This window comes from Peromyscus californicus, unplaced genomic scaffold, assembly GCF_007827085.1.
Source record: "Peromyscus californicus insignis strain IS unplaced genomic scaffold, ASM782708v3 Scaffold_16__1_contigs__length_79575227, whole genome shotgun sequence".
Taxonomy (NCBI): domain Eukaryota; kingdom Metazoa; phylum Chordata; class Mammalia; order Rodentia; family Cricetidae; genus Peromyscus; species Peromyscus californicus.
This window is the reverse complement of record NW_026294458.1, coordinates 41,911,448-41,983,536: the sequence shown is the minus strand read 5'-3', so window position 1 is coordinate 41,983,536 and position 72,089 is coordinate 41,911,448. Positions and strand designations below refer to the sequence as shown.

At 37.2% G+C, this 72,089-nt stretch overlaps 6 protein-coding genes across 7 annotated transcripts; 4 read left to right on the top strand and 2 right to left on the bottom strand.

Annotated features, from left to right (window-relative positions):
• Nucleotides 1-10,289: 10,289 nt before the first annotated feature.
• Nucleotides 10,290-11,219, top strand: LOC128111541 (olfactory receptor 187-like). The gene has a single exon (XM_052739791.1). The coding sequence runs from the start codon at nt 10,290-10,292 to the stop codon at nt 11,217-11,219; it is 930 nt and encodes a 309-aa protein (XP_052595751.1).
• Nucleotides 11,220-18,914: 7,695 nt separating this feature from the next.
• Nucleotides 18,915-19,838, top strand: LOC128111540 (olfactory receptor 5H2-like). Its single transcript, XM_052739790.1, has one exon. The coding sequence runs from the start codon at nt 18,915-18,917 to the stop codon at nt 19,836-19,838; it is 924 nt and encodes a 307-aa protein (XP_052595750.1).
• Nucleotides 19,839-21,397: 1,559 nt separating this feature from the next.
• Nucleotides 21,398-26,904, bottom strand: LOC128111539 (olfactory receptor Olfr180). Its single transcript, XM_052739789.1, has 2 exons — nt 26,002-26,904; nt 21,398-21,415 (listed from the first exon to the last, which is right to left on the bottom strand). The coding sequence occupies exons 1-2, from the start codon at nt 26,902-26,904 to the stop codon at nt 21,398-21,400; spliced, it is 921 nt and encodes a 306-aa protein (XP_052595749.1).
• A 10,899-nt stretch (nt 26,905-37,803) lies between these two features.
• LOC128111538 (olfactory receptor 181) lies at nt 37,804-38,757 on the bottom strand. The gene has a single exon (XM_052739788.1). It carries the CDS (start codon nt 38,755-38,757, stop codon nt 37,804-37,806), a length of 954 nt encoding a protein of 317 aa, XP_052595748.1.
• Nucleotides 38,758-57,743: 18,986 nt separating this feature from the next.
• LOC128111537 (olfactory receptor 187) lies at nt 57,744-58,673 on the top strand. Its single transcript, XM_052739787.1, has one exon. It carries the CDS (start codon nt 57,744-57,746, stop codon nt 58,671-58,673), a length of 930 nt encoding a protein of 309 aa, XP_052595747.1.
• A 6,045-nt stretch (nt 58,674-64,718) lies between these two features.
• On the top strand, nt 64,719-71,286 carry LOC128111536 (olfactory receptor 186). Of its 2 annotated transcripts, XM_052739784.1 has the most exons (2): nt 64,719-64,727; nt 70,369-71,286. In XM_052739784.1, the coding sequence occupies exons 1-2, from the start codon at nt 64,719-64,721 to the stop codon at nt 71,284-71,286; spliced, it is 927 nt and encodes a 308-aa protein (XP_052595744.1). The 2 variants fall into 2 exon arrangements, with proteins under 2 accessions (XP_052595744.1, XP_052595746.1); XM_052739786.1 differs by lacking the exon at nt 64,719-64,727 and having other exon boundaries at nt 70,309-71,286.
• Nucleotides 71,287-72,089: the final 803 nt, after the last annotated feature.

Genomic DNA, 72,089 nt, shown 5'->3' with positions numbered 1-72,089 from the left:
CTACCAGATGGACTTCTACACTGCCCTATGGGCCAAATATTGGATATTTCCCTCCAACAAGCGGCACTATGACTGTATATGAATATGTGGGTCACCTGAGGAACAGCTTCTTTTCTACTTAATGTTTCTGACACTCTCTGAATTGGGTGATCCATCCAAAGCATGTGAGACATGGGCACAGAGTAGTCCTGATGGTTCTTCTCATGTTGATCTCTGCCAAAGTTCCCACTTATAACCACACAGTTAATCTCCCACTCCTTTCAAAAACACTGGCCACTAATCCCAAACAGGCATACCTCCCATTGGCGAGTATTTTCATCTATATTCATCTATAAGGGAAATTGGTCCTTTATCTTTCATTGTTGAGTCTTTATGTGGTTCGGGTGTCAGAATAACTGTGGACTCAAAAAAATCTTGGCAATATTCATTCTGTTTTTATTTTGTGGAATAATTTGAGGAATATTGGTGTTAACACTTCTTTGAAAGACTGGTAGAATTTTGTACTAAACCAACTGGCCTTGAGCCTTTTTTGGTTAGGAGACTTTTAATGATTGCTTCTATTTCACTAGAGGTGATAGGTCTATTTATATTATTTATATTGTTTATTTTATCTTGATTTAATTGGTAAGTGGTATTTATGGAAAAAAATTATCCTTATTTTTTTAGATTTTTTCCAATTTTGTGGATTACAGGTTTTCAAATTAAAAGTATGTTGTAGATGATATTCTAAACAGTCTTAGTAAATAAGAAACACAGAGCCAAATACAGAGGTAATTAGCCAGAGATCAGAGAGTCAGGTCTACCTCATCTTAGCACCTCTCCACCATCACTTCCCCAGAGAGAGAGAGTTTCTTCCTGTCTGACTTGTCTTTTTATTGCCTTTCTGCTCTGCCTTCTCACAGGCTTTAAACCCAACCACATGACTTCCTTGTCAATGCCTATCTATATAGACCTCCAGGTCTCTATGGTTGGTCCTGGGATTAAAGGTTCATGTCACCATGATTGTCTGTGTCCTTGACCACACAGAGACTCTGCCTGCCATGTGATCAGATTAAGGGCATGTGTTACCACTGCCTGACTCTGCTTATGGTTTGTTATGCCCTCTGATCTCCAGGCAAACTTTATTTATAAACATACAAATAAAATCACATACATTCCAGCACAAATAAAATATCACTATACTTCCCCTTTCTATTCTAATAAAAAGAAAAAAAGGAAAAATGTTATAAATAAAATAAGAAAAACTATATACAATAAGTATAATAACTATATACAATATATATAAGCAATAAATACTTAAGCAATGTCTCGTCCATTTGCAATTGACAAGCTCAGAGAAAATATCACCTTATGATTCTCTGGATTTTCTCTGTGTCTGTTTTTATGTCTCCCTTTTCATTTCTGATTTATTTGTCTATCTTGTTGATTTTTGAATGAGCCAACTCCTTGTTTCATTGATTCTTTTTATCATTCTCTTTGTTACTATTTTATGGATCTCAGCTCCCAGTTTGATTATTTATTTTCATCTGCTCCTCTTAGTTGTGCTCCTTTTTATTCTAGAACTTTTGGGTGTGTTGTTAAGTTGCTAGTACAAGATCTCCCCAATGTTTTTAATGTAGGCACTTAGTACTATGAACTTTCCTATTAGAATCTCTTTCATTACATCCCATAAGTTTGAGTATGCTAGGTATCCATTTTCATTTTCTTCTAGGAAATCTTAATTTTTTAAAAATTCTGTATTGACCCATTTTCATTCAGTAGAAAGTTGTTCAGTTTCCATGAGTTTGTAAGAATTCTATTGTATTTGTTGTTGATATCCAGCTTTAATCCATGGTGATCTGATAGAATGCAGGGAAGCATTTCAATTTTCTTGTATCTATTGAGACTTGCTTTGTGTCCAAGTATGTGGTCAGTTATGAAGAAATTTCCATGAGTTGCTAAGAATAAGATATATTCTTTTGTGTTTGTGTGAAATGTTCTGCAAATATCTGTTAGGTTCATTTGGTTTATAATGTCAATTAACTCTAGGATTCCTCTGTTTAGTTTTAGTTTGGATGATCTGTCCCTTGGTGAGAGTGGAGTATTGAAGTCTCCCACTATCAGAGTGTAAGGATCGACATGGGATTTAAGCTGTAATAGTGTTTCTTTTACAAAAGTAGGTGCCCTTGTATTTGGGCTACAGATGTTAATAACTGAAATGTCATCCTGGTGGATTTTTCCTCTGGTGAAAATGTGCTCTTCCACATTTCCTTTGATTAATTTTGATTTGAATTCTAATTTTTAGATATTAAGCTGGATATACCAGTTTGCTTCTTATGTCAATTTTCATGGAACACCTTTTACCAACCCTATACATTGAGGTAATGTATATCCTTGATGTTGAGGTGTGCTTCTTATATGCCACAGAAAATGAACATTTTTTCACATCCATTCTCCTAATATATGTCCTTTTATTGGGGAGTTGAGACCATTGATATTAAGAGTTATCAATAACCAATGATTGTTAGTTCCTGTAATTTTTTGGTGTTAGTGGTTTTGGCGGCGGTGTGTGCCTGTTTGTGTGTGTGTGTGTTCCCCTTCTTTTAGTTTTGCTGGTGTGAGATTTTTTTCTTTATTTCCCGTGTTTTCATGGGTATAGTTAGGCTCCTTGGTTTGGATTTTTCCTACTAGCACCTTCTGTTTGGCTGGATCTGTAGACGGATACTGTTTCAACTTGACTTTATCATGGAATATCTTATTTCTCAGCCAATAGTATTGAATGTTTTGCTGAGTGCAGTAATATGGGCTGGTATCTGTTGTCTTTTGGAGTCTGTGGTTGAGCAAGGCATGTATGCCTGCTTAGGGGTTGGGACACAGTGGCAAGTGAGACAGGGGAGGCTGGGAGGGAAATCTGTGGTGTCCACAGGAGGTGTGGACAGGGAGAGGGAAGGGCACAGCTAGTGATGTGCTGTAGTGTTAGTGGCTATGGGAAAACAAAGAAAGTAGAGAAGTTCCAGGGGCACCCTATCTGGTCTTCTTACAGGTGTGACCTCAATATATAACTAATTTCATGCATTATTTTTGATAATTTCAACAAGGTTAGCGTATTTCACTCCACCAAAGCAATAAAAGGCTTGTTTATTGTCCTTAGGTCACACCCAAACTTGTATATTCTTATTTTGACCTACAATTCTTTTACATTATAAAGTCCTACTATGCTTTTTGTCCCTTGCAATGTACAGATCACTGGTTTGTATAGAGATGGTCTCAAACATGGATTCAGAAAATTCAACTGAATCTTCCAACAAAAGTATGCAGAATACTATATATGTTCTGTTCCTTTTATTTATGCAGTGAACCTAGAGAGACCATGTAGGTAGGAATGGATGCTGCATCTCACTTTGAATCTTCCAACCAAAACATAGAATAGTATATATTTTATACCTTTTAATTATGTGGTGAACCCAGAGAGACCCTGTAGGAATGAATGGTTGCTGCCTCTCACTTTGAACCTCTTTCAAAATAATAAAAAGTATCATACACTCAAACTCATATTCTTTTAATTAAACCAGTTGTTTTATATATTGACTGTGGCAAAATATCAGACAAGCTACTCATTTTTGAGTATCAAAGGATAATATACATATATTTAAATAAATATTGATGTGTGAATTTGGAAGCCAGGTTCATAGGATTTGAGAAGATCCTGTAATTCTTAAGGGTACTCTGAACCACAGGAAAGGAATGAATAAATCACAGTCTATTTATTACTGTTTCTATCCAGAAAACTCATATTACTGCATATATCTGTAGCTTTCTAAGTTTCACTGATACATTCTATGCCTATTGCACAAGAGATTTCTTGACAGCTCTCTAGACATTTGGCTTATTCATTCAATGCTATGATCCTAATCATTTATCCTATATACAAAGATAAAGAATATGTTTACCACAACAAAGGCATATTGCATGTTCTATATTCTTTTCTTAATAAATGTGACATAAAGGCTGTTCAAGAAGGATTCTTTATGATACAAAAGTTGATATGGTATAGAAATGTTCACCTAAGTTTTGAAGAATTTCATGTGTTGAATTAAACTACCATGTAAGAATATAAAAAAATGGAGTGAAAATAATATTTACTATAGAGGTACATAAATTGTTAACATGGATATATAAATAATTCATAATTGCTTTTTGTATCAGAATGAAAATATATTTTTCAACATTCTATATTTTTAGAATTGTTGAAAAATTATTCTATACCTTATTAAGGGATCAAACTATGATTAGAATTTAGGAGAATAAACAACAATCAAATCAACACATTTGTGTGTGTGTGTGTGTGTGTGTATATGTGTCTGTGTGTGTGTGTGTTGTGATTTAGCTCTAGTAGAACATTATTTCAATATGTGAATATCCATGTGTAAAAACTCTTGAGGAGGCTTTAATAATGGCTCAGTAGATATAGGTGCTTGTCACCAAGCTCAAGGACCTAGATTTTGTCCTCAGAATCTACATGGTAGAAGTAAATATTTTACTCCATTAAGTTGTCTTTTACATGCACATTCTGGTGTGCATATCTACACATAATTTAGAAAAATATAACAATATGTTTTATTTACATTTTAAAAATAATTTAAAATTTTTATGTATTTTGATCATATCTTCCCCTCGCCCAGTACCTCCAGCTCTTCCTCATCTCCACTCAACTAACTTTATGTTCTTTCCTTCTTTCAAAAGAAAAAAAAAGTAAAAAATTACACAAAAACATGGAGTCTGTTTTGTTTTGTACAGCTAATCCTGAACATGAGTCCTGCTCTGGAGAGTAATTTATATACTCAGAATTGCTTCATTGGAGAAAACTGTTTTCATTTCCAGGTAGCCATAAATTGAAAAGAGCTCCTTAGTTACAGGTGGAACAATTATTCACTTTCCCACCTCCATGCATGGATTTGATCTTGATTAAATTGGTGAAGATTCTGTGCACGCTGTCATAATCTCTGTGAATGCACATATACATCAGTGTACAGAAGACTGTTTCTTGTAGTCATCTGGCTCTTAAAATCTTTCCACCTTGTCGATCTTCTAGTCTTGAAAAGAGGGCTTTGATAAAGACATAATTAGGGTTGAGTGCTCCAAGATTTCTCATGGTCAGGATGCTTGTTGGTCTCTATGACAATAACCATCTACTGCAAGAAGAAGCTTCTTTGAGAGCGTTGAGTGATGCACTGATCTATGAACAATGTGTCATTAGGAGTGATTTTTTTCTGTGTTTATTTAGCATAATTATAGTAGTAGGTTTTCTCCTCAGGCCCACAACCTATCTAGTCACAGTGTCAGCTGTGGGTTTCATCACATGGAGTGGGTCTTAAACCCAATCAAAATATGCTTGGTTATTCCCATAGCATTTCAGCCACCATTGCATCAGTGTATCTGAGTCTTATAGTGGGGTAATTGTAGGTCACAGGACTGATAGCTGGCTGAGAGTGAGGATTGTTTTCTATATAAGCAGCATTTGTACTTCTTTCTGGTACTATTAATGCTAACCATTAGGTGTAAAACTTCTAGTTGGGAAACAGCTCGATTTCTCCCTATTCAATGGCATAAGCAAGTGATATCTTTGGCAATAGGGCCTTGAGTCAGATTTTGGAGGGTCATCAATCACATTGGCAATGTTCTGTAATGTTTAGGGATCAATGGGTCCTCCTTGGCCAACTATTCTTCACAGAAATTGGAAAAAAAACTTCCACTTCATATGGAAACACTCACACACACTCACCTAAAAGGATAGCTAAGACATTCCTGAATAATAGAAGAATTGCAAGAGGTATCAGTATCCCAGATTTGAAGTTGTATCATGAAGAAATAGATTGACATTGATATGAAAATAGGCACATTGATCAATGGAATCAAATAGAAGATGTAGATATCATTCCATATACCTAAAAGAATCTGGTTTGTTTTTTTGGCAAAGCAGAAAAAATATATACTGGAAAAAAGATAATTATCTCAGCAAATGTTGCTGGTTGAACTGCATAGCTGTATGCAGAATGAAAATAAATTCAGTTCCACAACCCTACATAAACTGATACAAAATTCTCGTGCTAACGGAAGGGTATCAAAAGACAGATTAACTTGATACTGATACAAAATAATAAGAAGAAGAAATTTATTGTTCTCAGTTTTATGTAATTAAACTAGTACGCTTATGTAAACCCAAAAAACAAAACTCTGTGTGTACAGTAAAAAGTGCAATTCATATCCAACGGTAACCTAGATTGTGAACCAGGTGTTTGAAACAGAGTTTTATGATGGTTAAAACAATGGCATTTGCAGTGGAAACTGCACCTGTGTGTTCACTAAAGCTGAAGTGAAGGCCAAGTACAGGAGGATTAAGGACTGCCAGAGACGCCTCAGATTCATCACATTTTGTTCTGAATGAATTTTAAGGTTTTTATACATTTAGAAAACCATTATCACTACCAAATATTTCACGAACCCACATGGGAATCACAACTCACAGTTTAAGGAAATTAGACTTGATCATTGACATTAATAAAGTCATGTTTGATGAGCTCAGAAAAAGCATACTATCCAGAATCCTCAAAGTATAAAATAGTGTATTAGTTTGGCAGAAGTGTGATGAGAAATATATGGTACAATAATTTCTATGGTTAAAATTAGAGCCTCTTACAGTAACACTTATGGTTTTGTAGTCTGCAGTGCCCCATGGAACCAATTTAGACTTCTGCCCAAATCTACTGTGTCCAGCAGAGAAACCCCTTCTTTGCCTCCAGTGAACCCTGAGGCTCTCATGGGAATTCTGGTTCTTCAGCCCTTCCTTCTATGGAAAAGGCAGGCCAGGGTATAAAGGTTCTTGCTTTAAAGGAAAAGCCATACAAACAAAGTTTGCTGTGTTTAGAGATGAAACTTCCAAACGAATTGTCACTAACAGAATCATCACATTTAGTTTTGCAGTCTTGTAGTACTCTTTCTGCTTCAGAACACTGATGCTTTTTAAAGGACCTCTGCAATTTTTGGCTTGATATAGGTAAGAAACAAATGAGTTTTGTAGTATCCACCATGCTTTCCATGGAAATTTAAGCATGCTTTTAATTCATAATTTTTACATATCTGGGTATAAATGAAAATAACAACAACAAAGAACTACCTGTACATTTTAATTCATGGCCAAGTATAAATGAGCACATTATCTAGAATTGTTATCTTTAAAAATGTTTCTTAACATAATTTTTTTATTGATTCTTTGGGAGTTTTATATCAGGCACCCCAATTCTGATTTTTTCCAGTCCTGCCCTTCACTCTTGCAGCGTACCCCCCAAAAGGAAAATTTTAAAAAAAGAAAAAATATTCAAAGCAAATCAATCAATCAATCAATTAAACAAACAAAACCCTTTATGCTCCTCTGCCTTTGCCATCTTTCCAACACTTTTTCATTCATCTTAGAGGTCTTGGGAGCTGTGCTGTGTCACACCATATATAATTTTTTTATCTTACAGTAATGACTTCTAGTTGTGAGTCTAGCATTTAACAGCTGGACTACTCTATGTCCAGCCTTGACTATAATGACTTTTAACTTCTCCTGAACTAGAGTATTAACTCAGAATTCATTATGAAGCCTTAATGATCCTCATATGTACAATTATTCTGATAATGTCAATTAAAAGATCATTTAATCATGTTCCTTTAGTCATGTTCTTTCATAAGTCTTTTAAGTTCAGTTACTTAGAAGTAAAATATTTAAGTTATGTCTTCTATTTACAAAATAATCATTACATTGTTTCTTTTTTATCCTTGCATAATTTATATCATTTATAAATATGCAGAATAGACTGCATGTATATATTATGGTTCATTGAGTACTATACCTTGATATACATAGAGAGAGGTATGTGTTTAAGCACTTAAAAATAAATACATATTGACATATGTCAAAGATATTTACCACTATTCTTTCTTGTGTTAATGATTTCTTGCATCTCACATCTCAAATAATTTGAGAATTTGCATTTCTTGGTGTGATTCAGATTCTGTAGAAGGAAAATTATTCCCAATAATTTTGCCTTTAAAATAAAATATTGGCATGGTGTATATCACCTGTATACAAATTGATCTGCATCAATTTTTTTCTACTAATACAAAACAAAATAGAATGTAACCTAGACAATTGTTAGAGAGATGTGTGAATATGTGTTCTCAAGTCAAAGTAGTAAGATTTACATTGAAATATTTTCTAATTGTTTTGACACCAAAACTGCATCATAGAAATACAGGAAAAAAATACAGACACTGACTACATAAGTTCAAACATATCATCCATAAAAAAAATTAATGAGGTCAAATTTAATATATCTGTTTAAAAATGTAAATTCGGTAGAAAAATGTGTTTTGATTCCACAAAAAGAAAATATTTTTTTTCAAGACTCACAATAGATAGTAAACAAGAAAGCTAAGACAAACATTGAAAACCAAACATCAGAAACTTATTCTTCATTCTACATATATTTCAAGTGTAAATTTAAATAAGCTTTTATGTACTTATTCATTTTCAATATAGGGAGATTATATTTATATAATTTCCTCTTCCTTTCCTCTCTCCAAACAGTCCCATATATTTAGGAATATATGTAACAACTATTTTAAAGAACGAGGCATTCTAGATTTTTCAAAGTCCTTTGCTACTTCCTCTCTATCCTTTCTCTATCCTTTTCCATAAGTCTCTGCTAAGCACTGCCTGCTTTGCTTCCTCCCTTTTATTGCTTTTTATATACACAAGTTTACCATTTTGTGATTGTCATACCTTTTCTTCTTTTAATGCCTTTCTCGTCTCTCCTCCCACTCTTTAGCACTTTGTTTAAAATCTTTTCCTTAATATTCTACAGATAAAAGACTACAGTAGCCTAGGACCATAAAACAAACATCAACTGTCCCCCACATTTCTCAGAACACATAACATCACTGTGTGGCTATTTCCTTCCCATCATAACCTGCTACATTCTGATTACATGCAGGAAACTATTTTCTCTAATCCATTAAATTTTTCTTATTTCCAACACCCAGGGAATCTCTTGTAATTTACCCTCAAAGATCCTTAATTTTGCCTTCTGGAATTATATTTGTCTGTTACATTCCAAGCTTCCCGCCATTAAAACCACATCCCTCAAATAACTGGTTCAGTTCTGGTTTGTATCAATACTTGCCTTTCCTTTGATTTTCTTTGAAGTAACATGGGCTCTTGAAATGAATGGTTTAAACATAGAAATTCTGAGGGTATCAGAATAATTAGCTGGAAAAATGTGGGCATAAAAGGAAGGGAGTTAAGCAATCATACATGATCATTACTGTTAAACATACAGTAGACCAATACTACTAAGTATGTACAGTTCATATTCAGTGATAATGACCAACAGACTAGTATATATTAATTGTGAAAAACAATATGGAAACACCAAAAGTCAACAAACAATATTTTCATTCCATTGAACACCAAGTTCATGTTTGGTGTGTCGCTGTATAATAGTCACTTGATATTTCAAATCCTGTCCAATTAATCTCTGCCTTCCTAGTATTGCCAATGTCCAGTCACACATATTTCAATAACCTCATTTGTTTTGAATATTATCTGGGAAATTTTTATAAAGTTTGACCATTAAAGTCTTGTTTATAAACTCCTATGCTAATTTATAACAAATCTTATGATGTACAATTTGAATAAATGTTCCCAGACAATTATGTTACACACAGGAGCCTCTGGGTGAATTAAGAGTGTTCTACATTACTGGTTTCTGTTTACCCTAATAGAAACTGATTTTATTCTCTTCTGTATAATAACTTTTGAAAAAATTCCCTGGCCACTATACATTGCAAGATTTTACTTTATTAAATTACAGTATTTGAATTGACTAAGACACTTCTCTTGAATTCATTGTATAATCTTGGTGCTTAAAACTTCTTTTGCCTTATATTTTAATATGTAACATAAATAAAGAATTTCCACACATAACAAATTTGTAATTCCATAGTTTTCACACAAATTTGAAAGGTATCTTTTCCTCAAATATGTTAATGTATTCACAATTTTTAATTAGAATAATGAATTGAAATATTTCCTTCATGCTGAAGAAATGTTTTCATCTTATATAGGGGTATTAAATGAAATTTGGTGGTCATTCTGATGAGTACATAGTTGTATTTTAAATTCTACTACCCAAAATTTTACTTCACAAATTTTTGTGAATTCTGTGTGACGTCTATCATTTCTCATCTCAGGGACATCCAGTGAGGACATGGGAACAGAGAATGCAACACTGCTGACACAATTTGTTCTCACAGGTCTCACTCATCTCCCACAGTGGAAAATCCCCCTGTTCCTGCTGTTCTTGGTGATCTATCTCATCACCATTGTGGGGAACCTTGGTCTGATCACTCTCATCTGGAATGACCCTGGCCTTCACATCCCCATGTACCTCTTTCTAGGGTGTTTAGCTTTTGTGGATACTTGGTTATCATCCACAGTGACACCAAAGATGCTCCAAAACTTTTTTGCCAAGAGTAAACTCATCTCTCTTTTTGGATGCATGATACAGTTTTTTTCATTTGCAGTCAGTGCAACCACAGAATGTTTTCTCTTGGCAGCAATGGCCTATGATCGCTACATTGCCATATGCAAACCTTTATTCTATCCAGTAATTATGACAAATAGACTCTGTATATATCTGTTAATATTGTCCTTTGTAGGTGGATTTATTCATGCTTTAATTCATGAAGGTTTTTTATTCAGACTAACATTCTGCAGTTCTAACATAATACATCACTTTTATTGTGATGTTATGCCACTGTTAAAGATTTCCTGTACTGACCCTTCTCTCAATTATCTAATGCTTTTCATTTTTTCTGGCTCAATTCAGGTATTCACTATTACAACTATTCTCATCTCTTATACACTTGTTCTGTTTTCTATCTTAAGTCAGAAATCTATCAAAGGCATAAAGAAAGCCTTCTCCACCTGTGGAGCCCACCTCTTATCTGTGTCTTTATACTATGGCTCTCTTCTTTTCATGTATGTGCGTCCTGCGTCTCCACAAGTAGATGACAATGATATGATGGACTCTGTATTTTACACTGTCATAATTCCTGTACTGAATCCAATTATCTACAGTTTGAGAAATAAGCAAGTAAAAAATTCATTGGAAAAATTCTTAAAAAGAAATGCATAGATCTCATGTTATTATCTGTTGTATTCTTATTAAATATCACAATATTGTACAGGCTTAATTTGGTTGTATTTTGTACACTGTTCAAAATATTTTGAAAATGAACCTGACCTAGAATTTGGTTGTTGTTTTGTTGTGTGTATTTGTGGTGTATGCACACTTATGTGCGCGTAGTTACATCTGGTCATGTAAACTTGTGCAGAGGCCAGAAGAGGCCCAGTGTCCTGCTTAATAACTCTTTAACTTACTTTCTGGAAAGAGTGTCTTTCACTGAACATGGAATTTTAACCTGCTAACCTCAACAATCCTGTTTCTACACCCGCCGTATCACTGATATTACAAGCATGTGTGGGGCCATGATCTTCTCCACAGTGGAAATGGAAGCCCATGCCTTCTGACATTTGTATGCTGTGTGGCTGGGGATGCAGACACAGTTATTCATCTTGTGCAGCAACTGCTCTTACACACTGAACACATTTAAATGGACTCTTGTCTATGTACCCATATCCTTAATGTATTTGAAGTGAATCTTAAATTATACAAATACTTTTAATAAAATAAATACAACAGAAATCATTAAAATACTTTATCAGGTTTGTATGTCATTCATTATGTGATCATTAACACGTTGACTGTTGTAGTGATGTAGTCCCTATAAAAAGAAATTGAATATGATGTCATAGTCAGCTTGGAAAATCATAGCACCTTTTTCTGTTCTGATGAGACAGTGCTGATTTCTGTAAATAGACACGAGACTTGGAAATTCTTAGAAATATAGGTTTTTCATTAAATTCTCTTGTGTGAAATAATTATTCTTACAGCAATTCAACTTGCATTTCTCACAGGAAATGAAAAAGACATGGGAATACAAGTGTTAGATTAGGACCGTGGGCAGACTGTCAAAGGATGCTCTGTGGTCAGTGTGCTTGTGAGAGGGAGGAGAGGTCCATCACACTTACCATCTGGCTGACTCTGAACTTCTTCCTAGTTCTGTTTAGTGTTTTCTCTCCATACAAAAAGTGTCAGTAAATCAAGATATTAGCAGTTTTTATAAAATAAATAATTGGGGGGATTTTATTGAGGAATTGTAGTGGAGAAGATAGGAAAAGGGTCTCTACAGCCTAGATTTATTTTAGGTGGGTTGATTGGGGTTTAAGTAGATTATCTAAGAATTATTAGAGTATGTATTTTAAGAAACTGTGTTTTAAATATATATAACCTAATCTCAAATAGTAATAAGTTTTTGTGATGTTCTTGTCCCTGGTGATTTTCTGGAATAGACGTGAAAAAAAGCAAATTCTTGTGTACTTTAAATTTGGGGTGATCTTGATTGCAAGCTTCATGCACAGGGTGAGTACAGAGTGAGTGAACCATCTCTGGTTTCACACGTCTTTATTCTCCATACACTGAATACCACTCCAGACATGACTCCACTCACGTGTAAACATTGCAAAACTTCCTTCTACCTTCTGTTGATACTCTCTTCCTTTCCAAAACTTTTATCATGTGGTTTTGGTATTATATCTTTCTTGGATAAATGTTAGTGGAATATTGTTGCTAGTATCATATATGTGGGGATGTAAAGATATATATGTACATTTGCATGTATTTGTGTGAATTCGTAGTTTATATGGGATGTGGATTCATCTCTCTCTCTCTCTCTCTCTCTCTCTCTCTCTGTGTGTGTGTGTGTGTGTGTGTGTGTGTTGTATTTGTAGACATAGTAAAACATTGGTTTCCCACATCCCATGTTTGTTCACCCTGGTATTATTCCAAGTCCTTACATATAATATAAAGGCTGTTTCTACCATTTGGGGCTATTGAAAGGTTCTGCAAACTTTAACATATGAGTTATGTGGAGATTTTTGTTAATACAGGCATCCTTTGAAGAAGATTGTTGAAAGTCTGAGCCCATCTTCTTGCCATGTTTTTGTCCTTTAGATATGAAGTGAGTAGTTCAGTGCGACAGTGCACTTGTACCATGATGCTAAGCCTCAAACGAGAGGGTCAGCTAATAGCCCACCAAAACCTTTAAACTATGAGCCACATTAAGCATTCATAAGAAAGAATAAGACTCTGTGATCTATTTAGGAGCTGGGTGTTGGTCTCTCAAAGATCCAAAGAACAAAGAGTAACAAAACAATTAACAAAAACAGGTCTTGTAATTCCTAATAGAACTCTCAGAGCTCCAGAAAAAGAACATCTAGACTGCTCTGAGATCATGTGTGCAACTTCCTTGGGTTCAGAAAACACTTTTACCTTGAAGTCATTCACCACTCTGGCCCTTTAATCTTCCCACCCCCTCTTCTGCAATGATCCCTGAGAACTGGGAGGACAGGGTATGATATAGATACCCTGTTTAGGGTGGAAAATATGCAGTCCCTTATTCTCTTCACCTTATCCAGTTGGGGGTTTATGGTAATTGCCTTCTAATGCAAAAAGACGTTCCTCTGCTGAAGATTGAGAGATGCACTAATGTACATATATAAAGATGTCACTAGGACTCAGTTTAATAAAGTGCTTATTTAGGACAGTAGTCGTGGTAGATTCTCCACCTAGGACCTGTGATATGTCTAGCCATAGGTACTTGGTACATGATAATAATGCCAGGTATGGGTTTCAGCATATGGACTGTGCCTCAAGAACAATAAAAGGGTGATTCATGCCACAATTGCACAAGTGTGTGTGTCTTACTATGTTTGTTATAATTGTAATTACAAAGGTTACTTAGACAAGACTAATGATTATTTTTCTCCTACAGTAGCGTATGTCACACTTTTAGCACTGTGAAAGCTATCTAGGAGAGATGAAGCATCCAAATGAGTACCAGTTTGATTTCTCCATGTTCTGTGGTTCAAATATGCAGTATTTTCAGCAGTAGGATCTTACGATCATGTTTCGGTGTTATCCAGGGGCCATTTCAGTAGGCTGTAATCTTTGTGGATCTATGGGATCTCACTGGTCAGCAACTCCAAAAGAGGAAACCTATTTCTGGTACTGGTACTCGGCATTTTAGTTGCTAGCCTGTGATGTCAAGTAGGAGTCTTGTCACCCCATTATAGGGTAACTCCACTTAAAGGCCCTTAATAATTATTATTATTTACTAAATATTATGTAATAGTAATAATAAGGATGCCTCTATAAATCATGAAAGAAAGAGAAATCATTGGAACAATACCATTTACAAATGCCTCAAAACATTGCCAGTCTCTTATGCAAATGTTGACAGATATTTACATAGTCAATACCCATAAACTGAATATCCTTTTGCCTAGATTTAACACCTTATTATGGTATCCAGCTAATGTCTTGCACATCAGATAACCCCTGATTCATGAGGGGACTCAGGTCACATGGTCACATGGTTACTTGAGGTTGTACATTTAGGCTCTGTGAATGCCCATTATGAGTGAACGTGTTATCAAAAGCTGAGCATGCCTATGAAGGATTTCAAGGCTTTGCTTCAGAGTCCTCAGGACCTAGACTGTAGTTTATTTATAGAGACTTGGAAATCACTGCAAACAGTGCCTCTTTCAGCTGTTGCCTCTTGTAGTAGCAGAGTTGCTGCATCACAGTGTTCGAACAGTTTGTAAAGCAGGTTAGGCTTGTTCTACTGTTAGTTTCTGAGCTGTGCACAAAAGCAGTGACTTTTCCATTACTTCTCAAATGGGCCAGTGTAACAAGAACAAATGAGGCCTGTCTCGTATATATTTAGTATAACTTCTGTGGTTTCTTGACTCTATTTATTATATTTAGTATAACTTCCTTCTTGACTCTAGAAAGTACTGGATACAGTTTGTTATCTTCCCCCTTAAGAGAGATGGCTCTGTCTCTGTCCCTGTCTCTTTCTCTATCTCTGTCCCTCTCCCCCACTCCTATCCTTCCACTCCCTTCTTCCCTCCCTCCCCACCCCTCTCTCTTTTCTTTCTCTTTGACTCCCTCACTCTTTTTCTCTCTTGCTCTTCCTCTCTTACTTCCCTCTTGAATTCTCAACTACAAGTATGAATTAATAAACTTCTGTCTGCAGCACACTTCTTTGGTCTCTGATTTTCATTCCTTGAATTTACCAGCCCCAAACCTGAAAGATCAAGATTGCTTTGGAGAACATCAAGATTTCTAGGATCCTAGACTCAAGGCAGGCTCAACAGCAGCTGAGAAGGTTCTTTCCCTCTAATAGATACCATCCATTATTAACATATCATTTCTATACTGACCTAAAAATCTATTTGACTAAACCTGTCAGAAGTGTCACTTGTGACTAGAAAGAGTACTATAAGAGATAATTCCAATTTTTCAAGCTAGGTTTGGGTACAGTGAGTTGATATTCGCAATCATGTAAAGTAAAAGTTTGTGGTGCCCCACGGAACCATTTGACTTCTCTGCTGTGTCCAATCCACATTGCCTAGCACAGCAGCTGCCCTTTGTCATCAGGGAACGCTTGTGATCTCATGTGAGAGTTTCAATTGTCCTCTCAGGGCTACAGTTAGTTAATCTCAACTCAAAAGAAAATATATGGACAACATTTTTTTTCTGTGTTTATGGAATAAAACCTCCAAAACGAAGCACTGCCTTAAGAATTGCTACCAGTCTTCCCACAACCCTGCGCTGCTGTGTTCTTTACTGCTTCCAAAATCCCAACAACTCTTAAAGACCTCTACAACATGTTTCACAATATAGGTAAGAGAGAAATGATTTCTGAAATAATATGTATTTGTTCTTTTAAGAGTTAAATGCTTTTTAAATTGAAGTTGTTTTATACTTAACTTACCAGATTCCTGCTTGGTATATAATAAAATAAAAGCAACTTGACTAGAGTATTGATAAGGTGTGTTTAGTTGAGGACATTGTGTGGATCATACAGCTGAGTATACAAAAAGCATTTGAAGAAGCTATGTGAAAGAAGATTTTTAAAAGAATATATGCCATTATATTATTAATTTGTGACCTATTTTCTACTTTATAGATCTTGACTACAGACAGATGTTTGTCTTATAGATTTGTTCACTCAATTCCACACAATTTAGATTTTGTTATGGAAAGATGAAAATGAAAACACATAACAAAAAGAAAATAGAATAGAGAAAAACAAAATAGTTTAACAATAATTGGTTTTGCTTGTGATGTTTTGTTATACATTTAAAAATGAATTTAGTTCTGGTGAACTAAAACATTGATTTTAAAGACCTAAGTAACAATTGTTTTTATTTATGAATTTATGAATTTCTTCTGATAATTACAGTAAAAATGGTTATTCTGTCTGATTAATCATTTTTTCTAATTAAAATTTTTAAGGCTGATTACATAAATATTAATTCCTCTGTATTGTCATAATCTTCTGAGATGATTTATTTGAACATATACACATATACATACACATACAGGATGAAGAACACACAGGGGAAAGACAAAATAGAGGACATATGCTTCATGAAGTCATACATATTGATATACAAATATGAACATTTGTGACTGCCTGTAAAAAACACATTTTAGAGAATAATTCATTTAATCACTGAAAATATTACTGTGTCACTCGTATAAAGATTAGATGTTTGGCACCATTTTACTCTGCCAGGAAACATTAAACTAATAGAGATGGAAACGCTATTAAATAAAGTTAGAACAATACCTGGAGGAAAATTAATTCTAACTTCAGTTGTAACAACCATGAAGTAAGATTTAAATATGCAAAGAACTATCAGTAGAACATGTATCTATGTTCCCACAGCACAAAATTTGTGATATTAATTTTAAAACCAGTAACATTTGTAAGCACAGATTTATAAGAAAATTCATTTTCATATTATTCAGAAGGGAAATAAAAAAACACTCAGAACTGGCAGTAATCAAGTAATCAATGAACACCAGGGAGAAGACAGACGTTCAGTTGGGCATGGGAACCTGCCCCTCATTTAGCTTCCATTCTTTCTCTGTTAGCCCAATCTTGTGACTTTACACTTTGTTCATTGTTTGTTTTCTGGGACTCTACTTTTCGTCCTGCTTTTTATGTTCTTTTCATGCCTCCTAAGTTCCCTTTCCTGTACTTTTTCTCCTCTTAATAATTTTCATTTCCCCCTCTGATATATTTATCAAGCATGTTCCACAGGTAGCAGGTTATAAATTATGAATGGACAAAAAACTATCCACCCTCGCACTATCTTTGGCTCTTCCAGAGCGTCTTTCTTTACTGTAACATTCCTACTGCCACTCAGTTCCCGTTATTCTTCAACATACTCTTTTGCACATTCAGGAAAACATTCTCAGCAATGCCCATAAGTTTCTTAGTTTTAGCAATCAGGATCTCTATTGCTTATCCTACTGGAGTATTGGTATTGCTTTCTGTCTTTGGTAATTCTTAGTATCTGTCTTGTCTTTAGGGTCACAATCCTCAACTCTCTAGTTGAACTTCGCTTAGTATGCTTTTCTGATTATTTTTTAAAGCAAATTTTTGACAAAGATCTTGCTTTATGCTCCAGGCATGATTTTCATTCTACATCATTTGAGTGAGGGGATTGCACTATGTATGGCGTTGGCCTAGGGTTTCCTTTCTTATTTTTCCTTTCATTCTACTCGAACAACTTAAAGAAATTGTTCGGATGCTGCTGGATGACATGAAAAGACTGAAAGGATTCAAGAAGTCAGTCAAGGGGAAACATCACACCCCCAACTCTTCATAGATGAAGGGAGTTATCACTCCTGCAGATTGTCACTCTGGAAGTTACAGTGTACAGGAGCTGGATTCTCCACATTTTTACTTGGAGGTCTTTTTGACTACATGTTTTCATTTCCATTTCTCCATAACAAAATCTAAGTTGTGTGGGATTGAGTGAACAAATCTATAAGACAAATACCTGTCTGTAGTCAAGATCCATGAAGTAGAAAATGGGTCATAAATTAATAATATAATAAAACTTCCTTCACATAGCTTCCTTCAACTGCTTTTTGTATATATCTTCATGGTCACCGTAATGTCCTAACTATCCATAGCTTATCAATACTCTAGTCATGTTATGATGGAAACATTACCTGGATGTTCAGAGGTTGCTCATATTGCAAAGTTGTAAATGTGTCTACATAATCAATTTCATTTTTTTTCTTTTTTGGTTTTTTGAGACAAGGTTTCTCTGTGTAGTTTTGGTGCCTGTCCTGGATCTCTTTCTGTAGATCAGGCTGGCCTCAAACTCACTGAAATCACCCTGGTTCTGCCTCCCAAGTGCTGGGATTAAAGGCGTGTGCCAGCACTACCCAACAATCAATTTCATTTTATTGGCATTAACCTGGGAAGGAAGTTGTGCTTCTCTTCTTTACTGACTCTTATGCCCACGCTGAATATATGAAAAGCAATTAATTTGGTAGTCTAAAAATTTTAGGACTGATCTTTTATCCTAATCATTATTCACATTGTCATTTCCCATATTGGCTGGCCATTTTACCCACATTTTAATTATATGAGCAACATTTTTTTTAAATCATATTATTTCATCACATTTTTATATTTAAAATTATTGCATATTTCAGTTTTTTAATTTCACCAAATGCATTCTGTGAATTGAAGTAATAGGAAATTAAATTAAAATTTTATATTGATATGATTATCATTTTATATTAAATGTACTCTCTTATATTTGATTTATGAATCCTAGTAAACATTACTTTTCATGTGTTTCATTTCAGGGGATACACAGTGAGGACTCAGAAATGAAAAATTTAACTTTGATGACAGATTTTGTTCTTACAGGACTCACAGGCTCTCCAAGACTACAGGTGCCCCTTTTCATGTTATTCCTTGTGATCTATCTCATCACTATTATAGGGAACCTTGGTCTAATCACTCTTATCTGGAATGACCCTCACTTACACATCCCCATGTACTTCTTCCTTGGTCATCTAGCCTTCGTGGATGCTTGTCTATCATCCACAGTGACACCAAAGATGTTACTCAATTTCTTACAGCTGAGTAAGATGATTTCCTTCTCTGAATGCATGATCCAATTTTTTTCCTTTGCAGTCTTTGTTACTGCAGAATGTTTCCTGTTGGCAGCGATGGCTTATGATCGCTATGTAGCCATATGCAAACCTTTACTTTATCCAATGATTATGACTAGTAGACTATGCATATGTTTAATAGTCCTATCTTTTGTAGGAGGAATTCTTCATGCTTCAATACATGAGGGATTTTTGTTTCTATTAACCTTCTGCAGTTCCAACATAGTACATCACTTTTACTGTGACATTATTCCACTGTTAAAGATTTCTTGTACTGATTCTACTCTTAATTTTCAGCTGGTATTTGTTTTGGCTGGTTTAATTCAAGCCTTCACCATTGTGATTGTTCTTGTGTCGTATACACTAGTGCTGTTTACAATTTTGCAAAGGAAGTCTGTCCGAGGCATCAGGAAGGCTTTCTCAACCTGCGGTGCCCATCTCTTATCTGTGTCTTTATACTATGGGCCTCTTCTCTTCATGTATGTCCTTCCTCCATCTCAAGAAGCAAATGATCAAGATATCATAGACTCTGTGCTTTACACAGTCATAATTCCTGTGTTAAACCCAATTATTTATAGTTTGAGAAACAAGCAAGTCATGGATTCCTTGAAAAACTTGTTAAAGAAAAAGACTTAGACCTTACACAGTTATTTATTTTTTTAATTTAGCATTAAAAATGTCACATTTTTGCCTGTGTAAATTGTTTGTTCTATTAAGGAATGTCCAAATAATTTTGAATTTTACTTTTCTTGTCTTTCTTTGACTCTATCTGAATAAACTTTGCAATAATTACTTGATTTGTCTAATAAAATTCCTAAAATGTTGGTGTCTGTGGTGGTTTTAATAAACAATATCCCCCAAATGCTCATGTATGTAAGCATTTGATACCCAGCTGATGTTGCTGTTTGATGATAGTAAGTAATTTCTAGTACAACAGACTTGATGGAAGAAGCACATCACTGGAGATGAGTTTTGAGAGTTTATTGTCTTGCCCTACTTCCAGTTGGTTCTCTCTGTTTCCTGGTAGACTGACAAAATGTGATCAGTCAGCTTCCTGCTTCAGTTGCCAGTTACCATGCCATCCAAATCATTATGGTATGTGATCCTTTGGAACAGCAATTCAAGGAAAACCATTTCTTCCATAGATTTCTTTTAGTCATGGTATTTTATCACAGCAGATAAGTCATGAACACAGAAGATGGTGCCAGAAGTGAGGGATCCATGTGAAGAACCTGACCATCTGTATTTTGGGAAGAATATGGAAGACTTTGAAAATTTGAATAGAAAAGTGGTGGGATGCTCTAAGCAGAGATTAGCAGATTATGGTATGATCCTGGTGCAAGGGTTTAACAAATTAGTGATTAGCCTTTAGTCACCAATAATGCATCACTATCACATTATGAAAAGAGTTACAAGCACTCCTCCTTGGAGTCATTCAATCAAGAGCAAGTCCAGATCTGAATTCTCTCTTTCACGCTCCCCATGTCTTCACTCCTCTGTCTGTCCTTTGTGAGAGTTTGAATTGTCTATGTGTGTCCTTCTGTGTAACTGTGTATGTCTGTGACTATGTGTGTCTGTGTCCGTCTGTCCCTAGCAAAGGACTCTGCTCTCTTCATTATTTGACAGTGTGAAAAGATCACACAGTAAAAGGAAGGGAAGGAATATTTTATAGAAATTGTTAACACAATTTTAGAAGTGAGTAAGTCAGTGGTTCCAAACTGATCCCAAATGACCCAAAGAACAAACAATTCTACAAACATCATTTTTATCACTGAATATCCATAAATGTTGAGTTCAACCTTTGTGGTGGATTTTAGAACTTTGCTTTCAACTTTTGCATTTGCTGCTTTTTTAATGATATACATGCATTATTCTGGGTAGTAGTGTGGAAGAGTACATAATTTAAGATGTAACTATGAATACATAGAAGATACAAGGCAAGTAAAGTTGGTTGTTACATTTTTTTCTTATAAGAAGGTTAAACAAACAGTCTAAGTACTCTGTAGGATAGCAGTCTTAAATCTAAGTGATTTGAAGTATATTATTAACTTAGGCTGTGAGGTCTACAGCCTGGAAGACAGTAGTGATGAGAATAATGTGTTCCATGGGGCCTGGCTCATGAAATTTCAGAGAGAAGTAAACTCTGTATTAGCAACTGGGCTAGAGACAGTTTGTATTGTATTTTAACAAAATATTTATTTTTTTGCCCATATCTTGAGAATATATATGAGGCTGAGTTTAAAAGTAATGGACTAGTTTATATAGCGAAGGAGATATCAAGACAGCATGATGTAGAGTTGTGGAGTTGTTATTTCTGATTAGTCTTATACGGGAATAAAATGGAAGAAAACAATTAGGGCAAAAAGAAATAGAAAATGTAGTTTGGAGAGCAAAAGAACACTAGGAGCTTAATATTACGGCCAAGGCATAAGGTAAAATTGAGGTTGTAATTGTTAAAAGATTGTTGCCAATAAGGAGAGGCCTCTTGCTCTGCCTTGAAACAATAAGAAAGGTACACGGAAATCAACACCATACCCAGCTAAATTTCCAAATTTTAAAACAATGCCTGACGGTTTTCTTCTCCTAGAAAGGAACTGCATACAAAAGCTTCAGCTAATAAGATTCAAGGTGGCGAGGGTTCATCTTAGGCAGACAGACAAACTTGGCACTTTCATCTATATGGTACATGGTTTTGGAGGCATGAAAATTACAAGGGTGTGTGAGGGGAATCATGGATTCTTCTCCCAGGGTGTTAGAGGTACGTGAGGACAGGCAATGTGTGACAGGACTGGAGTTGTTTCAAAAGGGTCCTGAGAGGCCAGGACTCCAGAGTGGCTTCTGCATGAAGCTGTGGAAGTGAAGACTGATTCTCACTGGCGACTTGAGGTGCTGGAGATGCCAGAGCCGTGAGAAATCTGTCAAGGAGAGCTGTATAAGAGTGTAACTGGTTCAAGAGAAATGCACTTTTGAAGGCAGAGAATTTAGATTGTCAGAGTCATCTAAGCCTTTTAAAACTGAATCCTCAGACACTAGACATTGAGCTAAAGGATTTCTGCTTGGCCTCCTGGGTTTCTGCACTGCTTTGGCCCACCATTTCGTCACTATACCCCCCACTCATTCCTTTTGGAATGGGAATGTATATTCTGTGACAATGTGTATTAGAAGTGTACAACTTGCCTTTTTATTTTATAGGGGTCATAGTTAAGAAATTCCCTTGAATCTCAAAAAAGACTTTGGACTTCAGACTTTTGGCACAGTTGAAACTGTTAAAGACTACAGGGACTTTAAAACTGGAATAAATGCATTCTATATCATGCAAAAGCCATTACCCCAAGGGAGTCAGGGGGTAGCCAGTGTTGGTTTGAATGACAAATGTCCCTCAGTAGTTCATGTATTTGCAGTTACATGTCTCCATTGTTTACAGGCCCCCAGCTGGTGATGCTGTTTATTAATGTTATGGAACTTCAGAATTGGAATTTTGGTGGAAGTGGATTTTGAGAGACAGAGCTATCCTTTTCCAGTTTATTGTGTTTCCCGGTGTGCTGATGAAGTGTAATCAGCCCACTTCCTGCTCCAGCTGCCTGTTACTGTCCTGTCCCCATCATTACGTACTCTAGTCACATGAAAACATAAGCCAAAGTAAACTCTTTTTACACAATTTGCTTTTGGTTGTAGTATTTGACCACAGCAACAGGAAAGTAATTAATATAGTGACTTTAAAAATGTATTTATATTGTGATAAACAATATAGGTTTCTGTTTAGGTGATCAGATAAAAATCTACTGGCATTTTGAAGTTCCTTCCAGAATTATTGAGAATTGGTATAATTTTTCTCTTTTATCAAGTGATAAGGGAAAATAAATATATCAAAGAGGGAGGAAGAGTGAAAGCAAAGAGAGAGAGAGAGAGAGAGAGAGAGAGAGAGAGAGAGAGAGAGAGAGAGAGAGAAGAGAATGCTCTTAACTCAGTTTATTTCCATGAGGAGTGAAAAGGGGTGCCTTTAGATGTTTTGAACTTCTTTTGTTAAATATTTTTATTTTGTAATTAATTTAATTTTACATATTAGCCACAGAATCCCCTGTTCTCCCTCCTCCCACTCCCAAGCCTTTTCCCTAATCCATCCCCCATTCCCACCTCCTCCAAGGCAAGGTCTTCCCTGGGCAGTCAGCCTAGCCTGGTAGATTCAGTTGAGGCAGGTCCAGTCCCCTCCTCCCTGCTCCAAGACTTTATTCATATAGTATTAGGTGATGTGTTTGTGAGCAAGGTAGAAAAAAATAAGTGACAGTATAGGAAATAAATGGTCTTGGTCATCTAGAAATGAAGGCAATAGGAAAAGGAAATCATTAATACATTGATATTTACTAGAATATTTTTCATAAATAAGTAGATTTTAATGAAATAAGTTATCAGCAAATAAGATATTGCTAGGGAGATACAATTATAAAATGCTCAGTAAGTTTCTTGAAAAGAACAGGCAGGAGAACTCAGGCAGAGACTGTAATGCTAGACCAGAGACCATGCCAACTACCAGAACTGCAGGGAACCTGCCTTCCCAAGGACTCCTCCACTCTTTTGGTTCCCCACACCTGATATTAATCCCAGTGATGATTCCCTTGCTCTTTGCCTTATCCTCCAGACCCCAACTTGGGCGGATACTCCCTGCTGGACCAGAGGCTATGCCAGCTGCCAGAACTCCAGGTATGTGGACCTCCTCTACTCTTTTGGTGTGCCTACAACAGTATCTCAATCCCCCCTCCTCTCCTCATCATTGTGTCTTAGCTCCCAATTCAGGTGGAAAGCCTCTGCTCAAAGAGAGCCCATGACAGCTGCCAGAAGTCCAGGCCCCAACTTGAGCAGAGAACCCCTGTTCAACCACAGCCCACAAGGACCAGAAGACCAAAAAGGAAACAAAATCCAAGAAATAAAACACCCATACAAATTAAAATCAAAACAAGAAAATACAAAAAAACCCCAAGGAGATGGTAAACTAAAAAAATGTCCAAACATAATAAAAGGTTAACACAAAAAAAAAAAGAAAAGAAAGAAGGAAAAGAGAAGAAAAAAACAACCCCCTGAGTCCAATTTGTTTTGGCCAAGTACTCCTGGTCACGAGGCTTGTTCTGGAGTGTGGTGGATATGCTCAGTACGTGTTCTCTTTCTGTTCACCATCCAAGCACAGTTTATTTATGTTGGGATTTGTAACCCTTCAGTGAGGTGTGGTTCACCTACCAGAGGCAACATTTTTAAAGAAAACTGACTCTCCCTCCCGCAGCAGCTATCAATCAGCATAGTTTCTCATCTAGGAGTGGGAATTCGTGTACACCTCCCTTCTCCACACTAGAATTCTGTCTGGGCTGAGCTAGCACGGAGTTTGTGCACGCTGTCATGGTCTCTGGAAGTTCATATAGGCAGCTGCCCTGTTGTGCCTGGAGGACACTGTTTCCTTGTAGTCACCCACTACATCTGGTTCTTACAGTCTTTCTACCTCCTCTCTTTCAGTGGTCCAAGCTTTGGGAGGAGGGGTGCAGTAGAGCTGTTTTAATTAGGACTGAACATTCTGAAGTTTCTTATTCTCACAGTGTTAATCACATCTACTTCAAATAACAGCTTCTCTGATGAGAGTTGAGAGACGCATTAATCTGTGGGTACAACAATAAGTCATTAGGACTCCGTTTAATACTATGACCATCTAGTAGAATAATAGTAATAGGAACTCCCTTAGGACATGTGATCTTGTCTATCCACAGATTATTGGCCCAGTGGTGACGATAGGCATGGATTTCTTCTTTTTGGGAGCAGGACTTAAATTCAATAAAAAAAATGAGTGGTTACTTTCATGTTTAAAAGGTCTGTAGTCACATGATCATTTAAGTAAGAAAGAAGATATTATGTCCACTTTTGTGCATGGCTTGTTTTATTTTTCAGCATAAATACTGAAAATATAGACCAGAAATTTATAAGACCTCTTCGGGAAAATGTCTAATTCTATTTTGAGGATTTGCAGATTACCCAAGATTCCACATATCCAGAGGGAGTAATGTACCAGAAAGTATTAATAGGATATAAAAAACTGTCAGGAACAAAGTTTCCAGATTGAATTTATTCTACTCAAAGAATAATTACTAACTTACTTAATCTGAGAAAATATGCTAAAATCTATGATTTTAAGTTATTGATATTCAAACTATTAATAATTTCATATTATATTTATAAAACAATATATACTAAAAACTAGCAATTATATTCATGGTATAGTTTTTCTGTATTAGTTGTATTTGTTTTGCAGCATCACAATGTTCCTTTTTAAAAACTACGCAAAGTAAGAAATGACAGAAGGAAGGAGGAAGAAAAGGAACAATTTCAAAATGATAATCACCCAGTTTTTGCCTGAAAATTTAAAGTTTCAAAGAATGGAAAACTCACACAAAATTGTTCCATTAACTAGACAGTATTAATCAAAAGATACTCTTAAACATTTAAACATCTGATTGTGTGTGGTATTAATATGCTGAAACAGTATATTGGAAAATCCCATGGGAGTAACAAGAGTAGATATGACAGTTATTAAATTTATATTGTCTTATTTGGGTTATATAATTTAGATGAATAATTAACAAATTATTTTGGAATTACATTACTGTACTGTTTAATAAATAAAATCTAATGATTTAGAGACTAATACTTTGTATGTACAACAATTTTATTTTTTTATATTTCATATCCATAAAATCACTTTAATGAACTATAATTAGTGAGCTGTAGAAGCTGAAGATTTTTTAAAAGTATTATAAGTGTTTACAACTTTCTTAACAGCATTTATTACCTCCTTATTTCTCAGGCTGTAAATAAAAGGGTTTAACAAAGGAATTATTATTGTATAAAATACAGCCACTGGAATATCTTTATTCCCTTCTTCAAATGGTCGAATATACATGAGAAGGCAGATGTAGAATATAGACACAGAAAAAAAGTGGGATGCACAAGTAGAAAATGCTTTTCCTCTCCCATCCTTCGATTTCATCTTGAAAATAGTGAAAAGAATGCAGAAATAAGAGACCAACACAGTACCAATGGTAAATACTTGAATTGGCATTGAAAAAATATATATCATTAGTTCATTGATAAAAGGGTCTGTACAGGAGAGCCTATAGAGTGGAAGAATATCACAGAAAAAGTGATCGATATGATTTGATTTACAGAAAGTTAACCTTAAGAGACACCCTACATGAATCATAGAATGCAGGTTGCTGGCTATGAAGGTAGCTATACTCATCTGAATGGAGAGCTTCTTGGACATCATGGTGTGGTACTGTAGTGGGTTACATATGGCCACATAGCGGTCATAGGCCATTGCTGCCAGAAGAAAGCAGTCTGCGGTTTCAGCAAAACAGAGAAAATAAAATTGTGCCATGCATTCATAGAGAGAAATCCTTCTGTCCACAGAAAAGAAGTTCTCTAGCATCTTGGGAGTGATAGTGCAGGAGCAGCAGGAATCCATGAGAGCCAGGTTGCCCAGAAAGATGTACATGGGTGTGTGAAGACGGCGTTCCATGTAGATCAAGGCCACCAGTCCGAGATTCCCCACCATGGTCACCAGATAGATGGCAAAGAACACCAGGAATAGAAGGGTCTTCAGGTCTGGGTGATCCGAGAATCCCACCAGGATGAATACTGTTGTCAAAGAGTGATTTATCTTCTCCATTCTCATTTCCCTGACGAGACAAAAATTAAGATATTTGATTGATATTATTTGCAGAGTATGTCTAAGTCCCCCTCTCTAGTTACAGTGAGCAGGTGAGGATATGTTCAATTTACCTTAGCTGCCCCCTGAAATATGTCATAGTAGGTTAAGTCATATGAGAAGAAATCACACATATGAGTATAGTCTTGAGATTTCTGTTTAACTCCTAGATGCCTCACATGGATTATTATATGTCATTGTACAAATTCATGGTCAGTGTATGTGATTTTTTATTTTTCCATACCTAAAGAATCTGGGTTGTGTACTTTTAAAAATTTCTATAGGGTCAATGTGATCTTTAAAAATAAATTTCCCTGTAAATATTTTAGTGACTAATTTATGAAAATGTCATAGAATTAGTTTGAAAAATATTTTTCTGTCTTAGTTATCTTTTCCCAGTAGGATTATTGTGGGATATTTTAAATGAAGGCTCAGTTAACTTTTAAGTTTGGATAAGATTGTGTAATATATTTTTCTCTTAAAATTATTTTTCTATTGATTTTAATATATTTGGGAACTCACTCTATCTTGTCTGATAAATTTCCAAAGAATTGCTTCTCCTCTTAATTACCCCTGTATCCTAATGTTTTCTGTGCAGTTTCCAGTGTTCAGCATGTATTCTTCATCATGAGTCTTAGGAACAAGGTGTCTGCTCACAGTGCACACTCTGATATGTAAATGATAAATGTCTGCTGTGTACCCGCCAATATTGTCAGGATGAGGCAATGTTTTCCTATTGTTTAGTTGAATAAAGGGTTTTTTTAGTTATATGATTAGTTAAACTTTAAATTCTTTTCCTCCCGATCCATATGTTAGAATTCAATAGCCACCCAAATTTATTAGATTTTAGTTTGTCAAGGATAACAATGAAACATTTAAATCCAGAAACAACATGTATTTTTACTGTTATAATCATTTTGTTCCCCTAGAAATTGCTACAACTCTTTGGCTTTAGTAGAGCTTAAAAGGATATATATATATATATATATATATATATATATATATATATATTTTTTTTTTTTCGAGACAGGGTTTCTCTGTGTAGCTTTGCACCTTTTCCTGGAACTCACTCTATAGCCCAGGCTGGCCTCGAACTCACAGAGATCCGCCTGACTCTGCCTCCCGAGTGCTGGGATTAAAGGCGTGCGCCACCACCGCCTGGCTAAAAGGATATTTTTTAAGAACAGAGTACATAGTTATTTAAATAGCATTGCTTTAAAACCACACTGTAATTCCCGTTCCCTTGATTTTAATTGTTGTCTATACTGAACTTAATACACTGTCATTCCCATAACATAGAAAGGCTTTCTGTTGTTGTATCACTAATGGCTTATCAATAAATTAATAAAATAAACTGCTGTCCATAATTTAAATATATAACACTATAATATTTTCAAATAACATTGTTTTGAAAAAATAGTTTTATCACTATATGATATTGCTTTTATCAACATATACTGGCAAATCAAATAGATATGTTCATATTATAAATGTGTACAATGAAAATTTATTTAAAAATATTGTATCAGAACACACTATGTGAAAACTCATCTTTCCCTCTCTAGTACCAAACATAATTGTTGGGCGCTGTGCAGCCTAATCTCAGATCAGCATATGAGAACTTGTCCAATGGGTTTCCTCAGTCCAAGGCACCTGTGGAACGGACTCTCACAGGACAGCGTAGGAATTTGCAAAATTCATGCAGTTTGCAGGCTCTTTTCTCTCTCATTATATTGGTGATTCTTTGGGTGGTTTTTAGTTTTACTTTGTCAGTCACACATGCAACAGCTGTAATTTTCCCTGGAAACTCTGTTCCTTTTCCTATATTTTCCCCTAATATTCAGCAGGGAGTAAACGCTTCCTGAATCTCTTATCTGGATTTACTAACTACAACTCCCAACTCTGGGATCTTTTCTGACTCAATGGAAATAGGTACATATGAGAAACAATACTTGGAACATTAACCATGTCTCACAGTTCTGGAAAGGAGAACAAGGCATGTATATACAGATTAGAAAGAAAGCCTCAGGAATACACATGTTGTGCCAACTGTTGAGAGGAAGTTCCCTGGACATTAAGCATAGAATCAGTGGTAGGGTCTGGGGTGCTCCAAGAGGAAAAAATACAATGCAAAATGTGGGATGGATAGATCCATCTTTACCATACATAGGGGTTTATTTTGGTGGAAGAAGTATGGTACAGTGAGATGGGAAAAGAGTGCCTTATCAAGATCTGTCTTTTACAGAGAGATTGAGACATGGTACCCTCTTGTAGAAAAGGGAACTGAATAAAAGCATATCTTGCAGACATGAAATAATTGTCTGGGGTTGAATATCGTTGTCCTTAAAGCACCGTGCCCGTGTCTATTACTTTTTAACTTTGCAACCTCAGTAGCTGCCAGCTGACATAAGTGCTGTGAGAGCAGGATGTGTCTGGCTCAATATTTAGTTAAGCCTACAAAAATGCTGAACTCTATTCTAGAATAAGGTCATGCAGGGGTGGGAAGGTTTATTTGGGGAAGCATAAAGGGAAACAGTGGAGGCTTCCATAATAATTACAATGTATTCTTTAAGTTGTGATATATTTCTTAAAGTCAAAAATAGAAGCCAATTAAGTCCTGGAAACTACCTGGAAATAAAGCAAGTACACCCCAGGGGTTAGAGCAGTGGCTTCCTAGTCTCTCTGTTTAGGGGCAACTAGAGAAGTCCACTTAAGGAAACTGGATATGGTAGTATATGTCTGTAACCCTAGCACTTGGGAAGTGGAGGCAGGAGGATCACTGCAAGTTTGAGGCCAGCCTGGTCAACAAAGGGAGTTCAATGCCAGCTTGGACTACATGGTATGACTCCTCCCACTTTTGAAGTTATTCTTTTTTGTGTGTGGAATAAGATTAACTAAATGGGGTTGAGCTGTTTGAACCTTGGGCATTTCAGAGAAAAAGCTGGCCTGGGGTGTCTCCTGAAGGTGACCTCTAAGGCCTCAGAATAGCCTGCCTAATAAGAGGGACTTTGGACCCTTCTCTATCACTTAGGTCTCATCTGGGATTGTTGGTTCAATCAGTGTGTGGCCAGCTTACATGACTGACCCTTAATTAAAAGCCCAATCCCACAGCATAGCTGGGTAAACAACCCTAGCCAGCATACACTGTGTATGTCCCACGTACCACTGTTGGGAGGGTAGAGCACTGCCCAGTGACTAGTGAGAGGGAGCCTTCCTGAACCTAACCTTGTGTGTCTTTGCTATTGTTCCTTTTATTCTGTGGCCTTCAATGTAATAAACTGAAATCATGAGTATTGCAATGAGTAAAAAAAAAGCCAATAATAAACCCTGGTAAGAAAAACTCCATTTAAGCAATAAATATAGATGGCCTGAGCTATTTGGGGCCACTTGAGTGCAACCCATTTGGTGATCAGAAGTTTTCCTTGCACTGATCCCCTCCCCTGCCTCAGGACCTGAACCCAAGCTGAGGCTGGGCCACTGCACATAGTCATTCAACTAATATGAAATACTTTTACTACCCATCCTAGAATTATTTTTCAGAGTTGCAGATAGCTTACCTGAGCTCAGAATGGACAGAATAACTTCTTCATTCTGTCTTTGCAGTAAATCTTCAATTCAGAGACAAACTAAACATAAGTGGATAAAGTGTAAAAATGAACGCTGAAGTATTTTAGATTTGCTTCTCCATATTTAGAAATGAATCTGAAACCCATCCACACACTGTGAGCTCACTACCCATCATGCTATATAGCCAAATAGAGTCACCTGATGCGTACAGAGGCCTTAAAGCATTGGGGAATAATTTATGAGAATCTAGGACACACTCTCTCTCTACTCATAGGTCAGTGACAATTCTAATGGGAGTTACTTGACATTGGCATTAGGTATTTCTACAGAGACTCTAGTCAAAGAGGCTGGTTCCCAAAACACCATTAAACCAAACACCTTAATTAAAGGTAAGAGAAATGAGATTTTGAGGTTAAATCTAGTAGATATTAATGAAGTTTGCCTTAACACCATCTTTACTGTTCACATATTTGATTGCTTGTGCCTCATTGATCTTTTACATGGAATTGATATTGGGCAAAGAAACAATATAGACCACTTGGTAACAAACAAACTTGAAAAGAAATCTGGATTTCTGGATAAGACAACAAAACCTTGTGCAATCAACTGGCATCACATCATTTTCTTTCACAACCTACAGTGAACGTGACCATATCCTATAGATCATTTTTGTAAGCACTTCTGACATTGTTTTCTGTGGCAACATTTATGTGTCGAGAGATAGAATTTCAAGTAAAGTTGGTGTGTGCAAGGCTGTGCTCATGTATTCAATTCCATGATAAATTTACATCTATGAAAGGATTATAAGTTAACATTTTAGTGAACCTCCTACTATAATCCTTTCTCAGAAATAGATGTTATTTTGTGCACAAGAAATGGTTTTGGTTCTTTATTATTCTCCATGCCACTATCATTAGTTTATACGCTCATTGCCTTGGTTTCTTGAGAGTTTCATGGACTGGAAATTTAACATCATTTATGACTTTATTTCTCATCTTTCAATATTAAGTATCCACCTCCAGGGATATAGCCACCATTCATCTTTCTTGTATTAGATTTCAAATCTTAAATGCCCTCTTAGATGTCTTTATATATCTAAATAATTTTACTCATCATATAAAGTCTGATTCCTACTTCAAATATATTATCATTTTCTTTTTTTAATTTTCTTTCTTTTTTTTTTTTTGGTTTTGTGAAATAAAGTTTCTCTGTTTAACAGTCCTGGATGCTCTGGAACTCACTTTTGTAAAACAGGCTGGCCTTGAACTCACAGAGATCTGCCTGTCTCTGCAGGCAGAAGTTATGAGGACACTCGCCTTAATCCCTTCAAACAAGTCTTGTCCTAAATCTGTCCAGCAATCCCCACTGGTCCCAATGTCTCCACCTCCTCACCTCCACTGTGCTAGGGCTACAGGTAGCATGGCCAACTTGCAGTTTTTCACTTGGTTATCAGAGATGCAATGTGGGTCCTTGATGAGGCCTTCTGATGGCACTTTCCATTAATCTTTTATTTCACTGAGATTTTTATTTTAAAGATTTCATGTCTTTTTGGCAAATTTTTCTCAAAGACTTGATGATGCCTTGGCATTTTGTATATCCTCTAACTGGCATGTTTTCTGAAGTTCAGCACTGCCGATTTGGCATTATTATCTTTTTAACAAGCACACTTCTTTCTCCAGAAGTTCTAACTATGACTCAGAATGGAGAAACTGGATAACAGTAAAGACATACAACTAAGCTGGGTGTTCAAATACACCCAAGAAACAGTTGGAAATAGGAACTGTGCACTCCGAAAAGACAAGAAGGCAAGGCCATAGATAATGGAGTCCGTCAAAAATAGGCTTTCTATTGCTCTGAAGATACACCATGACCAAGGCAACTCTTTTTTTGTTGTTTGTTTGTTTGTTGAGACAGTGTTTCTCTGTGTTGTTTTGGTGCCTGTCCTGGATCTTGCTCTGTAGATCAGGCTGGCCTCGAACTCACAAAAATCTGCCTGACTCTGCCTCCCAAGTGCTCGGGTTAAAGGCATGAACCACTGCCACCTGGCCCAAGGCAATTCTTATAAAGGAACACATTTAATTGGGGCTGGCTTAGAGTGTCAGAGGTTTAGTCCATTATCATTACAGCGTCATGCAGGCAGATATGGTGCTGGAGAAGAAGCTGAGAGTTCTATACCTGGATCCACATGCAGCAGGAAGAGAGTGCCACAGAGGATGTGCCTTGAGCTTTTCATACTTCAAAGCCCACCATTAGTGACACACCTCCTCCCACAAAAACCACAACTATCCCAACAAGGCCAACCTCCTAACAGTGCCACTCCCTATGGCCAAGCATTCAAACATATGAATGTATGGTGGCCATTCCTATTCAAACCACCGCATTCCTCTCCCTGACACCCACTGGCGTATGGCCAAAACATAACACAAAAATGCATTTAGTCCAAATTCAAAAGTCCCCATAATCTATTTATAATAAACTCAGTATTGTATAAAAGTTAAAAGTTCAAAATCTCTTCTGAGACTCATGTAATCTAACTGTAATGCCCTTTTAAAATCAAAATGAAAAAGCAGATCTCATAATTCCAACATATAATGGCATAGGACATATGTTACTCTTCCAAAAGAGAGGAAAAGGGAACATAATGAGGAAATACTGGACCAAAGCAAAGCACAAAACCATCTGGATAAATTCCAAACTCTGCATCTCCATGTCTGATGTCAAAGCATTCTTCTGATCTCCAACTCCTTTCAGTTTTGTTGACTACAACATACTTCTTTTCTCTTGGGATGGTTCCACTGCCTATTAGCAGCTTTCCTTGGCAGGTATCCAATGACTCTGGCCTCTCCAACATCTTGGGGTCTCCATGGCAACCCAGACTTCACCTTCACAGCTTCATCCATGGCCTCTCTAAGCCTCCATGAAGAGATACCATGACACATGCCTGGCTTCACAGGCTTTCCTTAGTTGAGGAGGAAGATTCAATAACCCCTTTCTACTATCCTTTACCTCTAAAGCCAGAGCCATATGGCAGAAACTGCCAAGTTCTGCTGCTTGCTGGGGCTGGAACATGGCCCCCTCTTTCAAATACATCTTTACCAGCTTTCCATTTTCAAAGATTTCCTTTACTGCCTAAGCTTGGCTGTCCTGGAATGCTCTACAGACCAGGTTGGCCTAAAACTTAAAGATCTGCTTATCTCTACCTCCAGAGTACTAGGATTAAAGAAGGCATGAGCTACCACACCCAGACTGAAATGTTAATTCATTTTTACAACTTGGAAGCTTAATTGCATGGGATTGTTCCTTGAGGTCACCACTCCCTTCATTCTATCTAGCATCAGGCTTTAATCTGTTTATCTCATTGAACACGGCATTTATCTCCATTCCACTTCCTGGTGCACCTTTTATCCTCAAATTGTACATTTTGTAACTTTCCTTGGTCAGCTTGCTCCTTTTCATTATAGGCCTTTGAAAAAATGAACACTAATGACCCCATGACAGAGTCAGTACTAGCCTGTTTTGAAATTTCTGCCAACATTAGTATCCAAAACTCTTCAATTCAGCCTCAGGCAAACTTTTCAGACAAGGGCAAAAAGCAGTCACATTCTTCATCAAAATATCACAAGAATATTCTCTAGGCCTCATACTAATATTCTTATCCTCTGAAACCACTTGAAGCAGGCCACCACTGTTCAAATCAACCTCAGTACCATTGTCTTCCATGCTCCTACAAGGATGGCCCATTAAGCTCTACTAAAGCATTCCACTGCTTTCCTAATCCAAACTCCCCAAATCTACATTCCTCTAAACAAAAGTATGGTCAGGTCTATCACAGCAATACTGCAGTCCCTGGTAACAACTTCTGTCTTAGGGTTTCTACAGCTGTGAAAGGACACCATGAATACAACAACTCTTATAAAGGAAAATATTTAATTGGAGCTGGCTTATAGTTTCAGAGATTAGATTAGATTTAGTCCATTATCACCATGGTGACATGCAGGCAGACATGGTACTGGAACATGAAAAGTTCTACATCTGGGTTCACAAGCAGCAGGTAGAGAATGCCACACTATGTGTGGCTTGAGTTTCTGAGACCTCAAATCTATCCCCTGATGACATACCTCTTCCAAAAAAGCCACACCTACTCCAACAAGGCCACACCTCCTAATAGGGCCACTCCCTGTGGCCAAGCATTCAAACATGTGAGTCTATGGGGGGAGGGGTCATTATTATTTAAGCCACCACAAAGGCAAAACATTGAAGTTTAAAATTAAGAATATAATAATATGACACAAAAAAAAGCAAAAGGGGAGATAAAACAAGGTGAGCACAGCCAAGACTGTGGAATGAAAATACCAAAATAAAAGAGAAAGCAAACAAAAATTTTTAAAAATTAAGAATAACTACCAACACTCCTTTATAAGAATATAGAGTAGAAGACACTTTGATTCTTCCTCTCAAGATGCTAGTTCTGAAGTTTACAGGGAACAGGAATGGAGGTGCCCTAAGACGCTGCTTCAGTGTTCCAGACATGTTAACCCAAAGAAGGATCCACGGATGCTGGGCCTTGCTCTGCCTTGCCTGCCTTGCCCATGAATAGAGACAACAACCACAATGGGGATGAACTTGTATTTCCAAATGTGAGCCTGGCAATGCAGTGAGTAGAAAAGCAATCTTAGATCCATTCCTGCTAGCCATGACAGAGGAAGAACCTTTTGATATTCTCTCAAGGCAGTGGCTTTTGGCCTAAACAAAGATGCGAGGGAGGCTTGAAGAACACATGCTTTGCTACCCAAAGTCTCTGGGGCTCTGTGTGCTGGGTGACAAAACCAAAGCAATCTGCACTGATGGGGCAAGGCCCCAAGGACTGAGTAATCCTCATGGTCTAGTCATGCTGGTCTCTGCCACAGGCCCCTCCACTACCCACACATAGTTCAGTTCATTCATCTTCCTGGACGTTGAACCTGTTTAGGAAAACAGAAGCACCCTCTACTTTCCTCTGTAAAAGAGTCCCACTTCCTGCTGCATAGATCTGTGATTCTGCATCCAAGTTTCCACTGGTCTCCTGACTTCACACTAATACTGTGTGTGGTCCCATGCCTTGATACTAAACAGCAGAGGAGATATAAAAATACATCTGGCCGGGCGGTGGTGGCGCACGCCTTTAATCCCAGCACTCGGGAGGCAGAGCCAGGTGGATCTCTGTGAGTTCGAGGCCAGCCTAGGCTACCAAGCGAGTCCCAGGAAAGGCGCAAAGCTACACAGAGAAACCCTGTCTCGAAAAACGAAAAAAAAAAAAAAAACAAAAAAAAAACATCTGGTTCTGACCCCTCTACCCTAGCTATGCATTTGTCAGTAAAAAAAAAACCACCTTAGCACCAGTGAGCAAGCTAGCAACCAGGGAATTCCTTTTCCTGTGCCTTCTTGTTGCAAAGAGAAATTCCAGATCTCCCATTATTATTTGACTTTACAAATCACAGTTTCTGCTTTGGTGGCACTGACAGAGACCTTCCTTTCTCTTTTGCTTGTGGCTCAGTGGAGGGAAGAGATTGACTGGGGGAGTGGGAGTACCCTTCCTGCTGTGTTCCAGTGCTAATGTCAGGTTCTTTTTGCTGCTGAAAACCTGTACTGTTTACTGTTTATTGTTCTCATAGGGCTCTGCTCAAGGCTATTGTTTCTGTCCCAGCAGCATCACACCTTTATTCCCCCAATCCTCGGAGATGCCAGGATGTGTTGTGTGTCTCTAACATGGCATTTTCTTTCTCTCAAGAAAATTACTGATCTGATATTAAAATATTTCCACAATTTATGATACTCCTTCCTCTATGGAATAAGTCATATAAGTCCTCTCTCTTTAAATTTTATGTATATTTGTTTTTTTCTTTCTAATGAATGGTGTGGAAAGGAAATAGGCAACTTCCATTAGTGAAACCAAGCATCCTTACTTTTAGTCAAACAAGCTAAGCTATGAACAACAGAGTAAGTCATGTTGATGCAAGTAGCCTTAAGGGAATAAGCATACTTAAATTCTGTGATACTCTATTCCAAAAAGATAAATCTAATGATGGAAAAATATGAGAAAGATCCAAATAAGAATGATATAAGATGTATGGGCAGAACTCTTCTCAACTGTGAAGATCATCGATGACAAGGACAGTCTAAAGCCCTGCCACATTGCATAGGAAAGTAAGCAGAGTTGACAACTAAAGGCAAGTTGACTTCTTAAACTGAATCATGGGCAGAAATATGACATTAATGGAAAATGCATTAAAATTCAAAATGAAGTCTACAGATAATAGTATTGTATTAATGTACTAACATCAAACTCTGTATTATCAATTTGTTTCCTTCACAATCTAATGCCATTAATAGCAATATTATCATGCATGGGGGAAAGGCTAGGAGGCCTCAACTCTATACAAAGAAACCACAAGTAACTATGAAGTGCTGAGAATGTGGAAATAGTTTCACCCAGATAAGAGCACAACATTTGATTACCATTACATGATGGTCATTCCTAAAAACATACATGCAAGTAATGTTATACAGACTGAGAAGGTTGGATTTACATATTTAGGAATGTATATGTGTGTTGAATATGCATTTATATATATACAAATATGTATACCTATGCATATATATACATAAATGCATAAACACATGTGTATGTGTAAAATAACAATTAATGAAAAAAGAGGCCACAAATTTAAAGTTTAAAATTTCTAGTTTAAGCATCTACTAATCTAACATAAGCTGAAAAAATGAGTAAAAAAATCTAAAAATTTATATGATTTAGATAATATTAATAATTTCATGATATTAATAAAAATATTCTGAAGGAAGGCAACTAAGCATATATAGTAGGTTTTCTCTATTACTGTATTTGCTTTACAAAAGGGGGAAAGAAGAGAAAGAAACATTTCTGAAAAAAAGTTAATGCCTAGAAAATTTAGATTTGAACATTCTGGAAAAATAACACAAAATTTCTTCCATTAGCTAAATAAAATTAATTAAAGAAGAATATTGCACATTAAACTATTCAATTTTTGGATTATATTAGTTTATTGAATTTAAATTACAGTACTAAAGAAAAATTTCATGAGATAATGAAAGGATGGAGCAGTTCATTTTTTCTTCTTATATAGTACAGATTAATAGTTGACAAATTATTTTGGAACTGTATTTGTATGCTGTTTAATAAATACAGTCAAACAATTTGAAAATTAACACTTTATATAAGCCACATTTTCAGTTTTCTGTATTTCATATTCACAAAATTATTTTAATGAGCGAAGATTAATGTGCTGTAGATGCTGAAGATTTTTTTATAATATTATAAATTTTCATAACTTTCTTAACAGCATTTATTACCTCCTTATTTCTCAGGCTGTAAATAAAAGGGTTTAACAAAGGAATTATTATTGTATAAAATACAGCCACTGGTATATCTTTATTACCATCTTCAGATGGCCCAATATACATGAGAAGGCAGATGTAGAATATAGACACAGAAAAAAAGTGGGATGCACAAGTAGAAAATGCTTTTCCTCTCCCATCCTTCGATTTCATTTTGAAAATAGTGAATAGAATGCAGAAATAAGAGACCAAGATAGTGGTAATGGTAAAGACTTGAATTGGCATTGAAAAAATATATATCATTAGTTCATTGATAAAAGGATCTGTACAGGAAAGCCTATAGAGTGGAAGAATGTCACAGAAGAAATGATCTATATGATTTGATTTACAGAAATTTAATCTTAACAGACAGCCTGTCTGAATCATGGAATGTAAGTTGCTGGCTAGGAAAGTGGCTATACTCATTTGAAAGGAGAGCTTCTTGGACATCATGGTGTGGTACTGCAGTGGGTTACATATGGCCACATAGCGGTCATAGGCCATTGCTGCCAGAAGAAAGCAGTCTGCGGTTTCAGCAAAACAGAGAAAATAGAACTGTGCCATGCATTCACAGAGAGAAATCCTTCTGTCCACAGAAAAGAAGTTCTCTAGCATCTTGGGAGTGATGGCGCAGGAGCAGCAGGAATCCATGAGAGCCAGGTTGCCCAGGAAGATGTACATGGGTGTGTGAAGACGGCGTTCCATATAAATCAAGACAACCAGCCCAAGATTTCCCACCATGGTGACCAGGTAGATGGAAGAGAACACCAGGAACAGGAGGATCTTCAGGTCTGGATGATCTGAGAATCCAAGCAGGATGAACTCTGTTGTCAAAGAGTGATTTTCCTTCATCATTCCTGATCTGTGCTGAGACAAAATTATAAAATAATTCAACTGCAATTACAGGCAGAATGTATCTAATTACCCATCTCTAATTACAATATGAATGTAGAAGAACCTTATCACATCATCCTCTGCTGTCTCCTGAAGAGCAGCATGCCTAGCTTAGGTCATTGTGTGAAGTTACTCATAGATAGTGCACAAGGGGCTGTCCTGAAATGTCTGTGGAACTCCTAGAGTAAAAGTTTCAGCTGCATGAGCCAGCTTGTACCCAAGAACAGATTCATGGTCTGCCAATTGCTATTTCCCATCTTGAAAGTTCTTATAAGAGCATTCTCCAGGCAAAATCATTCTAAGTATTGTATTATGAGATCCAAATAATGATGAAAATGAATTATCTCTTGAATCAGGATGGTTTGGAATAAATGAATTTCTCCAGCTCATAGTTTTTCCACATTAAGTAACATTTGGATATTTTCAGAAGTATTTCTTAATCCTTTAAGGCAGTGTAAGAATATATAGCATCATTACATTATATCTTTTTACTTACAAATCACTTTTATACTCATTTTAACATAGCCTAGTTCCTACTCATCTCATTTGTCAGGCTTTCAAAGGGGTTACTACACTTAATTAATTATCTGAGTATCCTAACAGTTTTTCTAGTTTTAAGACTCTTAGAGGTATAGTTAACATGAGACTCTGTGGCAAAGTGTCTACTCCCAGGTAAATATTTCCCATTCTAAACACTTACATAACTTATATAACTCCAACTCATTCAGAAGAAACCAATAACTTCATTTTTTATTAAATGTGTTCGAGGATTTCCACTTAGCTGATAATTTAAATCTATGAAGTCATTTGTTTTAGGTTTCAATGATCACTTTGATTTATTGTATACTGTTATAGTATGACCAATATAACATTGCAGTGTTTCAAGGCAGAAACAGTATGGGATTCAAAGAATGATGCAATTATCTTTTTCCATCAGAAAGAATAAATGTCTCTGGGCTTAGCACATTATAGGTAGACCATTTTGGAGAAGATCATACTGTAGTTTTTCTGCAGGCATCTTAATTATTTTAATTTGAAAGTTGCTTAATATTACTTAACTCACAAATAAAACCATCACATAAGTGGTTTAAGGACATTCAAACCCTTTCCGAGACCCAGACTCTGTACATGTCATTGACATATACTTTTAAAATAATCACAGTGAAGCAATGGTGCTTTGCTTAGGATTTTAAACTTTCCAAACTGCATTTTTTTAAAAAGGAACACACTGTAATTAGCATTTAAATGACCTTTCTTCTAAACTGAACTTAACCTACTATTTTTGCTCCTCAATCACACAAAATATGATTAATTTTTCTATCATCTTATACTAAAAGATATAATCAAATGAATAAAATAAGACATTTCAATTTCAGATCTGTATCATTTTATGATATCCCTTAGACTTAAAGGATTTTGAAAAGATATTTAAAGAACTGTGAAAGACCTATCTTTTATTATTTTACCACAACATAATAGAGAAATCAACTGGAAATATTTAGGTGTAGTTTTCAAAAGTTATTTTTTATTTAGAAGATCTAATAGATACAACAACTGAAAACTCATTTTCCCTTCTCCAGTACAAAATACAATTATTCCCCTGAATCAGAAATCTACTTTACTGCACATCCTCAAATTATTTTACAGAGTCATTAATATCTTACCTGGACATTTGCTTATAAATTGTACTACTTTTGAAGTTAGATCAACTGGATAACTCATTTAATGTCTCATTATATCTTGCCAGAATATATTCAATTAGACACATGAAAATTAAGTAGATAAACTGTAAAAACAATAAAAACATTGAAGTGCTTTAGACATCTAGATTTCTTCATGTTTGTAAGTAAATTAAAATCCACCCTCCTATTTTGAGTTTATGGACATACATTTTATATGAATGGCTTCCCATATGATGTTTCTTAGTTTTAGGGTATTCAGAATAAATATATGATCTTTAAAACATTGGGGAATAAATTTTGAACATCTAGGACACCTTCTCTCCACATGTGTCAGTGGCATTAATTACCCGGCATCAGGGCAGGGTAACGTTCTGTTGATTCTACAGGGATTTCATTGGCTTGACTTTGGGCATTTCTGTAGAGACTCCTTCTCGGAGAGCCTGATTCCAAATCTCCAGTGAATTTAACAGCATTAATTGAAGATGGACTGAAGATAAATGAATGAGATCCTTAAGGTAAATCAAATACCTTATTACTAGAGTTAACTCATAGATGTATGTGGTTTGTTCCACACTTGACTACACCATCATCTCTTATTTTACCTAGTTGAGAATTGTAATGGATACAAAATACTATCAATATGAATTACATAAAGTAAGAAACAGATTTAGATATATTGGGATGTGTGGATAAGAGGGGAAAAATCTGGTTCAATCAACCCGAATCACATTCATTCCTTTCACTACCTACAATGAGTCTGACCACATCCTAGAGATCTTTTTTCTGAAACATCTCTGACATTGTATTCCTTGGGACAATTGTGTAGGAAGATAACCAGAGTGAATTTGCAGGTAGTGAAAGAAAAGACCATGGTTCCTATCAGTCTCTTCCTTAGCTTCCCATCTAGAGGGTAAAAGTACATATCCAGTTCTTTATAGACAAACCTATATTACGTATTAAAAATGGAACAATACCACTTGTTGAGTGAAAGAGGCTAGACATAGAATGACAAGGACTGCTAAATCTCACGTGGAAAATCCAAAGAAGTTGACATCACAGAAGTGAGAGTAGAATGGTGGTTCCCAGAGGCTGGTAGGATAGGAGTTTGGTATAGGTGGGGAAAGTTAGATCAATGGGTAATGAGTTGCAGTTAGATGGGATCAAGCGGCTCTATTGTGCTATTTAGAATAGATTGGGTCCATACAGATAACAAAAAAGTACTTTAAGATTCAGAATGGGGAAGGGAATCTGGATTTTTTGAGACAGGATTTCTTTGTGTAACCTTGGTTATCCTAGAACTACTTCTGTAGACTAGGCCAGCCTTGAACTCACAATGATCTGCTTGCCTCTGCCTCCTGAATGCTGGGATTAAATGCATGTGCTACCATTGCCTGTCTAGAATTTTGAAATTTTAACATAAATAAATGATAATATCTTTAGTAAGTTCTTTAACTTAATTTAAACATTGCACATGTATTGTAACTTAAAATGATAACCCATTAACATATACCATTAATGTCTTATATGTTTGTTAAAATAAATTAACATTTGCCTCATTGCTGTATTGTTTTTGTACATTGTTACTGGCAATTTGTAAACCTTGTGAATTTTTTGAGACATGTTCTCAACTATATAGCCAAATCTAACCTCCACCATCACCTCCCTAAGTTCTGAAATTGTAGGTATATGCCAGAAAGCTTAGTCCTCAGGCTGATATATTTACTGATTAAGAAAAAAAGCCTTTTGTCACTAATATACACTGTATTTTGATTAAATCCAGTCTCATTACCTCCCCCACAATCTCTTTATTATCCATACACATCACCACTTTTCCCTTCCCATTCAAATTCCCTCCCTCCCTCCCTCCCTCCCTCCCTCCCTCCCTCCCTCCCCCCCCCCCCCCCCCCTCTCTCTCTCTCTCTCTCTCTCTGGAACACTGAGTTCACTCACTATTGCCTGTATGTGGACATATGTTGGACCATGTGTTAGAGCATGGGTAGCTTTTACAATGCTGCATCCGTGGAGAAAACTTACTGTCCCTCCTTCATCAGCTATCAAATGCCAATACCTTCTCAGGTAAATAACCCCTCCACCATCCATGTTGGCCCCCTGGCTAGCATGATCTTCTGGAGGTCTTGGTTGGTATATGCAATCATAGTTACTATGAGGTCATGTGCAACGGTCCTGCCATGCCCAGCAAATACTGTTTCATTGCAGATGCCCATAACTCCTGGCTCTTACAACCTTTTCACTCCTTCTTCCATGATGATCCTTGAGCCTTAGGGCTAAAGAGTGTGATATAGGTGTCCCATTAAAAATAAGACTATTCTCTTATTATCTACATGTTGACCACTTGTGGATTTCTAGTGTTAACTACCATCTACTATAAAAAAAAAAATGAACTCTGGTGAGGGCTGAGAGATGCACTAATTTATAGGCATAAGTTTAACCTATAGGTTTAGACTTGTTGCTGCGTGTATTTAGTAGAATAATGGTATTGATTTCTTCCCCAGGGCCTATGACCTTGCCAGTTTGGGTCCAGGTAACAGTATGAGGCATGAATTCTGTTTCACAGAAAGGGCTTTAAATTCCATCAGAACGTAGTTATTCCCATAACAGTCATGCCACGATTGCACCAGAGGGCAGATTTTGCCAGTTATTTTGTTATTGTAGTTTGTGGAGGTCACAGTTGGGTGAGATTATCGATCATTTATTTCTTCCCTGATAGCATAAGTAAAACTTTCCAGCAATATAAAGACAAGTCAGTAGGACTGAAGCTTCCAACTTGGTATCCACTTTATTTCTCCATGTCCTATGTCCCTAGTATATATCTTGATTATAGAGGCCCACTATCCAGTCCTGAAAGATATGCAAGAACAATGGCAAAGGCTTATGTAGCATGAATCTTAAAAGTTCTTATTAGTAAAATCAAACCTGAGGCCAGTTACTGGAGTAAATGCTGGAAGATCAGAGAAGCAGAACAAGCCACAGCCACCTCACCTCGCCAGTTCCTCAACTGATCCTGTTTCCTCAGACTGGAAGCTTCTGAGTCCTCATCCCAGTGGCTCTCAGCTGAACTGTTGCTCGAAAGCCTGAATGTTTAACTCGTCAAAAGCTTCTAGTTTCTGGACTTCACGCCTTATATACCTTTCTGCTTTCTGCCATCACTCCCTGGGATTAAAGGCTCGCTTTCTGGGATTAAAGGCGTGAGTCACCATCCTTGGCTGTATCCTTGAACACACAGAGATCCAGGTAGATCTCTGCCTCTGGAAAGCTAGGATTAAAGGCATGTGCTACCACTGCCTACCCTCTATGTTTAATATTGTGGCTGTTCTGTTCTGTGACCCCAGATATGTTTATTATCGTGCACAATATTTTGGGGAACATAATACCACCACAGGCTTATAATATTTAGGGTATTCTATGTGTCCTTACTGTCAAACAACTTGAAAAGAAATACCCAATACATTTAATTTGATGGTGTCTGGTGTCCAAGAGGGGCTTTGGTTGCACACGTGCATGACACACCATTATACAGTGTCAGAATATGGTTCAAGAATGGATTTACATGCCAAGGATTCTTAATGCCTGTGAAAAAAGCCCAAGGAAACAAGACAGGAGTATTGTGAGCTCAGTTTGTTCAGAACATGGAATTGTTTTTGGAATGTGTTTTCATGTTCCTTCCAGGTGTATCACATAAAATTAAGTTTACTACATTATAACTCAGTTGGCTATTGTTATTTGTTTATATGCCTCTATGAAAGAACATGGTTTTTGCCATATGGTTTGCCCTTATGATTGCACACCTTACTCATGTGACTCCCCTTAACCCTCAGAGTATCAGTTGTCTGATGCTGTGAATAATGTTGGCTCTTGCATGAGAGTTTAGTCTACTTCATTTATTGGCTCCATTCTCCCAGGTACTAAACAATACAGTAACTCCATTTAAGACCTTTTTATATTTGTATATATAAATATCTTAGGAAGCTTATTTATTAGGTTTCCATATAGCATTTTCAAAAGTCTTTACTGTTAGTTATGCACTCCTTCCTCTATCCAACTTTCTATCTTTCACCCCAACCACTCTTGTTCCATAGTTCCTCTTTCTACTTCATACTATCTAAACTCTATACCCCTTTCCTTTAAATACAATTCCCAGTCCTCCTTACTTGTTTCCTGACTTCTATGGGCACTCAAATTTAAATATATACTTCCAAAGAGTAAAATCTAGAATCCGCATATTGAGAGAACATATGACACATGAATTTATGGGTATAGGTTGCCTCACTTAGAATGGTTATTTCTCATGCCATCCGTTTACTTTTCATTTAAAATTAACCAATATTCTATTGTATTTAGGTATCTATTCTTAAGTAGATAGATATCTAGGTTGATTCAGTTTTCCTGGTTCTTGTGAATAAAGCTTCAAGGAACATTAATGAGCAAGTATCTATATAATAGGAAAACTAAACACCAAGAAAAAAACTCAACTGAAAATTGGTACATAAAACTAAAAAGAAATTTCTCAAAAAAAGAGGAAATACAAATGGTTGAGAAATAAATGTTCAGCATACTCAGTAATCAGGGAAATGCAAATTAATACTACTTTGAGTTTCCTTTTACCCTAGTCAAATGGCAAAGATCAAAACAAAAGAAATCAAAACAACATATGGCAACTAATTGTAGCATGGATGTGGGAAAATAAAAAAAAAAAACTTATTCACTGTTCTTAGGAGTGCAAACAGGTACAGCTACTAGGGAAACCAATGTCTAGGTGCCCCAGAGTGCCAGAAATAAATCTATTATATGATCCAACTGTACCTCCCCTGGCATAATTCCAATGGACTCTATATCTTTTTTTTTTTTTTTTTTTTTTTTTTTTTTTTTTTTTGGTTTTTCGAGACAGGGTTTTTCTGTGTAGCTTTGCGCCTTTCCTGGGACTCACTTGGTAGCCCAGGCTGGCCTCGAACTCACAGAGATCCGCCTGGCTCTGCCTCCCGAGTGCTGGGATTAAAGGCGTGCTCCACCACTGCCCGGCGGACTCTATATCTTAAAGGTGCTACACAACTTAAATGTCTATTTTTGACCAAATATCAATTTTAGCTTATTAAATTTTGTCATGTAATGATATAAGATAATGAGATGGATATTGGATATGAAGTTGGCATTTAATGTACTGTTCCTTTGACTTTGATCCATTTCAAGGACATGATTGTACTAATTTACTTAAATGTCATTTTCCTATAAAGTGAGTTGTATTTCACTTTTATAGGTTGGGAAGCTAAAACATGTACAAGTGAAATAACCATCTCAAATCTCATAGATAGTGAGAATTTCAACATCTCAAAGCAGAGTCTGTTGTTCTAATTAAGATATTACATTATATATGGAATAAATCTCTTACAAATTGCAGTATCTTGCCTAAGAAAGCCATTTGAGATCTGCAATAAACAGCCAATGACTCAACCTCTTTTTAAGTTAGACAGACAACAAGCTGCTTTGCTCTCATTTGTAATAACTTTGTAAACTATACAACAACTTCTCTAACAACCAATTCAAAGTCACCAAAGCCTTGACTAATAACTATCAGCTTACTGAGTTCTGTTCTTCTTTCCAACCTATGATCAGAGTGTGCTAAGTATGCATGCCTAACCAATCATATTGAGTGTCTCACTTCAAGTTTGCTTATACTTTTCAAAAAGCAATAGTCTCCACCTGAAGCATATCTGATCCTACCCTTGTCCCACTATAAACCTTTATTCTCCTCTGTCTATCTTTGATTTCTGCCGAATGCATCTAATTGTCATGGATTTCCTTGCTGTAGTACAATAATAAACAAATTGTTCAGGCAGTAGGATGACTCAAGGTACTTGTTGCCAAAGCTGAAATCCCCAGAACACACAAAGCAGTAAATTCTGATCTTCTCTACTGCTTTACTTCAAATAAACTTTCCTTTCTACTTTAAAATATGTGAGAGCTTTTATATCAATTTCTTGAAAAATAGGACAAGACCCTGAAAACAACCGCCCTAGAGTTGGACCTCCAATAGCACCTTTATACCTGCAGGTTTTGGTGGCTGTAGTCTGTCCAGTTTTTGAGATTCGCTTTTCTATTAATGTAGTGCAGTTAAGTTGGGTCTCTAATGGCCCTAATCTCTTCAGTTGCCAAATTTTCTTTCATCACAACTTCACTTCTGTTTCTTTTGTGGCTAAGTGACGTTGTTAAAACCTCCTGCCCTGACTTTTGCTCCCAAATCCCCCTGTAAGTCTAGTAGAAAGAAACGAGCTATATCCCTGTCACAGCCTGAATCCAAAGCTTCCTTCTCATTTCTTCAACTGTGGTAATTACTCCATCACCTTTAAACCAGCTTCTCAAAGAATCTCAGTATTTGGACAAAATGTAGAGATGCTTGTATTAGTCATAGTTCAGTGGCTGTAACAACACTCGACACAAGCAGATTAAGGAAGGAATTGTTTTGGTTCACAGTTTAAAGGTGTGGTCTGTTGTGTTAGGGAAGGCATGGCGACAGGAAAATGAAATAGCTGTTCACATATAGGGTGTTCACAACTAAGAAGAGAGAAGAATGATGAACTTCCACTTTCCTTTTCTTTCTTTTTTAAAAATTTCCACTACTTTTCTTTTTTTATGTTGTATTTTTTTATTTTATAATTTAACTTAATTTTACATATCAGTCACAGATTCCCTTGTCCTCCCCTCTCCCGCCCCCCACCCCCCGTCTTTCCCCCAGCCCACCCCCCACTCCCATGTCCTAAAGGGTAAAGACTCCCCTGGGGATTGAGTTCAACCTGGTAGATTCAGTTCAGGCAGGTCCAATCCCCTCTTCCCAGGCTGAGCTAAATGTCCCTGCATAAGCCCCAGGTTCCAAACAGCCAGCTCATGCATTGAGGACAGGTCCCAGTCCCACTGCCTGGATGCCTTCCAAACAGTTCAAGCTAATCAACTGTCTCACTTATCCAGAGGGCCTGATCCAGTTGGGGACTCCTCAGCTATTGGTTCATAGTTCATGTGTTTCCATTCGTTTGGCTATTTGTCCCTGTGCTTTTTCCAATCTTGGTCTCAACAATTCTCTCTCATACAAATCTCCTGCCCTGACTTTCAATCATCATAGACAGAGTGAACAAGACATTCCAAAACAAAGCCAGATTTAAACAATACTTATCCACAAACCCTGCCCTACAGAAAGCACTAGAAGGAAAATTCCAAACTAAGGAAGTCAGATACACCCTCAAAAACACAAGCAATAGATAATGCCACAGTAGTAAACCCCAAAGAAGAGAAATACACATACTGTGGGATGTTCTGTATGGCAAATGTGTTGCCAATTAGTCAATAAATAAAACACTGATTGGCCATTGGCTAGGCAGGAAGTGTAGGCAGGACAAGGAGGAGAATAAAGCTGAGAAGTGGAAGGCTGAGTCAGAGAGACACTGCCAGCCGCCACGATGAGAAACAGCATGTGAAGATGCCGGTAAGCCACGAGCCATGTGGCAAGGTATAGATTAATGGAAATGGATTAATTTAAGCTGTAAGAACAGTTAGCAAGAAGCCTGCCATGGCCATACAGTTTGTAACCAATATAAGTCTCTGTGTTTACTTGGTCGGGTTTGAGAGGCTGTGGGACTGGCAGGTGAGAGAGATTTGTCCTGACTGTGGGCCAGGCAGGAAAACTCTAGCTACAAATGGTGTCCAACATGGTGGTAAGAGTTTCCACCTAAAACCTGAGAAAAGATTCTAAAACGGAGCTAAAAACAGCTTCCTAATTGTCTCTCTCTAATGAGCGGCAGCTGCTGGTTTGAGCTACTTGTGGGTTCCTATAGTGCGTGCTCGACCTGCAGTATGGTGGGAATGAGGCCTCTGCAAGTGGCACATTAAGCTGCATGGTAGATTTAGACTTTGCTAGTACAAAACTTAAAAAGAGGTTTCTGGGCTACATGCTGCTTGGATAAAAGCATAGAGCCACGATAGCTCCCAGAGCTGGTGGTAAACCACCGCCATATTGGGAAGCTGAGGTGGGCGGAGTCAGCAGCCACAGCTGCTGCAGCTTAAAGCAATAGATTCACAATAAGACAGATTCAGATGTTTACAATGTGTGTAAAATATACGTAGGCTTGAAAGAGACAAAAAAGGTGATATATACAGTTATATAAACAAATACATAGTTTTAAAAAATAAAGTCTTTAAAGAGACAGTAAAGTTAATATAAAAAATAAGCCAAGTGAAGATGAATATTACACAGAGAATCTGGATTGTGTTGTCTTTGGGATTCTTAACTGCAGAAAAACATTCGATTGTAAAAGCTGTTGAGTTATGCCAATATGTATATTTTAAAGATATCTTGACTTCAAAATTTGGATATAAGGATATGTTGCTTTGGAAAAGAGTCTCTTTTGTTCCCATAGAAAGCCAGAGGCTATGGATTTGTTCCAGATTAAGATACATCAGGTTTGACCAGCCAAGACCCCCTGAAAGGTTTCCGATGACACCATGGCCCAGATGATCCAACATCCAGAACGATTTGAAGGCAACTGGCTCAGACAATACACCCTCATGGACTATTCCATAATTCTAAAATTTTCTTTGTATCCCCATAAGATACAGCGCCCCCCTCCAGCAGGAAGTAGTAAGAGAAGCTATGCCCAAATTCCCAAATTATATGTAATTTTACTTTGTTAAGGTTAAAACCTTCCTTTTTGAAAAAAGAAAAAAAGGGGGAAGTGCTGTGGGATGTTCTGTATGGCAAATGTGTTGCTAATTAGTCAATAAATAAAACACTGATTGGCCATTGGCTAGGCAGGAAGTGTAGGCGGGACAAGGAGGAGAATAAAGCTGGGAAGTGGAAGGCTGAGTCAGAGAGACACTGCCAGCCGCCATGAGGAGAAACAGCATGTGAAGATGCCGGTAAGCCATGAGCCATGTGGCAAGGTATAGATTAATGGAAATGGATTAATTTAAGCTGTAAGAACAGTTAGCAAGAAGCCTGCCACAGCCATACAGTTTGTAACCAATATAAGTCTCTGTGTTTACTTGGTCGGGTTTGAGAGGCTGTGGGACTGGCAGGTGAGAGAGATTTGTCCTGACTGTGGGCCAGGCAGGAAAACTCTAGCTACATACACACAGGCAGGAAAACTCTAGCTACATACACACACACATACACTACCACCAAAAAATAACAGGAATGAACAATCACTGGTCATTAATATCCCTTAATATCAATAGACTTAATTCACCTATAAAAAGACACAGGCTTACAGAGTGGATACGAAAGCAGGACCCATCTTTCTGCTGCATACAAGAAACACACCTCAAATTAAAAGATAGACACTACCTAAGAATAAAAGGCTGGGAAAAGACTTTCCTTTTCTTTTTTATTCAATCAAAGATCCAAATCCATAGAGAGATTCATATTTGAGTTGTTTAGAATTTTTTTTCAATTTTACATAGATATTCATCTGAGAAGAGGGAACCTTAGTTGAGAAAATGCCCCTATCACTTTGACCTGTAAACAAGCTTGTGGGACATTTTCTTAGTTGTCTATTCTTGTGGGAGTGCCCAGCCTGTTGCCTGGTGCCACCACTGGACAGGTAGTCCTGGTTTAAACAAGAAAGAAAACTAAGCAAATCAGGAGATTAAACCAGTAAGAAGCATTCATCAATGGCCTCTGTTAAACTCCTGCTGCCAGGATCCTGTCCTCAACTACCTCAGTGATGGATCATTATTTGTAAAGTTATATAAAACCTTTTCACCACCTCCTGCTTTTGCTTATGGTGTTTTATCATAGCAATGGCAACCTAACTAAAAGAACATTAAAGATGAATTTCCTGACCTTAATTAAAAACCCTCTGGAAATACTATCAAAACACACCCATAGGTTTATCTTAGATGATTCTAAATTCTGTTAACAATCATAGTTAAAAATCATAGCCCTACCCTTTGTCAATCTGACACTCAAGCACAGAACTTATAAATCACCACATTCTACCCCTGACCCCCATAGACTCACAATCTCACAACTCAGTATTCCAACTTCAGATGTTCCCTTACTCATTAACAACCCCAAGCACTGTTTAAAAGTTCAAACTCGAATACAATTTTTTAACTATGAACTTCTGTAAATCACACACACGCACGCATGCGTGTGGGTATACACACACACACACACACACACACACACACACACACACACACACACACAAAGTTATATACTTTCAGTATACAATTGGTATAGAGTAAACATTCCCATTCCTGTAGTAAGGAAAGAATAGAACAAAGAAAGACAGAAACACAGCAGAGCAAACAGTAAATACTTCAGTTTTATGTCTTGAATCTAGAGTTTATAATGGGATCATTTGAGCGCTAGCCCTAGGACAGACCCACCCATCCAGTTCTGCTGCCTACAGCACATGCATGTGGTCTTTCTCTTTGTGTCATGGTTAAAGGAATACCTCTTCATCTGCCTTTTTAAATATGGTTTAGACTTTGGGGATACCTTTAACATTGTGTATATTCAACTATACAATAAAGATGTTAAAAGTCCTGGTACTGGGGTTTTGATTTGCTAACATGAATTATCTAACTGGGATATTTTTCTATTATTATATTTAGACTACATTAAGCCTCTCTTTATATGTGTGCACGTATGTTTTAAGAAGCTTTCTATGGTAGTAGGTTTACATATGACTTTTACAACAGGCCTTTGTTACTTATCCTTTCCTATATTCTCTTCTTTACCCTTCTCTCCTATCTCACATCCCAATTCCACCCTTTCTCCTCAAATATTTCCCTTAAACCCTTTGTCTTAGTCACTGTTCTATTTCTGTGAAGAGACACTATGACCAAGGCAACTATTAAGTGAAAATATTTAATCAGGACATTGCCAACAATTTCAGAGGGTTTATAAACTTATTATATCAAGAAAATTTAGTAGCCCCAGTACAAAATTGACAAACACTTGAAGAGAAAATTAATGAAATATGTATAAGTATGTCAAACAACAGCACAAATACATGGAACACATGGTAGACATAATTAGTCATCATGTATATGCAAATGAAATCTCAATAAGGTCCAAGAGCTCATTTATTAAATGAATATATTTGGAAAGATTATTTCCACCAGAAGTAATGGTATAGAACTTTTATAGTTGAAAGTTACTAATAAAGAAAATTAGGAGATAATTATGCAAAATTTATGGGAGCAGTAACATTTTGGTTTGGTTAAGAACTACCTGCCGCCGGGCGGTGGTGGCACACGCCTTTAATCCCAGCACTCGGGAGGCAGAGGCCGGCGGATCTCTGTGAGTTCGAGGCCAGCCTGGGCTACCAAGTGAGTTCCAGGAAAGGCGCAAAGCTACACAGAGAAACCCTGTCTTGAAAAACCAAAAAAAAAAAAAAAAAAAAGAACTACCTGCCTCTATCAGTTTGTTATTTGGTTCTTCTGCAGTCTTCACAGTGACTCCCCTCTTCATATATTCTATTTTTAACTCAATATTTCTTTATCACTAGTAAAATTGTAAAAAATATCAGGCAACTTATTGAGTCATCCAAAAACAACTAATGCCCTTTGATTCCCCCCTTTCTCGCCAGTAGAGTAAGGAAACAATGACAACAAAAACAAAACTAGACTAAAAGCAATGCTGTTATGATGTGAGGATGCATTCCACTATCCAGATATCAATTCTAAATGACAGAAAACAAAAGTTAAGTACTTGTTCTCAATGGGCGTTTATTTGTTTTTATTGTAATGTGTATGAGTGGTTTGCCTGCATGTATGACTGTTCACCACATACATTCCTGATAGCCTCAGAGGCCAAGAGAGGGCCTTCAGAACTAGATATAGGCAATTGGGAGCCACCATGTGGATGTAGGGGACTGACCGGAACTCAAGTACTCTACAGCAGTAGGAAGTGCTCATCACTACTAAATCATCCCTCCTGTCCCAAGATTGAATGCTAATAGACAAGTTCTCAGATTAATTGGTCAAAAGGAAAATATGAACATGCTCCTGTTGTGTTAAAACATCTTCTAGAGCCTTCCTTTGAGTTTGGAGAGTAAATTGTCTCTTACCATACCTCTAACTCATGTGTAATCTCAAATATGCATTTGCTACCTCCTTGGCCACACATGCCTCCTCTCTGCTTCTCTCTCTGCAGACAATTCACATTTAAATTTTTTTAGTTTCTCCAGTGCTCATGGGTCTTTTATAACTTTGGTCTTTTGTTGATGAAAGGCTTGTGGGCAACTGTCCAAAAGTGTTACTCTACTGTGAGGAACACCCCTGAGTCCACCTACAACTACTGAAGACAGGAGCTCAGGAAATTCGGAGGCTAGACTCTCATGCTAGGGAACCACAGATGGAGTCCACCTTCTCCCAAGGTCCTGTGCTAGTTTTCCTTTCTCCTTCTTTACTCCTAGGATTCCTGATCAGATTACAGCTTAGATTAAGGGAGATTGACATGTCTGTAGTTTAATCTGTAGTTTGTGTGAGAAGAAAAGCCATGCTTTGGCTTGAACTTGAAGTAATTTAGAGATGTTGGCTCTCCTCAAGTCATATTTTGGTTACCTCAAACAACCATATAACAGAAGTTTTCAAAGCAAGATATTATATTCATAAGGTTTCCCCATAATTAATTACCATAAAACCAAATCATCCAGTCAACATATGATCTACACAGCTAGTTTTCCAAAAAAGAAATACAAACAGGCAATAAATACTTACCATTCTTAGCTCGCACTATGGTGAGACCCCATCTCACCGTAGCTGTAACGGTTATCACCAAGAAATCAAACGACCACCGAAGCTCGTGAAGACATGCAGAACAAGGAAAGCGTAATCACTGCTGGTTGGGAAGGCAAACCTGTGAAGTCACTGTATAAGTACATGCGGGCGTTCTTCAAACAACTGAGAAAAACTGTGATTCAGCTATACTGTGGTTGGGAATATACACTAAGGAATCTGAAGCACTGTGCCACAGAGATACTTGTACATGTCTGTTTGTTGCTACACTTTTCACAGTAGCCAGAAAATTAATCCAACCTAGGTGCTCATCAACAAACAAATATGTGACAGTTATACACAGTGAAATGTTTTTAGTCACAAAAAAATAAAACAGTGATATTTGAATAAAAATGTGTAGAACTCAAAATCGTTATGTCAAGTGAAATAAGCCAGATCAGAAAGAAAAATACTATATTTACATCTTATATACAGAACTTAAATTTAAATTTATCTATATACATCTATGTGTGTGTGTTTGTTTATGTGTCTTTGTAGGTCTGAAAGTAAATAGGGGTTATTACAAAGGAAGAAGAAGGCAAGGTGGGAAATAAGGGAAATCGAGCACATGTCACAGAAAGACTAAAGAGGAGAGGAACTAGAAGAAGGACTACCAGCTGGAAGAAAGAGGAGGAATTCTGAGGGCAGTGGGCAAGAGAATGAATGTGAATAAAGTAAAGTAACATCTTCATATGAGGACATAATGATGAAACATTGTAGGCAAACCTTAAAAATTTATTTCAATAAAAGTTTGCCTAACCTGTCAGAAATATCAACTGGGATGAGAAATGGTAGCATGCAATGAAGTTTCTATATCCAAAGCTGTATTTGGACACTATGAGTAGATATTCATAGTGTAAATGTCTGAAATGCCCCAGTGGGATCATTTGGACTCCTCACATGTCCAGTCCACAGCGCCCAGCATAGCAGCTGCGCTTTCTCCCTGGGGAATGCTTGAGCTCCTCATGGGAACTTTGGCTTGTCATTTCTCCTCCTTTTGGCAAAAGCACAGAGGGTTACATCTGCTTGACTCATGTGTTACAAGAAAAATTATATAAACATTTTCTCTGTTTGTAGAATGAACACTCCACTATGAGCCACTGGGGTAAGAACTGCTTCCCATGTTACCGCCTTCCTATAGGACTGTGTTTTTCTATGCTTTGGAAAGACCAACTTGGTCAAGATCTCTGAAGCATCTTCCAGGATGTAGGTAAGAGAGAAATGATTTCTGGAATATTCATGCCTCCATGAAGAGCTAAAAATGCTGTTAAATATATACTAATTTTATATTTACCCTTTCAGATTATAGATCAGTGTAGAAAAAAAGAGCAATAAAGGATTGTATATTTTATTTTGTGATTAAATATTAATAAGCAAAATAGTTTAACCTGAATTCTTATGGTTTGAGATTTTTTATCAACTACTTAATCAACTATAGTATTTAGGTATGATGAGATAAAATATTAAGTTGATCTTACATAGCAAACTATTATGGCAATTCCAGTTTAAAAAAAGTGACTATTTTATTCATTTGGGAACATTTTCTAACTCCTCTATATTCTCATCTTCATCTAATAATTTACTTGAAGAATATATATACATATACAGAAAGAGAAAGAACAGTACACATATACATACATATATATTACATGGATATACATACATATATATACAAATATATTACATGTTTCATGAAGTTTTATACACTGATATATCTGTGTATGTGTTTGCTTTATACAAACATACACCCCACACATAAATAGATGGGAAATATGTAGAGAACTTCATTCCGTGACGCTATTACCCTTTCTCATACTTATGATTTAAACGCAAATTTATTTGAGAATTTCTAATTCTTTTATTTGGCGTTGCATGGAATAGAATATTAAATTTTACTTTGCAAGGGAAAAAATGAAAATAAAACCAGAAATATTCCTAGAGAAATTTAATTGTAATTAATGACATAACAAAAATAAAGATGAAAATACGTAGAGAAATGTCAGGCAGCGATGGCATGTACATCGTCAACATGAAACTTGCAAAATCAATGCTTTATGTGAACACAGATACTCTAGGAAATTGTATTTTGACTTACAGGAAAAATAGAAATTAAAAAAAAGTACTCAGGGCGGGCTAAGGAAGAACAGCAGCGGGACTCCTGGTGTTCTGCTGGGCCTCTGATGCTTGCCTCCCTTCCTTTTCCCGTCTTCCTCTGGCTGCTCTCTGCCCTAGTGTGTGACATGTCCGTCCTGTGCTTCTTCTCTTCCTCCCCTTTGTTCTCTTTTTACCCACCCACATATCCCTCCCCTGTCCTTCTTGCTCTCTTGACACTTTCCTCTTATCTCTTTGATAAATCTACCCTTTTATTTAAAACATGTCTAAACATTCTATAGGCAAAATTTACATTAGGTTAGGAGCAGTAGACACACGGGGACTGTCTGCATTCTTCAGCCACCCCCAAGTAGCCTGCTTCACCTTGGGGATCCTGCTGCCTTTTGTTCCTTTTATTCTCGGACACCCGCTCTGTCACATATGAGGAACTGTTCTCAGGGAAGTTCCTAAGAGCTTCTTAATTCCAGCCCTCCAGTCTCCTTCACTTGTCCTACCACTGTTTTAATTATCTGTTGACGTTTTGTTTGATGTTGTCATTATTAGTGTCTGTCCCCACTTAAGGACCACAGCTTTCATCTAGCTAGTTGACCTTTATTTTTTGTTGTTGTTTTATTTATTTTGATACAGGTTCTTGCTCTGTGACCAAAGAATGAATCCCCTGCCTCAGACTCTTAAGCATTAGGGCTTACAGGAATGGGTCACCTTTTTCCAACTTTTCTTGTCTCTTTTGATCCTCAATGGAGCTAACTGTGCTTTTGGTGACCAAGAAAAAAAATGCATTATTAGGTCGAAATTTGGAGCTAATGGAAATGTAGGGGGATTTAAATAGTATTAAGAAAAATGATCAATAACAGCAAGTAGCCAGACAGTCAGTAAACAGCTAGAATCCGAAGCCAGCATGTAGCTCACTGGGGCTGTAAGTGTAGTGAATTGTGTGTCAAATCGACAGATGCACTGCGTGGCTGAGGTCAAGGTGGTGCTGCCTTTGCTGCTGAAACTACTCTTTGTGTCTGTGTGTCTCCCCCGTTCCTATTCTAAACCAAATCTAGGTGGGTGAATTTACATTTAGGCCCAGTCAGAATGTAAAAGCCATTTTCAGATGCCATGGCTTCTACCGTGGTGGACAGCCTCTGCCTAGGTGGGCAGGAAAGGGCTCAGGTGCTTAGCAAAACATGGACTCTACCTCTGCTATAACTTCCCTAATATTAGCATCTTGCATTTATTCCCTTGCCTCCATTGCCTTCTCTTGGTGTACTCTGCCATGCCAAGTCACACATAAACTCACCGTTCGCTCCTCCCACCATTGTTTTCAATATTCCCCACTGCTCACTCCTCCTACTAAGTACTTGTCACGGGCATGCTCAGAGGATGTACTTCTCACAGCTTTGCTGCTGAGTCCAGTCATCATTACCAATTTTAGATGACTACGTGTACAGTCACCACATGATAACCCTGCCCATGACACACGTGCCATGTGTCACTGTACACTCTAATTTACTCATTTTTTAAAAGTTGATGTGGTCGCTGCTTCATCATTCTCAAGGTTATATCACCTCACACACATTTGTATGATCTAGAGATTTTCAGAATGCAGACTTTTAAACATCATTTTAAAATTACGGTGTCATTTTTCTATGGAAATAAATTCCAAATTTTGTACAATGTCCTGAAGTAATTCAGACATATGATGTTGTTTTCAAGACTCAGAACAACAACAATGGTTTTCTAACTAATATTTCCCACTAGTTTCCCTTCCCAGGAACATATTTTCTCTACCACCACATATTTAATTAAAAAAAACTATTTTAAATTTTTTCTAATGCTATTCCCTATGGTAACATTTGAGTGAGTTAAAAATGGTCAGTGTGTTCCAATTGTTTAACATCCTTGACATCCAGTGCCTGAGAGACAGCCCAGAGGTTAAGAGCAGTACTGCTATTTTAGAAGACTGGAGCTCAATTCATCTTGTACAGCTTACAGGCATATGAATGCCTGTAACTCCAGCTCCAAGGGATACTACACTTCCTTCTGACCCCCGTGAATACCTACATTCATACACACACACACACACACACACACACACACACACACACACACACATATATACATAACTAAAAATATTTTAAAGTCTTTAAAACTCCTTACCATAGTATTCAACTCATGCTTTTAAAAATTAAATTGATTTTGTTACATTAATCTAAATAATTTGTTTATTATATAATGGTAAATAAAACTTAAAGGGCCTTCTGATAAATGTTTGCCTTCCCTTCAAGTCCACATCTCCAGTTTTCAATTTAAAAATTCCAGCAGACAACTCTTTTACATTCACTGCCTTTCATTTCAGAACCATCCCGTGAGGAAATGGAGAAGAAGAACGCAACACTGTTGACGGAGTTTGTCCTCACAGGACTCATTCACCAACCATTGTGGAAAATCCCTCTCTTCCTGGTCTTCTTGGTGATATATCTTATCACCATTGTGGGGAATATTGGTTTGATCACTCTCATTTGGAATGACCCTCATCTTCACATCCCTATGTACCTGTTCCTTGGAAGTTTAGCCTTTGTAGATGCATCTATATCTTCCATAGTGGTTCCAAAGATGCTGCTTAACATCTTTGCTAAGAGCAAGCTGATCTCTCTATCTGAATGTATGCTACAGTTTTTTTTGTTTAATATCAGTGCAACCACAGAATGTTTCCTCTTGGCAGCAATGGCCTATGATCGCTATGTAGCCATTTGCAAACCTTTACTTTATCCAGTAGTTATGACTAATGGTCTGTGTGTACGTCTGATAGTCCTGTCTTTTGTAGGTGGAATTATTCATGCTTTAATTCATGAAGGTTTTTTATTGAGATTAACCTTCTGTAATTCCAACATGATACATCATTTTTATTGTGACATCATATCACTGTTAAAGATTTCCTGTACTGACACTTCTCTTAATTATTTAATTGTTTTTATTTTCTCTGGCTCAATTCAAGTTTTCACTATTTCAACTATCCTTGTCTCTTACACTATTATTCTATTTACAATCTTAAAAAAGAAATCTGATAAAGGCATAAAGAAAGCATTCTCCACCTGTGGAGCCCATCTCTTATCTGTATCTTTATACTATGGCCCTCTTCTCTTCATGTATGTGCACCCTGCATCTCCACAAGTAGATGATAAAGATATGATAGACTCTCTATTTTACACTGTCATAATTCCTGTGTTAAATCCAATTATTTACAGTTTCAGAAATAAGCAAGTCATAGATTCATTGGCAAAATTATTTCAGAGAATTGTTTAGGTTTCTTATAGTCATCTGTTCTGTTTGAGTAAATAATCACACAACAGTCAAGGTTCAATGTGACTGTGTCTTCACTGTCCAAAGATTTTTACTATTATAATTCATCTAAAACTTTAAGTTTAAGTGCCTATAATCTTATTAAAATATATATATATATATATATATATATGCATGTATCCATATATCAAGAGCATAAGAATACTTTTTTTATGGTATTTGCACCTCTTTATTTATTATTTTTTTATTTTTTATTTTTATTTTATTTCATTTTAGTTTACAATACAATTCAGTTCTACATATCAGCCACAGATTCCCTTGTTCTCCCCCCTCCCGCCCCCCTCCTTTACCCCCAGCCCACCCCCCATTCCCACCTCCTCCAGGGCAAAGTCTCCCCCGAGGACTGAGATCAACCTGGTAGACTCAGGCCAGGCAGGTCCAGTCCCCTCCTCCCAGGCCGAGCCAAGCAACCCTGCATAGGCCCCAGGTTTCAAACAGCCAACTCATGCAATGAGCACAGGACCCGGTCCCACTGCCTGGATGCCTCCCAAACAGATCAAGCCAATCAACTGTCTCACCCATTCGGAGGGCCTGATCCAGTTGGTGACCCCTCAGCCATTGGTTCATAGTTCATGTGTTTCCATTCATTTGGCTATTTGTCCCTGTGCTTTATCCAACCTTGGTCTCAACAATTCTCGCTCATATAAACCCTCCTCTTTCTCGCTAATTGGACTCCCAGAGCTCCACCCGGGGCCTAGCCCGTGGATCTCTGCATCCAGATCCCAGTCATTGGATGGGGTTTCCAGCATGACAATGAGGGTGTTTGGCCATCCCATCACCAGAGTAGGTCAGTTCGGGCTGTCTCTCGACCATTGCCAGCAGTCTATTGTGGGAGTATCTTTGTGGATTTCTGTGGGCCTCTCTAGCACTTTGCTTCTTCCTATTCTCATGTGGTCAACAAATGTTATTACATATGACAATAACTACATCAGAAAACAAATGTGCCCAATATTGAAGCTTTTTTTTTTTCAGTGTGGCTATGTAAGTGTATTAACTGTTAAAAAAATATCATTTCTACAAAGCATAATTGAATACTAGTTCCTTGATACCAATACTACTGTGTAGTTTGGAGAAATATCAAATGCACCTGTTTGGAGGAAAAGGTTTTTATTTCACTGAATACAAGCAAATCTATGATATATGGCTAGCCCTCAACATATCTTTATTTCACTTCTTAGAGAAACTCTAAATTACTAAAAATTTAAAGAAACTAAAAATTACAAGAGAAATCATCAGAAAAGAGAGTACAATGAGATACTTAGGACTTTGTGGGAACAATTGTAAGGAGGTCCTCTGAGCTCAGAGTGCTTGTATGAATGAACAGAAGCTACTATTTCTGTAGTCTAGGGTGCCTTCTAAGTCCTTTTCCAATGCTGCCTTATATTGGCTGATGGTCTTGATCTCGAGACCTTATGTAGTTCAAAGCCAACAGTAGACTGGACAAGCTGAGAAAAAATGTGCAGCAAAGAGTGTAGAATGGGGGCGGGGGGGGGGAAGTTTCAATTGTTTTTACTTTAGGTAAAATGAAACTATTAAGCTAAAGCATCCAGTAACACACAATTATTGGAATATGTATTTGAAAAGGGGAAGCTTTGAGTGAATATTATCAATGATTAATTAATTGTAACACATTATGGTACCATAGAACAAAGTGGATTTGGGGGTGCGGGTGGGGGAGATGTGAAAATGAGAACACATAAGCAAGTGTACAGGGGTGTGTGTGTGTGTGTGTGTGTGTGTGTGTGTGTGTGTGTGTCACAATTTTCCTGTTGGCCTTCACACATTGTATGTCTTCATGCGTCCTGAGGTATCCATCTACAGTTCCACCTTGCCTTTCTTTATCATCCCTGAAAGGTCATACATATTTCAATTGGTGCAGCAGGGGCACTCACTCCAAAAATCATACCTCTATTGATGTAAAACTGGTTTTTATATCCTCCAGTCTGAAGATGCTCTCTTTTTTCACAAATGATGCTGATAGGTAATTACTCATGACCAAAACTGATGAAATCAAACCTCTTTTAATGTTTAAAATTATTTTCATAACTACTAGACTGTATGCACATACCTTATTAATAGCTGATAGTATTTATTTTTGCATATAGCTTGTATTGATCTATCTGCTGATGTGGGCATGTTTATCTTTTTTCTTTACCATGCATTTCTCACACCTGCATGATTTGAGATCCTTTCCAGTGAAACCTTCTCTAACTCTTAAGTCTCTTTCTTCTTTCACATTTCTTCAAATAAAAAAAAAATTATGTCCAAAATGCATCATTGAGAGACTTCTGGATCTACCTCACTGTCTTATGTACTTGCATGTTCAGCTATGTTCATATCAGCATTGTTTGTAATAGCCAGAACATGGAAACAACCTAGATGCCCTTCAACTGAAGAATGGATAAACAAAATGTGGTACAAATACACAATGGAATACTACTCAGCAGAGGAAAACAATGACATCATGAGGTTTGCAGGCAAATGGATGGATCTAGAAAAAATCATCCTGAGTGAGGTAACCCAGATTCAGAAAGACAAACATGGTATGTACTCACTCATAGGAGGATACTAGATGTGGAACAAGGATGACTGGACTGCTACTCACATCACCAGGGAGGCTACCTGGAAAACAGGACCCCAAGAAAGACACGGGGATCATCCAATGATGGAGAAATGGAAGAGATCTACATGAACAGCCTGGACATGAGTGGGGGTAATGAAGGGTGAGGGTCGAGGGAAAGAGAGCTTGGGAGAGTGGGAGATCCCAGCTGGATCAACAACAGAGAGGGAGAACAAGGAATAGGAGACCATGGTAAATGAAGACCACATGAGAATAGGAAGAAGCAAAGTGCTAGAGAGGCCCACAGAAATCCACAAAGATACCCACACGACAGACTGCTGGCAATGGTCGAGAGACAGCCCGAACTGACCTACTCTGGTGATGGGATGGCCAAACACCCTCATTGTCATGCTGGAAACCCCATCCAACTAATGAGGGATCTGGATGCAGAGATCCATGACTAGGCCCTGGGTGGATCTCTGGGAGTCAATTAGCGAGAATGAGGAGGGTTTATATGAGCGAGAATTGTTGAGACCAAGGTTGGATAAAGCACAGGGACAAATAGCCAAATGAATGGAAACACATGAACTATGAACCAATGGCTGAGGGGTCACCAACTGGATCACGCCCTCTGAATGGGTGAGACAGTTGATTGGCTTGATCTGTTTGGGAGGCATCCAGGCAGTGGGACCGGGTTCTGTGCTCATTGCATGAGTTGGCTGTTTGAAACCTGGGCCCTATTCAGGATCGCTTGGCTCGGCCTGGGAGGAGGGGACTGGACCTGCCTGGCCTGAGTCTACCAGGTTGATCTCAGTCCTTGGGGGAGGCTTTGCCCTGGGGGAGGTGGGAATGGGGGTGGGCTGGGGGGAAGGTGAGGGGGACGGAGCGGGGAGAACAAGGGAATCTGTGGCTGATATGTAGAACTGAATTGTATTGCAAAATAAAAATAAAAATTAAAAAAAAAGTCTTCTACGAAGTCTTCTTCACAGAGAACCCCTGCCCTAAATTACTCTACCCCTGACATTATTACTCCATCTTAGTTTACTATTGAAACAGTATCTTTTTTTTTTTCGAAGTCTGACAAAACTGTGACCATATGACTGCTTTCCTCTGAGGCTTTCACATAACTTCAACTAGGACAGGAAATTTCACTCTTTAGAAGAATTTAATAGCTTAATGCTTCTTGGGCCAAACTTGACGTTATATGACACGTAGCTTTGGCTTATAGATTGCAATCTCAATTCCTACTGTTCTGCAACTTTTGTTGTTTCCATCACAGTAGCTTACATATGTAAGAGCTTACACAAATGTTTGTGAAGATGAAGTGAATTGGTATAACAAATACACAAAATGCAATGAGTATGTCACTCACTCTTTTTAATGAAAACTCAGCCCATAGTTGATGAAATGACTCTGCTTGTAAAGCTTGTTGTCAAGCCTTAAGATGTGGGACTTGTATTAAATTACCCCAGAATTCACATGGAAGGAAGAGAAAATTGACTCTTATAGGTTGTCTTTTGGCCTCTACAGATGCTCTGTGGCATGGACACACACATACACACACGCAGGCACACACACACACACACACACACACACACTACATGAACAAACAAAACAAACAATATAAAGAATGAGCCCAAATATATTACTTTGCTTAGAAATGTTGGTACATACAAACTCAAACTGTTGTTGTTGCCGCTGTTTTTTCTTGGTAGACATAGATATCATACAATTAAACTGACAATTTCATTAGCTTGGATTATTGATAGACTGTGACTAAATATGATAGAGAAGCAATTGCGAGGATCAAAGGATCTGATCACAACACGTAAGTATTTAAAGCAGACATTACTATATTGTATAATTCCAGAGATCCAAATCCCAGTATGCTTGAAGATCACTGTGTTCTCAGAAGTTCCCCTGAGGGGACACACCCAACGCTCCAGAAACAGTGAAAGGTTATCAGTACAACGTTTGTTACCCTTTCTTCCTAGACACCCCATGTTATTTTATATTTTGTTGCTGTTATGTTCTCTTGTGTTGATTTATTTTAAATTATCTATTGCTTTATCCTGCCATTATTATTAATAAATAGTAGACTGATAAGATGTGAAATTTGAGTCTACTTCCTCTTCTTTAATGCAGTTTTATTCCCCATTACACATTATATAATGATTATTAATTCAAATGTAAAGAATGTAGTAAAGGACAAATTATCATGTAAAGGATAGTATCATACCAGACTGCTCATCAGTTTGCATAAAAAATAGTTTTTATAGTTTTAAAACTACCATATGAATATACCAATAATAGTTGACATACACTATATTATAAGGATAAATTATTTCCTCACTTGGTGATTTAAAAGCATCCATATCTCTCATTAATCTCCATATACATAATATATGTATAATATAAACAGTATATGTAATATACACACATACTTTTACAGTATTTTATAAAATAATTTAAAGAAATTTCTGATAAATTATCTTAGACTAGTACTTATGAGAAACTCAAAGTTTTGACTGCGAAAGTATTCTTCAATCTGAGATCTGGCTGTGAGGAAATGTTGAGCATATGTTCATGTGTCTTAAGTGCCCCTTGAGACATCTTTCCTTCTCTGACCCTTTCAGACAGTGGTTCTAAAAGTTTAGTGGGCATCAGAAGCACCAAGAAAGTTATGAAAATATAATTAATTCCTTTCACTGGATTTTATTATTCAGTAATATTCTTGCTACTGATGTAGGAAGAGTTCCACAATGCCCCTGGGTGATCAGGTATCCTTAGAGTGGAATGTAGAGTCCTTTGTGTATGACCAAGAAGAGTATAGCTAGATCACGTTGCATACTGACTTTAAAGCTTTTTAGAGAGCCTTCACACTAACTTCCATGTGGACACACTGGTTTGCATACTCACCAGTAGTGACTAAGTGTCCCCTTACCCACATCCATACTCACATTTGTCATCTTGTGTGGTTTTGACCTTAGCCTTTCTTTTTTTTTTTTCTGTAAAATGTTTTGTCTATTTTTCCATTTTAAAATGACAAGAGCATGGTTAAAAATTATTCAGAGAGATCATAAAAGACAAACAAAAATATAATAGTCTAACTTCTTCCCAACCCACTTGCCTGAGTAGCAACCCCCAGCACCTCGGAGTGAGTCATTTCTCCTGTGGCCACAGCATGGATGTTCATGCACAAGACGGCATATGTGCACACACATCCACAGTCTTTACCCACTGTACCCCAGCAGGAAGGGGATTGCACCACACTGCTCCAGCTTCCCCACACAGCAGCAGTACCTTCTAGAAGATGCCATGTCATCTGCAAATGGCTACCAGCATCACTTCCAATACTTCTTTAGCATAACCTGAGCAAATTCTCAATTTATAATGTAGCCTTTGAGCTTTTAGGCTTCTGGTACCTTATGGAGTTGGTTTCATTGGTTTATACCTTTTCAGGAAATCCTTTAATCCATAAATATTTTTATATGTAATTAAAACTAAGTATATATTCTTTTGAACTTGTATTTGACATTTCTGTAGTTTATTCACATTGTCATTTTTCATGTCCTTTCATCGTGCCATTGATTTTTATTGGGTGCATGTACAGCAAACACAAGTGTATACATACACACAACTGCTAGTGAGCTCTGGGGATTACTGTGTGCATTGCATGTGTGCAGCATCTGTGCAAAAGTGAGCTTCTGTACACACACATATCTTCACGTTAGTTCAAGAGGCATTTCCTACTTACCATTTGGTAGCTGGAGTTTTCTCTCTGGGTCCTGCCAAGTCCTGGCAGTCCCTTAGCCCACTTATAAAATAAACGTACAGACGCTTATATTATTTAAACTGCTTGGCCATTAGCTCAGGCCTACCAATGTCTAGCTCTTACTCTTATATTCAGCCCATTTTTATTAATCTATACTTTGCCACGTGGCTTGTGGCTTACTGGTACCTTACATCTTCCTTGTCCTGGTGGCGGCTCCAGGCAGTCTCCCGCTCTGCCTTCCTGTTCCCTCAATTCTCCTCTCTGTTAGTCCCACCTATACTTCCTGTCTGGCTACTGGCCAATCAGTGTTTTATTTATACAGAGAGATATTCACAGCACCATTTCCAATCATCATCATTTCCAACTCTTGCCTTTAGAGCACTTAATTTCCTGTGTTTCCCTTTCTAAGGCTAATCTCATCCTTTGTTCACACATTGAATACGTATTTTCTTTTCCTGACAAATGTGAACAACATGTCATTTAAAGCTTAAAGATTTTGTATCTGAAGGAATAGTTTCAGTTACATAACATCACTTTTACTGTTTTCTGTTACCTTAGGTGTTAGTTTTACTACATGATAATAATATAATGTGATAGTTGATTTTATTTTTTATTTTATTTTATTTTTCTTTATTAAGAAATTTTCTACTCACTCCTCATGCTGTCCATAGACCCTCCTCCTCCCTCCTCCCTCCCCCAGCCCTCTTTCCCAAGCCACCCCACATCCCCACATCCCCCAAATCAAGGTTTCCCATGGGGAGTCAGCAGAGCCCAGCTCACTGAGCCTAGGCAGGTCCAAGCCCCTTCCCACTGCACCAAGGCTGTGCAAGGTGTCATACCACAGGCACCGAGTTCCAGAAGCCTGACCATGCACCAGGGACAGATCCTGATCCCCCTGCCTGGGTGCTCCCGAAACAGTTCGAGCCAAACAACCATCTTCCATGTCCAGAGGGTCTAGTCCAGTCCCATGGGGGCTCCACAACCACCAGTCCTGCAGTTCATGGATTTCCACTAGTGTGGTCTGTCATCTCTGCACATCCTCCCATCATGACCTCAATGTCCCTCGCCTGCAGTATCTCTCCTCTCTCTCATCAATTGGATTCCCAGAACTCAGCCTGGCTGCCTGGCTGTGGATCTCTGTATCTGCCTCCCTCTGTCACTGGACAAAGGCTCTATGATGACAGCTAGGTTATTTGCTAGGGACCTTAGCCTTTCTTACTATGAGAAGACAAAGTCTCAAAGTTGTTTTCATTTGTATTTCCTTGTTGGTTGAAGATGTTAAATATTTTGAAGTGTTTCTCATCTGATTGCATTCTCATCTGATTGAGAGCTCTCTGTTTAGATTCATGCCCCATTTTTAATTGCTTGTTCATTTTCTTGATGATTAGATTTGGTTAGTTCTTTGTATATCTAGATAATGGCCATTTGTCAGATGTATAGCTGGTAAAGACTTTGTACCATTTGTAGGCTGCCCCTTCACTAATGATGAAGTGATGATGTCCTTGGCTATACAGAAGCTTTTTAATTTCTTAAGGTCCCATTTATTAATTGCTGGTTTGAATGCTTGCTCTATCAGAGTTCTCTTGAGAAACCCTTCCTATACCAATGAGATCAAGTGTATCCCCTCCTTGTTCAACTATCATATTCAGGGTGTCAGATCTTCTGCTGAATTCCTTGATCCATTGAAGGTGAGTTTTATGTGGAGTGAGAGATAAGAATCTAATTTCATTTTTCTACACATAGCTATCAAGTTTGACTAACCACATTTGCTGATTCTGTCTTTTCTCCAATGAGGATTTTTAGTTGCTTTGTAAAATTTCAGATGACTTTTGAAGTGTGAGTTTATGTGAGAGTACTAAATTCTAGTCCATTGATCAATGGGTCTGTTTTGGGATTTTTTTTTTTATTTTGCAATACAATTCAGTTCTACATATCAGCCACAGATTCCCTTGTTCTCCCCCCCTCCCGCCTCCCTCACCGTCCCCCCAGCCCACCCCCCATTCCCACCTCCTCCAGGGCAAAGCTTCCCCCGCGGACTGAGATCAACCTGGTAGACTCAGTCAAGGCAGGTCCAGTCCCTTCCTCCCAGGCCGAGCCAAGCGACCCTGCATAGGCCCCAGGTTTCCAGAACATGGAAACAACCTACATGCCCTTCAACTGAAGAATGGATAAACAAAATGTGGTACATATACACAGTGGAATACTACTCAGCAGAGAAAAACAATGACATCATGAGGTTTGCAGACAAATGGATGGATCTAGAAAAATCATCCTGAGTGAGGTAACCCAGATTCAGAAAGACAAACATGGTATGTACTCACTCATAGAAGGATACTAGATGTGGAACAAGGATGACTGGACTGCTAGTCACATCACCAGGGAGGCTACATGATTTCTTATTGTAGCTTTGTGTATAACTTGAAAACCTGGATGGTGATAAATATATGTGTGCACACACATTTAGACACCAACACTCACACATTGTTATATTTTAAATAGACAATGTCTACTAAAAGGCTAATTTATTGAAATAAATATTCTCAGGATAGTGGGTGGAATCACTAAGAAGTGATTGGCTGCTCCTCAAATCTTAAAATTCATGGACACTGTTGTTTGGACAGGATAGCTTTTGGCCTCTATCCTACAACATTGTTTTTGTTTTTTCTCTACTCTTCCCCCATGACTTGTACCTTCTTACTATAATTTTTATCAGATTTATGACTAAACTAAGAGAGTTTAGAAATGTTCAAGCATAAGGTGTTATTTGCATTATCAGGACAATATTATTTTTGGATTTTCTCTTGTAGGAAATGTAGACAGCCAATTTATTAAAATTATGTTTTGATTAGTACAGACATCATGACATCAAAGCACTCCCTGCATTCAATTTCATATCTAAACCAAAGTTGACATAAAACCACCATGCATGTCACTTATGATGAAATATAATGAACTTAAGTGTAATTTTAACTTATGAAGCTAGACTTGCTCACAGTGATTTGATGTTTCTCAATCCTTTGGGAAGATCTGAATTTTGCACACACTTCCAACAGCAATGCCCAGTTGACGATCTTCACTTTATCCCACAGGGAATCCTAAGGCATTGAGAGGGGAATTTCAGTTCTGCACCTCCTCTTCCCTAGGAAAAAATGCACAAGTGTGCAATTGATCGATACTGTGTTCAAGGAACAATTATATAAGCAGAATTTCCCTTAGCTTTGTAGGTAAAGCCATCCAAGTGAATCTGTGAACTCCATGGTCTTCACAACGGTGCTGTCATGTGTTATTTCTGCTTTTGAAGGATCTCTACAATTCCTTAGAAGATATTGGTAACATTGAAAATATTTCCTAATATTAATCTTTGTAAAGAAGATTTAAAATTGACAATGTTTAAATTAATGTTTACTTACAGTAATTTCAGAATTTGTGTACAAAATGCAGAAATAGCCAGGGGGTATTTTTAAAAAGTAAAGATTGAAAAATCTTCATGTTTTATTTTCATGACTGAAATCTGAGCAAGGAGCACAGCTATAAATTTAACAATTCCCTATAAAAAGAGTTATTGTCATTCTACCCTACTTATAAGGACTTTGTAAGTTGTATTGAGATAAAATATGAGTACTTCAAAACTCAGTTCTCAGATTGATGACATTATTCTTAGATAAGAAATAATTAGACAATTCTGCTATAAAGACCCATCCAAGGAAATTACATTTATGATTAAAAGTGAAGGTTTTACAAATTAAATAGTAATTCCTTTATGCCTCTCCATGTGACAACAATTTCATTGAATAACTTTTACACATGTGATATAGGCATAAAATATGTACAAATGAATACTTACCACATATATGATGAACACTGGTACAGTTTTGCATAAATATATATAAATGTAATTGGACACTTTATATATGATAATATGGATTATATATTTGTAGGAGAATATAGCAAAATGTATGGGTGTATATTTGTGTGTGTATATATATATATATATATATATATATATATATGTTTGTTATTTGAAAGATACATACACTTTATTTGAGGATTTTCAATGATTTTCTGATTTGGGATAAAATGTAGGCAAACTCATTCAAAATAAAATCTTACTTTACCTATACTATTTTTGGCATTGGTTCTTCATATAGTCTGTATCTGGTCAATATTTGGCTTCTGTTATTTACTAAAAACTAGATAAAGTATCACTTTTGTGTGGAATGAACCTTCAGATGCTGTCACTATACTTATAAAAATACAAATTTAAAGCTGAAGTCTCCTCTTAATCATATATAGATTCTATAATAGAATAAACTTGAATTCTTAAATAAAGTGAAGTGATTCTGATAATACAGCTATTAATGAACACTGGAGTTAGGACAAATATTCCCTCCAACCTCTGGGATTATTTTGCTTTGGACATCTCTCATGCTCCCTCTTGTCTCCTTTTCTTTTCTTTTCTTCCATATGAGTTTAATTGTTTTATCTCTCCTCTCTTTTCTTCTCTGATTATTTCCATTTCTTCTCAATTGCCTACTCTTTCTTTTGAGAACTGCTTAAAATATTTTACAGAAGAAGCAAGTTAGATGGATCTATGAAACATAGACCAAGGTCAGCTGCCCTCTGTCCTCGATGAAGGGTGCTGTATCATTTATGTTATTCATTCCCATGGCATGCCTTTCACATTAACATCTTGCTACTTCATGATTTTAATTCCATTCAGTAAAGGAAGCTACTCTTGTTGAAGCTACTAACAACCTCCGCAGTTCCCCTCTCAGCCATTTCTCCTCCCTTTCTCTCCCTCCCTAGAGCGTTGGTTTTTGCACTGTGTTCCTGTGTTACCCTTATTGTATTTCTTTTCCTGGTGTCCACAATACTGCCTTCTGGTTCACTCCTGCTCCTTTCTTTGCTCACTCTGCTTAATATGCTTTCCTTGTCTCTCTCTTCTCTCCCCTTTTGGATATGTAGGCCTTTGGTTTTAATATAGGAAATGAGTTTATTGAATGAGAGTTGGTACTAAAAGAGAAAATGGAGGAACTGGGCATAGACAGATGGTTTGGCAATTAGAAGCACTTATTGCACTTGCAGAGAGGTCCCAGGTTCAGTTCCTCGATCCCATATGGTGGCTCACAACCACCTACAACCCTATATCCAGAAGACCTGAAAAATTAAATGACTTCTGGTAAAGATGTGATTTCATACCAAATACTGTTCCCTTAATGACCTTGAAATATTAGTGAATATTCCATTATATTCGTTTTATTTCATTTCAGGCAATGTCCAGTGAACAACACATGGAAAAAGAGAATGCAACATTGCTGACTGAGTTTGTTCTCACAGGACTCACAGATCACTCAGGGATGCAGGTGCCCCTGTTCCTGCTATTCTTGGTGATATATCTCATCACTGTTGTGGGGAACCTAGGTTTGATTGCTCTTATCTGGAGTGATCCCCACCTCCATATCCCTATGTATTTTTTCCTTGGGAGTTTGGCTTTTGTGGATGCTTGGATATCATCCACAGTGACTCCTAATATGTTGGTTGACCTGTTATCCAAGAACAAGATGATATCACTTTCTGAATGCATGATACAGTTTTTTGCCTTTGCCTTTGGTGGAACCACAGAATGCTTTCTTTTGGGTGCAATGGCCTATGATCGCTATGTAGCCATATGCAAACCGTTACTTTATCCAGTTATTATGACCAATAGACTATGCATCCGACTACTAGTTTCAGTATTTGTAGGTGGCTTTCTTCATTCCTTGTTTCATGTATTGTTTTTGCTCAGATTAACCTTCTGTAATTCTAATGTAATCCATCACTTTTATTGTGATATTATACCATTGTATAATATTTCCTGTACTGATCCTACTATTAATCTCCTATTAGTATTTATTTTGTCTGGTTCAATACAGGTATTCACCATTATGACTGTCCTGGTTTCATATACACTAGTTCTGTTTACAATTTTAAAAAGGAAGTCTGTCCAAGGCATAAAGAAGGCTTTTTCCACGTGTGGTGCCCATCTCTTGTCTGTATCGTTATACTATGGCCCTCTTCTTTTCATGTATGTGCTGCCTGCATCTCAACAAACAGATGATCAAGGTATGATGGACTCTTTGTTTTACACGGTCATAATTCCTGTGCTAAATCCAATTATCTACAGCCTGCGAAACAAGCAAGTCACAGATTCACTGAAAAAAAGATTAGAGAGGCATATTTAGCTCTCTGGAGTCTCTTGTTCATTCACTATAAAACAGCCATGGATGTTTCCAGTTTGATATGTTTTTGTTTTCCGAAAATGTTCAAAGACTTTTGCAATTGTAATTATCACATTTCTTTTATACTCTGATTAAATCAATCCTTCAAGTATTTTGACAATGATAAGGCCACATATCTAATGAAATCCTTAAAATGTTAGTATTTCTAACCTGAAAATGTTGAAGAATCTTATTAAGTTTGCATGTCATGCTAAATAAAATAGAACAAAAACATTACACTGGTGTATGTGTTCTTCCATGTGGCTTTACTATTTCAGTAATTATTAAAAAGCAATTGAAGAGGCAGGGTGCTGGGGAGGCTCTCAGGAATCCACAGGGATGACACCACCTTGGACTGCTGGCAGTGGTCCAGAAGGTGCCTAGACTGGTCTACTCTGGTGACCGGTCTAGTGAATACCCTATCATCATAGAGCCTTTGTCCAGTGACTGATGGTGGCAGATGCTGAGATCCATGGCCAGCGTGAGTTTTTTTAATCCAATCAATGAGAGAAAGGAGAGATTCTGCATGCGGGGAATGTCGATATCATGATGGGAAGAAGTGCAGAGATGACCGGCCACACTATTGGAAACCCATGAACTGTAGACTAGTGGCTGTGAAGCCCCCACGGGACTGGACTAGACCCTCTGGATATGGAAGACGGTTGTTTGGCCCAAACTGTTTGGAGAGCACCCAGGCAGATGGATCAGGATCCATCCCTGGGGCATGGGCAGGCTTTTGGGAATCTGGTGCCTGTGGTGTGGCACCT

Excerpts from the sequence above, each read along its gene's own strand:
- LOC128111538 (XM_052739788.1), bottom strand. The coding sequence starts at position 38,757 with ATGATGAAGGAAAATCACTCTTTGACAACAGAGTTCATCCTGCTTGGA.
- LOC128111537 (XM_052739787.1), top strand. The coding sequence starts at position 57,744 with ATGGAGAAGAAGAACGCAACACTGTTGACGGAGTTTGTCCTCACAGGA.
- LOC128111540 (XM_052739790.1), top strand. The coding sequence starts at position 18,915 with ATGAAAAATTTAACTTTGATGACAGATTTTGTTCTTACAGGACTCACA.
- LOC128111539 (XM_052739789.1), bottom strand. The coding sequence starts at position 26,904 with ATGGAGAAGATAAATCACTCTTTGACAACAGTATTCATCCTGGTGGGA.
- LOC128111536 (XM_052739786.1), top strand. The coding sequence starts at position 70,339 with ATGTCCAGTGAACAACACATGGAAAAAGAGAATGCAACATTGCTGACT.
- LOC128111541 (XM_052739791.1), top strand. The coding sequence starts at position 10,290 with ATGGGAACAGAGAATGCAACACTGCTGACACAATTTGTTCTCACAGGT.